The sequence below is a fragment of the Pinus tabuliformis genome, chromosome 7 (genome assembly GCF_031772625.1).
Source record: "Pinus tabuliformis cultivar Carrire ecotype Pingquan chromosome 7, CPIR1, whole genome shotgun sequence".
Lineage (NCBI taxonomy): Eukaryota > Viridiplantae > Streptophyta > Pinopsida > Pinales > Pinaceae > Pinus > Pinus tabuliformis.
In genome coordinates, this window is record NC_142293.1 from 482,260,756 (window position 1) to 482,332,844 (window position 72,089).

General features: G+C 43.8%; 2 pseudogenes; both read left to right on the forward strand.

Annotated features, from left to right (window-relative positions):
* Positions 1–4,843: 4,843 nt before the first annotated feature.
* On the forward strand, positions 4,844–35,199 carry LOC149248106 (serine/threonine-protein phosphatase 7 pseudogene; annotated as a pseudogene).
* Positions 35,200–43,158: 7,959 nt separating this feature from the next.
* Positions 43,159–44,304, forward strand: LOC149248107 (DNA polymerase epsilon catalytic subunit A pseudogene; annotated as a pseudogene).
* The last annotated feature ends 27,785 nt before the right edge of the window (positions 44,305–72,089 follow it).

The following is a 72,089-nucleotide window of genomic DNA, read 5'->3' on the forward strand; positions in this document are numbered from 1 at the left end:
TTAAGATTGCCCCAATACCCGTACCTGAAGCATCACATTCAATGACAAAAGATTTGGTGAAGTCAGGTAGTGCTAAGACTGGAGTGGATCACATGGCATTTTTGAGAGCTGTAAATGCCTGTTGTGCGTCCTCATTCCAGAAGAATGAATTTTTATTCGGGAGTTGAGTGAGGGGCTTCGCTATGCGACCATAATTGCAGACAAATTTGCGATAATAGCATGTGAGACCCAAAAATTATCTCAGGCTCTTCAAGGTCTTAGGTTGAGGCCAATCCTGCATTGCCTGGATCTTTTTGGGGTCCACCTTGACACCTTGACACCCCACAATGTGGCCCAAATACTCAACTTCTTCCATGCCAAATGAACACTTTGACAGCTTGACAAATAATTTATGCTTGCGGAGCAGTTGCAAGAGTAGATCTACATGTTGAAGATGTGCGGCCCAAGTGCAACTTTAGATGAGGATGTCATCGAAGAAGACAAGGACAAATTTCCTGAGATATGGTTTGATAAGGTGGTTCATAAGGCTCTAAAAAGTAGATGGGGCATTACAAAGACCGAATGGCATGACCAGGAACTCATAATGGCCTTCATGAGTTCGTAAAGCAGTCTTTGGAATGTCAACTTCCTTCATGCGAATTTGGTGGTAGCCTGAGCGAAGATCCAACTTAGTGAAGAATTGAGCCCCATTGAGTTCATCCAGCAAATCATCAACCACCAAGATGGAAAATTTATCTTTGACTGCCAACTTATTAAGGGCCCTGAAGTCTGGACACATCCGCCACTCCCCATCTTTCTTGAACACCATGACCACCTGTGATGAATAAGGACTAATGCTGGGACGAATGACACCGACTTCCAAAAGTTCCTTGATTATTTTTTTCTATTTCATTCTTTTGGGTGAACGGATATCTGTATGGGCGCACATTTTGGGGTTGGGCCCTTGGAACCAAGGTAATGCTATGATCATGTTCCCCTCTCGAGGGTGGAAGCTCATGAGGCTTGTCAAAGACCAGCAGATGGTTATTTAAAATATGTTGCATCTCAGGATGAATCGGCTGAGACTTGGTTTTGACTGCCTGGATGGCATTAAATTGAGCTATAACTCCATGATGGCCCTTTTTTAGCAATTTTTCCATCCTATGCGAGCTGATGATAGAGGGAGCTCCCGCCTGGAGTCCACGGAAGGTATGTGTGGAGTTGCTCTGCTTAAAACTCATATATAATTCCTGGAAATCCATTGTGATTGGCCTAAGAGTGCGAAGCCATTCAGCACCGAGGACAATGTCGCACCCTCCCATGTGTATGGCAAACATGTGGGTCTTCAACTGATAATCCACCATTTGAAGTTTGACATTTTCATAGCAGCCTTCACTTTTCATTGTGCCCCCATCCGAAATTTGGACTTGGAAGTTAGAAACTACTCGTACAAAACAATGCACTGCTTCCGTGACTTTTTGATGGATGAAATTATGTGTACTTCCACTATCAATCAAGACTACTACTGGGCGATGTTTAATAAAACCTCTGATTTTGAGAGTTTGAGGTGGCGAAATCCCTACCAAAGCATGCAGCAAAATAACTGGTTCGTCAGGGACATTGTCCTTTTGGTTGTCCTCTTCTACTGCCTCATGTTCCTCCAATGGTGGATCTTCCTCTGACGAGTTGTAATCAGTGGCATCAATTTGAAAAAATTTGGGCTCCTTGCATTTATGACCTGGGGAGTATTTTTCATCACAGTAGTAACATAATCCTTGCTTTCTTCTTTCGGCCATTTCTGCAGGTGACACCTTTTCAACCTTAAGTGTTTGAGTCGTGTTGTGAGCCTGTGAGGGGCGACCCTTAGCGGTGAAATTTGGGCAACTGTACTGGGCTGCTAATGCACGTTCCACGTTACGAGCTACATTGCAAGCGTGCGTCCATGTGGGAGGGCGGTGCAGTAGGACGTGGGCTTTTATGGCTTCTTTAAGACTGCTAATAAAACATTCCATGTAGAACAGATCTGAGAGACCCCTAGTGCGGAAGGCTAAGGCTTCAAAGGCTGTAACATATTCATCCACTGTGCCAGGCTGTCAGAGCTTAGTAAGACGACCCAAAAAAGAAGATTCCTGGTCAAAGCATTCTGTAAGAGCTTTTTTGAAGGAGGTCCAAGTCACAAAAGTTGCATTGCAACGTTGATGCCATTCCCACCATTGCCACCTTTCATTGTCCAAGTACATGCTTGCCACCATAAGCTGAGTCTCATTATCTAAGATGTTATTCAGATTGAAATACTGCTCCATTTGTGCTATCCATGCTGCCGTGTGAGAACCATCAAATTTATGCATATCCAACTTAGGAGGTTGCAAACGGGATTGTTGGTGGGGGCCCCAGAGGTGAAGAGAGTGGCTAGACTCACCCTCACTGTGTCCATTGCCAATATACGCCTCCTCATGGGCTTCCTCCTTGCCCTTCAGGATTATGCTCGGGATAATGCTTGTTAGTCTTTCAAGCTGAATTTGAAGGGATTGCAAGGATTGTTCAAGTTTGTCCATCCTCTCATTGGCCATCACTTGAGCTCTAGTTTCTACCATGCACCGACCTGATGTTCTTGAAATTTGGGACCGCCAAATTTTTTTTTTCCCTAAGAATTGAATGGTACCACCATGCTCAGCTCGTCGTCCTGATTCTGATGGGCTAGATCACCAATAAGCGCCCCGGGAGATCTTAGACTTCTTTTTTTTATTTTTTATTTTTTTATTTTTTGAAAACTCCTAATGAAGTTTTACTCCTTCCTTAGGAATACTGCAGTAGCCTAATCCTCAAAATGTCAATGCTGCCAAAAGTCCTGCAAAAATCATGCCTCGGTATAGGAACCCCACACAACTACTCAGATCAGGTGGATATGAGAGATATGAATGGCAGATCGGATAGCTCTGAGCATCGGAACAAATTGCTTCTGCGGATCTGATGGATCTAATAGATCGGAATGGTTGGTCTGCTAACTCGGAACTGCAGGACTGATGTCTGTTGCTGCTGCACCCTTTGTGGGAGCGGATCTGGAAGAGATGATGCATGATCCCAAGATAGAAAAGTGAACTATGGTCTCAAGGAGTGTCAGGTGCTACAGATTGCAATATACATAAGGGTCTGGCAGTAGTACTCGGCCCAATGTTTCAAGGCTCTAACTAAGGAGGATCAACCGTACCCTTAGCCGTACAACCCGACTACCCTTTCGTACGGGCGAGTAATCTCTTCGAGTGCTGTTCTTGGTGTACTGTAGCAGCAACCTGAAACAAAGTCCATACTCACAAAGTCCCATGGTCTTCTAGGAATGGGAAAAGGGGTTCATAGTGCAACATTCCAACTCCTTCCTTTCGCATGTTGGCATAACCTACAGTTGCCTACATATTTCTGCACATCAATTCTCATCTTTGGCCAAAAATAGAAGTGTTCTAGCTGTCCAAGTGTCTTGTCCACACCAAAATTCCCTGCCAAACCTCCATTGTGATTTTCCTACATTATATTCTTCCTCATTGAACAATGAGGAATACATAACTGACTGTTTTTTAACAACAAACTATCCCGCAACATAAACTCCCTCCATGGGCTGCTATCCCTACTCACAGGGTTCCTGCATGCTTCAAATGCCCCTTAGAAAGCAACATCATCCTCGTACAAGCCCTTCAAATAATCAAAGGCTAAAATTTGCACATGCCACTCCTGCATGATCAAGCTCCTCCTGCTCAAAGCATTGGCTACCTTGTTCTCTTGTCCACTCACATGTTTCAGAACAAAGGCGAACCTTTGTAGGAATTCCACTCACTTGGCATGTTTATGGTTCAACTTGTGCTACTGGATTATATATTGTAATGCATAATTTTTAGAGAAAAAACAAAACTCCTTAGACATCAAATAGTGCCTCTAATGCTTCAATGCTTGAACCATCACATAAAATTCCTTGTCATAAGAGGAGTACTTTTTCTTGGAGTCATTCAAATTCTCGTTGAAATATGCAACATGCCTACTTTCTTGACCCAATATTGCTCCAATGCCTGTGTCGATGACATCAAACCTAACTTGGAAAAGATGATTGAAGGTTGGTAGCTTCAGCACTTGTTTCTCAGTGATCTTTTTCTTCAAGTGATCCAAACGGAAATTCACCTATGGTGTTTACCCATGGTAATGTAAGTAAAACTCTCCCATGGTATTTTCACACCCATACTATTTACCCATGGTAATGTAACAAAAAAAGGCTATAAATAATGAACCTCACTTTGTAAGACGACATATTGTCCACCACAAGGTAGCTATCACAATGATTTTTATAATTTAATAGAAAGTATTTCGTGTGGATTTTTTTATCGTGTGGGTTATTCGATTTTTCCTGGTGTCACATTTACTTAGATCTTAGCCCCCCCCAAAATCTGGATCAATGGTATTAGAGCAAGTTATGACCCCATGGTAATCGGGTTTTGAGGGTCTTTAATGGGATTTTTCCAGATCTACTCATAATTCTTTTCTTGCATTTGGAGAATGGATCCAACAAGGCGATCGAATCGACAATTTAAGGCATGAACTTATCATAGTGGTTCTCCTGCACCTACTTTCAGAGCTCGATCTTCTTGAATCTCCTCTCTTCATCCCATGTATTATACTCATACATGATCTTGATGATGGTCTTCTAGCTGCTCCCATTGCTCGACTAGTTAATAAAGTTGGGGTAAAATCCAACGAGGCAAACTACATAGGTCGCATCTAGCAGTAGAGAGAACACTTAAATTTTCATTTTGTTGCAACAAAGAAAGGAAAGTTCGACATCGACACCCTACTGCGTCTGTTCATCCAAATTCTTTCTCCTCTCATGACTTCTTCCTCTACAACCTTGCCCTACAAAAATAATGAATTCATTGAGAATATCGATACACATACAACCAAAAATGGCACTCCACCACCACCATTTGAGATACCAATAAGATGGACTTCGCAGGGAGAACTGAGCCTAGAATTGGTAGGGCCCTTAGTTGTGGTGTTTTATTGGTCATCCTAACACGTTCCTACCTCTGAGCTCCCATCAGTGCTTCCAATATCGGTATTTGACAGTGTTATCACTCAGGTTGTTCCCTTTGACTCCCAAGGGAATACGGCCGAGGTAACCACTAACCAATCTTTGGGTCACAGGTTCTAGCCTACCTATGACCAGAGAGGGCTCTCTCTTTATGCTTTAGTTTTGTTTGTGTAGAATTTTTAGGCTAGCTATGATGCTCAAGGTTTGTTTTTGGACTTGGTTGGATGATGATTTCAGTCAAGATATATATGTGCTCACTAGAATGTTCTAGGCCATTGGGTATGGAGTCAGTGGTCCTTTAGTAGTTTGGTGTGCTGTGTTGATACAGTAGTGATGCTGCAGAGCTGGATAAGTGTCTGAGAAACAATGCTTTGAAATTGTGATTAAGTGTGATGTATCCAGTTCATGAAAGGCAGTTAAGAATCTTCCAATAAACTGATATGCAAAAGAAGTGAGAATATTATTTAGAAGCAGTGAAGAATTTCTAGATATCATTCATATTTATAGAATTAACGAAAAAACATGAGCAATTAAGAATTCATGTCCATAGTTAATTCTGAAGAAAACATTTACAACAATAAAAGATTGAGCACAGGGTGTAACCAAACATATCCTGCACTATCCCTTTTCTCTATTGCTAGATTAGTGAAACATTAGCATGATTTAATAACATAAGAAGACAAAACGGAGATTGAGGAAAAATTATTATTTCATCAGACAGCACAAGAATTCTACAACAACACGCATGTCATCAGCAAGACATCAAATTTTCAGGAAATCACTGAGCTGGTCCAGCCCTTTGTATTAGATAATCTGAAAGTGTACAATACATTTGCCTTAGAGTGAAAATCACCAACCCCTTATTTGCTAAGGGGGGTATATATACAAAATTTACATAAGAAAAATATCAAGGAAATGAGTTAATGGCTCATTAATGTTATGCCAACTCCTGGAACCTTGTAGCTGAGAAAGTTAATGCTGTAATAACTCTTTAGTGCTTTAGCTGTCCAAAATAGTCAGAAACTGTTGACTTGGTGGCTGTTGGAGTCGGTTGAGGGTACACTGTCCAAAATTTGCATATCTTCTTATCCTTTGGGCTAGCTGTCGTTCTCCATGTGCTTAGTCACCTTTCAGCTGCCTTAACTGCTAACTTTATTCTGTTGTTTGTCTTCTAGTGAGTTGGAGCTGGCAATGACCGAGCAACTGGAGCTATCATGGCAGAATTTGAAGCATTGCCTGCCACCAATCCTCCTTGGGAAACTGATGTCTCCGAATTTTCACTAAAGTTTCATCGGCCTCTGTATATCTGTAAAAATTTGGAGGAATTTCAAAAAGGTGCTCTACCTCATTTTCAATAAAAAACAGGCCTTCAAGTTTATTGTATAAGCTCTGTCCTGTTGGAGGCCCTGTTTCCTCAGAAGTACTGCCAGATGCAGTAATTTGATTTTCAATGTAAGTTGCCATCCTGTTGGTGTACTACTCTCTAGAGATCAGTCTTCCTGCACCGCTTAGTAGGCTGGGCAGTCCTTTTTCTTGCAGTGCTGCCATTTTGAGTTGGTACTCATCCACCTCAGCCTGTATTTCATAGCACTTCCTCTCCACAGTTTGTACATAATTCCTGAGAGTGAGTACCTTCTTAGCTATGAGGACGGCCTCTGTTCTGTTGACTATGCCAATGGCTGCCAGTTCCTCCTTTTCTTGCCTGTTCAAAAAGTCTATCATTCTATTGGCCTGGTCAGGCCTGTTTCCCAGCGCTGTCTTGGCCCTTTGAATCTCTGTCTGTGCCTAGCCAATTAAATCCATCTGCTCATGTATGGTTTTAATTGACTTCCATTGCTTAGTGATGGATTGGTCAATTTTGGCCCATAGAATCATTTTTATTTCAGCCATGGTGCTTTCCAGATTCATCTCTTTCTCCAAGGCCTTTATTCTTTCCTTTAGGGCCTTTATTTCTCTGCCTTGTTCTGCCACATTTATTTTTGATTTGTCATATTTGGCATCTAATTCTGCCAATTTTTCCTTGGTCTGTTTTATTTCATTTGCCTGGAGCTCCATTTCTTTAACGGCCTTAGTCAATTCTTCCACGCTTGTGCTGGAATCTGGAGTTGTTGTTGTTGCTGCTGCTTCTGTTGTGGGGGCCACTGTTGCCTCTGTAGTTGTTGCAGTGGTTGAATTAGTTGGAGGAGCTTGGGATGTAGATTCTCCCTGTTTATATTGTAATGCCCCTTCAAGCTCTTTCTCCAAATCGAGGACCTTTTGGTTTAGGTGCATTATGAGGTCCAGTTGCTCATCAACCTACTTTTCCTTTTGTAGCTCTGCTGTTTGAGGGTGCTCTGTGGGCAGAAGCTTTAACCTCTTCTTTAATGCATTGAGGTCATCCTCCTTTTTCTTCATAAGGGCCCTTACACCCTTAGGATCCTTAGGATCATGTCCTAGGTCGATAATAATTTCCTCAAGTGATTTTATTCTGTTGTCTTTGGCTAGGGAGGACATTCTTTCAAAATCCAACTGAGTGTTGGTATTTTTTAGTGACTCTTTTAGTTCATGGGCCATGCTTGCCGTGTCTACAAACGTTGCATAGACATTAGCCTTTCTTTTTGGGCTGGTGTTGCATTAAGAAATTGTTTATAAACTTCCACTCTCAGCAAGTCATTCTGTGCCTTTATTTGCTTGAAAGAAGCCTTAGTGCTTTTGGGCTTCTTGCTCTGCTGAGAGGAGGAGGACACCTCTAAACCAAGTTGTAATCCATGCTCCTGCTGAAAGGAGCTTGTACCTGTATGCTGGCTGCCCTCCCTGTCTTTCCTTGAACTGTCAAGGACTTCTTCAGTGATGTCTTCTACCTCTGGGGAGTCAGCCCTTTGCCTTTTGGTCTGGGGTTGTTGGGAGGATCCATTAGCAGGAGTGGACTCTTCTCTGTCTCTTTTTGTACCCCTCTCCTCCTGTGCTGGGGTCTGCAAAATTGGAGCTGTTTGTGGCTCAGTTTGTGGAGGGGGAGTCTTCTCTTGTTGTTGCTCTGGTTGCTGCCCTGGTTGTTGCCCTTGTTGCTGCTCACTTGAAGGGGCAGGCTTTTCTTTCACGGTTTCTTCTGCAACACCCATTATTCCTTTCCCTTTGTCTGTACCTGGTGCTGCTGTAGAAGGTGCCTTGGTGGCTGGTGCAGTTCTTGAGGCCGAGGTCCCTTCTCCTGCTGAGTGCGGCCGTTTGAAGGGTACCTGCTACACAGAATCTAGGTCAAGAGTCTTTTCCAATTCCTTGAAATTCTTTTGCATTATCTCTTCTTCAGTTAATTTTTCAATTAAAGTATCCTGCTGCCATTCTTGCTAGTTGGCATATTTTTCAATGTGTGGATATTTTCAATGCTTATAACCTAGTAGCCTGTACTTGACTCTTCTAGCAGTAATGAAGCCTTCAGGGTCGTAAGGGACCCACCGAAAACTGTGTGATAGCTTGTATTTGTCTTTGAGGATTAGGTTAGCATCTTCCCATCCTTCTTTTTTATTCATGATGAAGGGGCCCACCTGGTGCTTGAACTTGAGATGGGCTTCCTTTTTGGAGCTGTGAAAGTGAGTGAGGTCAGAGTGAATTAACTGCCTATAATACTCCAAGGCAAATATCCTCATAGGCACATATTTTGGGAGCTTGTATGGACAGAGCTCACAGCCATAGACTCTGATGACTGTATGATCCTCATATAGGTACCAATCACCTATTTTGTAATTCTTGGAGAGCTGCAGGACTTTCTGTATTTCAGTTGATATTCTGGGAGGAGGGGACCTCATCAACAAGCAAGAGACAGGGTATACAAATTGGTCAATAAATTCACAATAGGAATAGGGTGAATTTTGGACTTTGTGATAGACACATGTCCAGAAGATAACAGATCTTCTTTCCCCTTTATAATCCAGCTTTTTGATGTAGCATGGAAAAACCTCGGACTGATAGTACATGAAAAGGTGGTAGATATAGGATGAGTACTTGAAGACACCCTGTCTGTCTACTTTGCACAACTGATCATGAATCTTGTTAGCTATGAACTTGGCAAAGTTATATTTGCGGGCAGGGGGTTGGCCTGGGCTGTAAGCAGCTAGTAATACCAGCATTGTTTCATCCACATGCTCGCTGGTTCTGTATCCCAATACATAAGCAATCATGTCCAGCAATAGTCTGCCTACCTCAGTAAAATAGACATCCAAGTAGGGAGGTGGCCCTGTGGGCTGGCATTCAGGTCTCATAAATGTCCTGGTGATCTTCTGAATATCATCACTGGTCATCTTGGCAGCAGTGTCCAGCAGATAATTCATGGAAAATGGGAACATCAGCTCAGTTTGATCAAAGTGGGGCATCTTATTGATGGATTCAGGATTAATGTGAAAGAGTATGCTCCCAGATGGAGACTTAATAACTCTGTGCTGCACATCATAGTTTTCAGCACATAGGTGAATAATCTCAGGAAAAACATTGACAGAGGGGAGATAGTAGTATGGCAGATTTGACTCCCATATCCCATATGTATCCTGACCATTCAGGTAGTCATCTCTTAATTGCCTGAAGGTCTGCAAAAAGTCCCTGTTACCCACAAAGTCTTCAATGAGGTAGTCCCTGTCAGCAAGAGGCAAGGACTCCAGGTCTTTATTTGGTGCATTTAAAGGAGCAACACTGAGGGCTGAGGGTGCAGGAGCAGCCATTGTGTAATCTGATTTTGAACAAGGTGAGTGCAATGGTTTGCAAGGTTCCTCAGAGCTTAAGTGACAGGCTTACTGTAGATAATGCTTGGAATTTTCTTCAAAGTGGGATAAGCAGGCTTGGCAGACTTGTCTCTGCTGTTTTTTGGTAAATTCACAGGGATTGTGAATTGATGAGGGTGATTGCAGAGGGTGTGCGGGCTTCAATTTGGTGACATGCAGACTTGGGCTTCCACCCGGCAAAAGGGAACAATGCCGAGCAACTCGGGGCTAAATTTGTAATTGTCAAGCCGTGAATTATCGTTTGAATGTCAAATTCATGGAGCTGGGGCAATGTGGGTTGATTTAATTGCAAATTAAGAAGTGGACAGTGTGCAATTTAGGATTTGACCGATGCTTATTGGAGAATTCGTATAGAAATGGCATGCATAGGGGCGAAACAAGGAACTTGCGGTGAATACCTGGAAAAATAGCACTGAACGACTTCGGGCCGAGCAGGGGGAGCTCACTGCAGCTGGATTGACGAGTGATGGCAGCCGCAACTTTGAATTTGATGGCTCGGAGGCAATTTCGCGGTAAACAGGTTAACAGTGGCTGCGTCCTTTTCGCTTGAAAATGACCACAAACGGCTAGTTTGGCTGTTTTTAACGACAAATTTGGGCAAAAAGGGTCATTGGCGCTTTTTCCGCCAATGACGTCAGCATGACGTCATGGCGGGCCCGGGGTACGGAGGGTGACGTGGACGCTGAGCTGGAGGCCAGCGTGGACGGACACGGTGGCGGGGAGAGGCGGTGGCAGAGCTACGTGGAGGGCCACGGGGCGCCGGGGCGGGCGGAGGAGGCACGACGTCATGATGACGTGTGGGTGACGTGGTGCCGCAGGGGTGGTATTAGGGAGGTGGTAAGCGGTCTCCCCGCACCACCTTTGGTGATAGGCGGTATCGGGGAGGGGGGCTCCGAACAACCCCAGCGCATGCCACGCGTCCTGGGTACGGCCCCCAATACCGCCGTCTCCCCGGAGGTTAAAGGGCGGCATGTCCCGATTTGATATTGATCGCCCACCGTTGGATCGGGGGCGGCGGGCATCGGACGGCTGGCGGGCGCCGTAGTTTGTCGTGCAGCTTTGGGTGGGGACCCGCCCGGCAATAAAATATTCACTTTAATATTTTGGGCGCGGGACTTTGGGTTTAAGGGTTTCTGTGGGTTTTTGAGTTTTTGAATTAATATGTCGGGGGAATAAGGGTTATGGTTAGGTTTGAGTGAAGGGAAAGGGCTCTTTGGCGAAATTATTTAGGAAAAGAGGGGGGATGATGGATTAGGGGGAGGTTATTACTCCAACCAGAGGCTAGAGTAATCCCATGACAGAGTTGACCATAGTCCCTGGTGGACTAATGTCTCCCTTAAACAAATCTATTTAGCTATAGTGCTAACAAGGGGGGACATTATAAATGTTTAGGGGTTTATACACCATGGTGTTATAATAGTAGGGGGAAGGGAAAACATAAGGGATTTAGTGTAGATTCAGTCAGTAGTTAGTAATGGGGGGAATGAGAATGGGAAATGGTGTTTACTAAGCTTTTTAGGAATCAAACTTAGTCAGGGAGTAGATCAAAATGAAAAGAATTTTTACACAAGAAATGTGGCTTCTTTTCAAAAGAAGTCATTTATGACATCAAATTTGTATAAATGAAGAGCACAAGGAGGACTGGTCAGGCAGATCCTGCAGTCCTCATGGGAGGTTAGTAAGAAACTTTGAAGGGAATGGGGGAAGTTAGTGATGACTTGATCACTTTGCCACTTAGGCCACTGTTCTTGCTTTTTTTGCTGATGGCCACTTTGATTTACTCCAAGTGATGCACTTGGATTTAGCTTTCTGCAACATTCGACTGCCTACCCTGCCTATTTCCTAGCATTTTTTGTTACTTCAGGGAGGGTGCACTTGGACTTGCAAACCCTCAGGTGCCTTTTCTTTTCCTTTGGCTTTTCTTTTGATATTATATCTAAGGCTATCGTTATTGCTTCCAAGGTCCCAGATTAAACAGTTGGGAACCTTCTTTCTCTACCTAACTACTTTGTCTGCCAAGATTGAACTATTTGGACAGACTTCTTTCTCTAATCTATAACAAAAAATTGAAACATGGCCTGACCCAGCTTAAGCTGTTGGATCACCCATTGGGAGATAGGGTAGCATTAACCAAATGTAAATGTGTGTCTTCCATCAGAATATGAGATCTTTACATTCCCAAAGTAGATCATATTGGCACTTCCCATGCCAATCATGAAAAATGAAACCTATTGGTATAGGTAGCTAACAGTGGCTCCACTTGGGGATGGTTTTTCTTCTTGAAAGACCAAGAACAGCAAGTTAGAATGCCTTGGCTCTTGATCTGTTCTTACCAAAATTTGACAATTCTCTCTTTGTACTTCAAAACTGGAGGCTATTACCTCTGTGGAATTTCTGGCATATAAAGCCGCTTTCTGCTTATTTGTAGTAGCTTTTCGAACTGAACTATTTATGTGCTGAAGGAAAATATATACAGCTGATTATGTACAGAAAGGGAAACTCTGTTATATACATGGAAAGTAGTCGAAATAGTGCTTCAACATCCTGCCGTTTACAGGACCTTCACCTAAGTTAGTGCCATCCAAATTTTCCAAAAAATAAGTGTTATTTCCCTGTAGTGCCTGTATGACAAAAGGCCCTCTCCAAAGGGAGTCAAATTTTCCATGCTTACCCTTGTCTTCTCTTCTTGAATCCCACTTAAGCACTTTGTCCCCTATGAAGAAATATTCAGCCTTAGTTCTTCTGTCAAAGGCTTTCTTCAACTTTTCTTGTAGGATTTGAACTCTGCTATACACTTGATCTCTGGTTTGCTGCAGACATATTATCTGATTGATCCTTCTCTGCATGTCATTTGGATGAGCTTGACTTTCTTGGAGTAACTTCATGACCGGTACCCCTAGTGTTGAAGGAAATTTGGCTTCTAGTCCATAAACTAACTCATATGGGCTGACCCCAATGGACCTCTTGGTTGTTAGTCTATCTGCCCATAAGGCATTCACAAGCTTCTTATGCCAATTCTTCTTATTTTCTTCCAGCACCTTCTTTATGATGTTCACAAGGCTTTTATTTGATGATTCAGCTAGGCCATTTCCTTGGGGATAGTATGCAGTAGAATGGCCCAAGGTAATGTGAAATTTGTGGCAGAAATTCACCATCTTCTTAGATCTGAAAGCAACAGCATTGTCTGTTATTATCTTATCAGGACAACCAAATCTAGAAAGGATATTGGTCTCAAGGAACTGAATGATAGTGGAATCATTTGCTTGTCTACATGGGATGGCCTCAATCCATTTGGTGAAGTAGTCTGTGGCTGTGAGGATCCATCTATGTTGGCCTGAAGATGAGGGATGAATTTCCCCAATGAAATCCAAGCCCCACTGCTGAAACGGTCTCTCTGTTGCAATAGGCCTCAAAGGGAGTGGCAGTAACTTTCTCTTTCCCTCAAATATTTGACATTTGTGGCATGAGGTAGTAAATTTTTTAACATCAGAGAAGACAGTGGGCCAATAATAACCAGCCCTCAGTATCTTATCCACAGTGGACTTCCAATACAAGTGTCCACCACAATCACCTGCATGAAACTCTTCCATGATTTTGTTAGTCTCACTCTCAATTAAGCAGTTTAACAATATACCCTCATGGTTTTTCCAAAGCAAGTTGCCACCCATGACACAAAATTTTGAAGCTTTCATTTTTAGGAACCTACATTTAGTTCTGGACAATCCTGGTGGAGCACACAGGTTTTGTAACACATAACATATATCAGAATACCAAGGGGATTGTTCAAAGGCTACGTTGATCTTTGGAGTCGCCAGCTCCGGTTCACTGTCCAGTTGGTTAATGTCTAAGGCTTGAAAGTTTGCTTCTGTCATTAGTTTGGCCAAACCTTGCCCTTTTATCAGTTTTGTAGGTTTTATTTCAATATCAAATTCTAAAATGTTGGCAATCCACTTTCCTCTTCTGCCCTCTAAGTTCTCTTGAGTAAGTATGTCTTTCACAATGGGACTTGGTACATAAGCTATAACATGGGAATATAGGATGTAAATCCTAAAGTCTTTGATGGCTTTGACCAAAGCATAAGCTTGTTTCTCCATGATTTGATATTTCAGAGGTGCATCTCTAAGAGCTCTACTAAAGAAAGCAATGGGTTTCTCATTTCCTTGGTCATCTTTCTGTAATAGAACAACAGCAATGGTATGCTTGGAGGCAAAAGAAAAAATGATAAATTCTCTATCAAATTGGGGATTTGTTAAGACTGGGGTTTGGGTAAGGGCCAATTTTATACCTTCAAAGGCTTGATTTGCTTCTACTATCCATTTCACTTTTGAATCCTTCTTCAACATGTTGTTCAATAATCTGATCAGTTCTGCTAAGTTTGGGATAAACCTTCTTAAGAAATTGATCTTCCCTAAGAAAGCTTGCAATTCTTTGATGTTTCTTAGGTGGGGCATTTGTAAGATAGATTGTATCCTGTCTGGGTCAATTCTTATGCCATCCTTTGAAATGATATGCCCTAACAGCTTACCTTCTTCCAAACCGAATAGAGACTTCTTGGGATTCAAGGAAATTCCATATTTCCTACATGTTAAGAAGATCTGCCTTAAATGCTTCAAGTGTTCTTGGTCAGATTTTGAGAAAGGTGTGAGGTCATCCAGATAAATGACAAGAAAGTCATGAATCTCTTTGGCAAAAGCAATATCCATTGCTCTTTGAAATGTTGCCCCTGCATTTTTCAATCCAAAAGGCATTTTTACATACTTGAAAGTCCCCCACGGGGTTGTGAATGCAGTTTTGTCCTGATCATCAGGGTGCACTAGGATTTGATTAAAGCCTGAGAATCCATCAAGTAATGAGATCCTTGAGGCCCCTACCACTCTTTGGAGAATGTGATCCATCTTAGGTAAGGGATAGTTGTCTTTGAGGGACACTTGGTTAAGATTTCTAAGATCAACACAAAGTCTTATCTCACTAGTTTTCTTTCTTGTAGGTACCAAATTAGAAATCCAATCAGAAAACCTGATGGGTGCTATAATGCCAGCTTTAAACATTTTTTTGCAGTTCTTTTTCGATTGAAGGGAGAAGCATGGGATTGATCCTTCTCAATTTCTGCTTAAATGGCTTCTGATTAGGCTTGAGAGGGATAGTATGCTGGATAACCGAGGTGTCATAGGATTTTAAACCCTCATAACCCCATGCTAAGACATCTTGAAACTCTTTGAAGAGGTCAATGTATTTAGGTTTTTGATCAAGAGGTAAGGATGCAGACAATTTTATTATTTTGGGCTTCTCAATAGTTCCAATGTTGCATTCCTCAATGGCAGCATTAAGGGGCTACATTTTTGGTTTTCTAGGGATATCATTTGAGTCAAAGATGTCCTCTAATGGAGTTAGGCCTGTTGGAAGAAAATTGTCTCTCAGCTCTATGATCTCAGCCTCTGTAGCAGCTATTTCTTCATAACTGGTTTGTTGAATTTCTTGTATGTTGTTTTTGTTAAAAATTGTTGGATGTAGGATTTGGTTTGTTGTTTTGGGTGAAATACTTGTTTGGTGCTGTTCACCTAGTGTTTGTGACTCACTTGCAGCCTCCATATCAATGTTTAGCCCTGAAAATTCTTGCTGCAAAGTCAAAAATTGATTTATATGGGTATCATCCTCAAACACTTGCCAGTCGTTGACATTGTTTGGGACAGAAGGTCTGTGTTTTACCTCGGCTGTAAAGCAATGCTGGGGTTCAAAAGGAAGTTTACAAGTGCTTGCAAATGTAGCCAAACTATGAGCGTGCAGGTTATGGGTTCTAGGAATTTTGGTAATTTGAAATTCAGTGAAGGACTGTAGTAGTTCAGCAGCAGAAGCTCTGTAAGATCTCAGTCTTTTGTCATTGGTGACAAAATTACCCTTTAATTGTTGGATAATTAGGTCTGAGTCTCCTAGGATTGAAACCCTTATGGCTTGTAAGGATTTTACTAGCTTGAGGCCTAGTAAAAGAGCTTCATATTCTGCCATATTGTTGGTGCACCTGAAGTTTAACCTATAGGCTCGGCCTTCTGCATGACTATTTTGTTTATTATGTATCCAAACCCCTGCTCCTGCCCCTAATTTGTTGACTGACCCATCAAATTCAAGAAACCAGAGGACTTCTTGGTTAAAGGAAGAATTGTCAACTGTTGTGGGAGTTAGCATCAACAATTTGAAATCTTGGCTTATATTTGGTTTTCCTTCTTGAACTGCTTTGTTAATTGATTTCTCAATCATTATGTCTTGAACAGCAGTTTCTTCATTTATATGCTGATCTTGTTTGAGTGTTTGGTTTTCTTCATCATTTGTGGGACCTGTATTATCATTGAAGAGAATATAGGAGTCTATGTCAGAATGGACAGCATATATGGGAAAGTTTTGAGGTTTTTCTTCACTACTGACCATGTATTTCATAAGTGACTCTCTATATAACCTCTTGGGTTGACCAAAGACTGAGATGGTGGCATATGACATGTCTAATTGTAGGGAACCTTGGAGTTTGGCCCCCCATGATCTTGATAAGAGCATCCCATATTTGGGTGGGATATCAGCAACTGTAACGTCCATTAGAATTGTTTTATTTGGGTACTGAACTAGGGACACACATAAGTCTTTTATTAAGCCTAAACACTTAACTTGGCTGGAGTCAAATGAGAATAGGTCCTTATATGGTCTTGTAATATCTAGATTCAATCTCTCCATGACTGATTTAGGCATCAAGTTCTGAGAGGCACCTGAGTCAAACATTGCATTGTGTAGTATCTTATCATGAACATGCAGCCTGACATAGAAAGGTAAGATCCCTGTAACTGCTGTCTTTCCATCAACCTCTGGACCGAAAAGCAATTCTGGGGTGTCATCCAACACATTGACATTGTCTTTATTACGAGTAAGTTGTAGGGACTTCTTGATTTGTTTTTTATAAATGTCATTCTTGGCTAGTTCTGAGAGAGAGATAGCTACCTTCAATTTGCCAATTTCAGCTTCTAAGTCAAAGGGTCTTTCAGATTGGATCTTGGCGTTGTGGGTGACAGCCTTTTCCTTATTCACTAGGTTTTCTTCTTGATTCTTATCTTGATCTTGATGCTTGTCCTTCTTACTCATCTCTTGAGAAGTGTTACTTGGATTGGGCTGCAAGGGTGATGTAGCCATAGGCTGTTGTTTTGAAGGCAATGGTTCAGTGACTTCTTGAACGGTTATTTCATTTGTAACTGAATCAGTTGTGTCATTTGGTTCTGTGACTATGGCTCTTTTGGGCTGCTGGCTATCCTTTGTTTTTTCAGGTTGTGTTACATTTATAGTTCTGCTTCTTAGCTTATATTGTTTATGAACTTCATAAACAGCTGTGTCATAGCCTTGTTTAAAGTCAAATGACTCACCTGACCTGGTTTGGAATCACTGAATGTCATCATCCTTATGATCCTCTTGACTCAGAAAAACTTGCTGCTCATCATTCAGGCCCATCAGGTTAATGTGGGTGTCATCTGTTTGCTCATTCGAAGTGGATGCCTCAGTATAGTTTTCCTGAAAAGGAGGTCTTATGTCTGGATCAGAACCGGCCTTGCCAACGTTTGGGTTTTGATTTCTCCTAAAATTGGGATTCCTGATAGGGTTATTTTGTGGTGCTTCCCATGACGACTTTCTTTCAACTGATTCTACTCTATCACCTAATCTCTTCGTACCAGTGAGTATTGCATCCAGTTTTTGATCAAAGGCTGAGGGTTCTTCTTTGAAAGTGGTTCTCTTTTCCAATCTTGCCCTGTTTCTTTTGGCAATCAGGTTAGCCTCTACTGTGACAGCAACCTTTTGGGCATCTTCAAGGGTTTCAAGAGCTCTTTCCTTCAACTGATATGCCATATCAGGGTCAAAACCATCCAGAAATCTGTACAAGGCTAAATCAGGAGGAGGTCTTAAATTCTGTGGTATTGCATTATATACGTTGTTGAATCTTGCACAATACTCCAAAATGGTCTCTTGAGGACCTCGTTTGATTGTATCATATTCACCAAGTATGTGCAGGGGATCTTTCTTTTTCTCCCATCTGTTAGTAAAGGCTTGATAAAGCTCATCAGGGGTTGTGATGGTATTTACAGCCAGTGATCTAAACCAAGTTCTTACATCCCCTGTGAGGCTCTGAACAAAGATTCTCATTCTCACACTGTCATCATCTATTTCATAGTTCTCAAAATGGTCTTGCATCCTTCTGGCATGTTGAATTGCTGTGAAAGGGCCAGTGGAGTCAAAATATGAAATCTTGGATTGGTAGTCTTGAGGTAGAGCTGCAGCATTAGCAGGCAACTGCAGGGGTGCATATCTATTAGCCATATTTGCAGGATTTATAGGATTTACAGGGATAACTGGGATAAGATGAACGAGTGGTACAACAGGGGTAGTGGGAACAGTAGAAACTAGAGTGTTGGTCAAGGGAATATGTGCAGTGGATGGAGGTGTGAAAGGAGGGCTTTGAGATGTGGATGGTGAACTGGGGGAATCAAGGGTAGATCGAAATAGAACCTTGATTGGAGTTGGAACAGGGTTTGGATAAGCTGTCTCAGGACTTAAATCAGCAAGAGTTTCCTGTCCTTGCTGCTTCCTAATGATTTTAGGGATTGTATTAGGATTTTCAAAAATAGTTGGTGGATTAGGGTCAGGATTTGACCTTGTATATCACAGATTCTTCTTGGGAGCCAGCTTCTGAACTTGTTTTTGAGTATGTTTTTTGGAATATTTTTGTGTCTACAAGGGCCAGACAAGATTTTGGAGTGACTGTGTATATCTTAAAGCCAGCATGAAAATTGACTGAAGCAGCTTAAAGAAATATACAGAAATTAGAAAATCCTGAGGAAGTCGCCAGCGGAGTCGCCAATTATGTTATCACTCAGGTTGTTCCCTTTGACTCCCAAGGGAATACGGCCGAGGTAACCACTAACCAATCTTTGGGTCACAGGTTCTAGCCTACCTATGACCAGAGAGGGCTCTCTCTTTATGCTTTAGTTTTGTTTGTGTAGAATTTTTAGGCTAGCTATGATGCTCAAGGTTTGTTTTTGGACTTGGTTGGATGATGATTTCAGTCAAGATATATATGTGCTCACTAGAATGTTCTAGGCCATTGGGTATGGAGTCAGTGGTCCTTTAGTAGTTTGGTGTGCTGTGTTGATACAGTAGTGATGCTGTAGAGCTAGATAAGTGTCTGAGAAACAATGCTTTGAAATTGTGATTAAGTGTGATGTATCCAGTTCATGAAAGGCAGTTAAGAATCTTCCAATAAACTGATATGCAAAAGAAGTGAGAATATTATTTAGAAGCAGTGAAGAATTTCTAGATATCATTCATATTTATAGAATTAACGAAAAAACATGAGCAATTAAGAATTCATGTCCATAGTTAATTCTGAAGAAAACATTTACAGCAATAAAAGATTGAGCACAGGGTGTAACCAAACATATCCTGCACTATCCCTTTTCTCTATTGCTAGATTAGTGAAACATGAGCATGATTTAATAACATAAGAAGACAAAACGGAGATTGAGGAAAAATTATTATTTCATCAGACAGCACAAGAATTCTGCAACAGCACGCATGTCATCAGCAAGACATCAAATTTTCAGGAAATCACTGAGCTGGTCTAGCCCTTTGTATTAGATAATCTGAAAGTGTACAATACATTTGCCTCAGAGTGAAAATCACCAACCCCTTATGCGTTGCTAAGGGGGTATATATACAAAATTTACATAAGAAAAATATCAAGGAAATGAGTTAATGGCTCATTAATGTTATGCCAACTCCTGGAACCTTGTAGCTGAGAAAGTTAATGCTGTAATAACTCTTCAGTGCTTTAGCTGTCCAAAATAGTCAGAAACTGTTGACTTAGTGGCTGTTGAATTCGGTTGAGGGTACACTGTCCAAAATTTGCGTATCTTCTTATCCTTTGGGCTAGCTGTCGTTCTCCATGTGCTTAGTCACCTTTCAGCTGCCTTAACTGCTAACTTTATTCTGCTGTTTGTCTTCTAGTGAGTTGGAGCTGGCAATGACCGAGCAACTGGAGTTGCAGAATTTGAAGCATTGCCTGCCACCAATCCTCCTTGGGCAACTGATGTCTCCGAATTTTCACTAAATTTTCATCGGCCTCTGTATATCTGTAAAAATTTGGAGGAATTTCAAAAAGGTGCTTTACCTCATTTTCAATAAAAAACAGGCCTTCAAGTTTATTGTATAAGCTTTGTCCTGTTGGAGGCCCTGTTTCCTCAGAAGTACTGCCAGATGCAGTGATTTGATTTTCAATGTAAGTTGCCATCCTGTTGGTGTACTGCTCTCTGGAGATCAGTCTTCCTGCACCGCCTAGTAGGCTGGGCAGTCCTTTTTCTTGCAGTGCTGCCATTTTGAGTTGGTACTCATCCACCTCAGCCTGTATTTCATAGCACTTCCTCTCCACAGTTTGTACATAATTCCTGAGAGTGAGTACCTTCTTAGCTGTGAGGACGGCCTCTGTTCTGTTGACTATGCCAATGGCTGCCAGTTCCTCCTTTTCTTGCCTGTTCAAAAAGTCTATCATTCTATTGGCCTGGTCAGGCCTGTTTCCCAGCGCTGTCTTGGCCCTTTGAATCTCTGTCTGTGCCTGGCCAATTAAATCCATCTGCTCATGTATGGTTTTAATTGACTTCCATTGCTTAGTGATGGATTGGTCAATTTTGGCCCATAGAATCCTTTTTATTTCAGCCATGGTGCTTTCCAGATTCAGCTCTTTCTCCAAGGCCTTTATTCTTTCCTTTAGGGCCTTTATTTCTCTGCCTTGTTCTGCCACAGTTATTTTTGATTTGTCATATTTGGCATCTAATTCTGCCAATTTTTCCTTGGCCTGTTTTATTTCATTTGCCTGGAGCTCCATTTCTTTAACGGCCTTAGTCAATTCTTCCACGCTTGTGCTGGAATCTGGAGCTGTTGTTATTGCTGCTGCTTTTGTTGTGGGGGCCACTGTTGCCTCTGTAGTTGTTGCAGTGGTTGAAGTAGTTGGAGGAGCTTGGGATGTAGATTCTCCCTATTTATCTTGTAATGCCCCTTCAAGCTCTTTCTCCAAATCGAGGACCTTCTGGTTTAGCTGCATTATGAAGTCCAGTTGCTCATCAACCTGCTTTTCCTTTTGTAGCTCTGCTGTTTGAGGGTGCTCTGTGGGCAGCAGCTTTAACCTCTTCTTTAATGCATTGAGGTCATCCTCCTTTTTCTTCATAAGGGCCCTTACACCCTTAGGATCCTTAGGATCATGTCCTAGGTCGATAATAATGTCCTCAAGTGATTTTATTCTGTTGTCTTTGGCTAGGGAGGACATTCTTTCAAAATCCAACTGAGTGTTGGTATTTTTTAGTGACTCTTTTAGTTCATGGGCCATGGTTTCCCTGTCTACAAAGGTTGCATAGATCATTTCTCCAGTCTGTTTGTGGAGTTCAATTTGGTCCATGGGATGGATGTCTTTGGCTAGGACCTCCACCCTTGTCTTCACATAATCTGCCGCTGATTTTGGATGGGGCACTGTAGGTTTGAAATGGCTGAGGATCATTTTCTCCTCTTGAATGTCATATACAGACATTAGCCTTTCTTTTTGGGCTGGTGTTGCATTAAGAAATTGTTTATAAACTTCCACTCTCAGCAAGTCATTCTGTGCCTTTATTTGCTTGAAACAATCCTTAGTGATTTTGGGCTTCTTGCTCTGCTGAGAGGAGGAGGACACCTCCAAACCAAGTTGTAATCCATGCTCCTGCTGAAAGGAGCTTGTACCTGTATGTTGGCTGCCCTCCCTGTCTTTCCTTGAACTGTCAAGGACTTCTTCAGTGATGTCTTCTACCTCTGGGGAGTCAGCCCTTTGCCTTTTGGTCTGGGGTTGTTGGGAGGATCCACTAGCAGGAGTGGACTCTTCTCTGTCTCTTTTTGTACCCCTCTCCTCCTGTGCTGGGGTCTGCAAAATTGGAGCTGTTTGTGGCTCAGTTTGTGGAGGGGGAGTCTGCTCTTGTTGCTGCTCTGGTTGCTGCCCTGGTTGCTGCCCTGGTTGCTGCCCTTGTTGCTGCTCACTTGAAGGGGCAGGCTTTTCTTTCACGGTTTCTTCTTCAGCACCCATTATTCCTTTCCCTTTGTCTGTACCTGGTGCTGCTGTAGAAGGTGCCTGGGTGGCTGGTGCAGTTCTTGAGGCCGAGGTCCCTTCTCCTGCTGAGTGCGGCCATTTGAAGGGTACCTGCTGCACAGAATCTAGGTCAAGAGTCTTTTCCAATTCCTTGACATTCTTTTGCATTATCTCTTCTTCAGTTAATTTTTCAATTAAAGTATCCTGTTGCCATTCTTGTTGGTTGGCATATTTTTCAATGTGTGGATATTTGCAATGCTTATAACCTAGTAGCCTGTACTTGACTCTTCTAGTAGTAATGAAGCCTTCAGGGTCGTAAGGGACCCACCGGAAACTGTGTGATAGCTTGTATTTGTCTTTGAGGATTAGGTCAGCATCTTCCCATCCTTGTTTTTTATTCATGATGAAGGGGCCCACCTGGTGCTTGAACTTGAGATGGGCTTTCTTTTTGGAGCTGTGAAAGTGAGTGAGGTCAAAGTGAATTAACTGCCTATAATACTCCAAGGCAAATATCCTCATAGGCACATATTTTGGGAGCCTGTATGGACAGAGCTCACAACCATAGACTCTGATGACTGTATGATCCTCATATAGGTACCAATCACCTATTTTGTAATTCTTGGAGAGCTGCAGGACTTTCTGTATTTCAGTTGATATTCTGGGAGGAGGGGACCTCATCAACAAGCAAGAGACAGGGTATACAAATTGGTCAATAAATTCACAATAGGAATAGGGTGAATTTTGGACTTTGTGATAGACAGATGTCCAGAAGATAACATATCTTCTTTCCCCTTTATAATCCAGCTTTTTGATGTAGCATGGAAAAACCTCGGACTGATAGTACATGAAAAGGTGGTAGATATAGGATGAGTACTTGAAGACACCCTGTCTGTCTACTTTGCACAACTAATCATGAATCTAGTTAGCTATGAACTTGGCAAAGTTATATTTGCGGGCAGGGGGTTGGCCTGGGCTGTAAGCAGCTAGCAATACCAGCATTGTTTCATCCACATGCTCACTGGTTCTGTATCCCAATTCATAAGCAATCATGTCCAACAATAGTCTACCTACCTCAGTAAAATAGACATCCAAGTAGGGAGGTGGCCCTGTGGGCTGGCATTCAGGTCTCATAAATGTCCTGGTGATCTTCTGAATATCATCACTGGTCATCTTGGCACCAGTGTCCAGTAGATAATTCATGGAAAATGGGAACAACAGCTCAGTTTGATCAAAGTGGAGCATCTTATTGATGGATTCAGGATTAATGTGAAAGAGTATGCTCCCAGATGGAGACTTAATAGCTCTGTGCTGCACATCATAGCTTTCAGCACATAGGCGAATAATCTCACGAAAAACATTGACAGAGGGGAGACAATAGTATGGCAGATTTGACTCCCATATCCCATATGTATCCTGGCCATTCAGGTAGTCATCTCTTAATTGCCTGAAGGTCTGCAAAAAGTCCCTGTTACCCACAAAGTCTTCAATGAGGTAGTCCCTGTCAGCAAGAGGCAAGGACTCCAGGTCTTTATTTGGTGCATTTAAAGGAGCAAAACTGAGCGCTGAGGGTGCAGGAGCAGCCATTGTGTAATCTTATTTTGAACAAGGTGAGTGCAATGGTTTGCAAGGTTCCTCAGAGCTTAAGTGACAGGCTTACTGCAGATAATGCTTGGAATTTTCTTCAAAGTGGGATAAGCAGGCTTGGCAGACTTGTCTCTGCTGTTTTTTGGTAAATTCACAGGGATTGTGAATTGATGAGGGTGATTGCAGAGGGTGTGTGGGCTTCAATTTGGTGACATGCAGACTTGGGCTTCCACCTGGCAAAAGGGAACAATGCAGAGCAACTCGGGGCTAAATTTGTAATTGTCAAGCCGTGAATTATCGTTTGAATGTCAAATTCATGGAGTTGGGGCAATGTGGGTTGATTTAATTACAAATTAAGAAGTGGACAGTGTGCAATTTAGGATTTGACCAATGCTTATTGGAGAATTCGTATAGAAATGGCATGCATAGGGGCGAAACAAGGAACTTGTGGTGAATACCTGGAAAAATAGCACTGAACGACTTCGGGCCGAGCAGGGGGAGCTCGCTGCAGCTAGATTGACGAGTGATGGCAGCGGCAACTTTGAATTTGATTGCTCGGAGGCAATTTCGCGGTAAACAGGTTAACAGTAGCTGCGTCCTTTTTGCTTGAAAATGACCACAAACGGCTAGTTTGGCTGCTTTTAACGACAAATTTGGGCAAAAAGGGTCATTGGCGATTTTTCCGCCAATGACGTCAGCATGACGTCATGGCGGGCCCGGGGTATGGAGGGTGACGTGGACGCTGAACTGGAGGCCAGCGTCGACGGACATGGTGGCGGGGAGAGGCGGTGGCATAGCTACGTGGAGGGCCATGGGGCGCCGAGGCGGGCGGAGGACGCACGACGTCATGATGACGTGTGGGTGACGTGGTGCCGCAGGGGTGGTATTAGGGAGGTGGTAAGCGGTCTCCCCGCACCACCTTTGGTGATAGGCGGTATCGGGGAGGGGGGCTCCGAACAACCCCAGCGCATGCCACGCGTCCTGGGTACGGCCCCCAATACCACCGTCTCCCCGGAGGTTAAAGGGCGGCATGTCCCGATTTGATATTGACCGCCCACCGTTGGATCGGGGGCGGCGGGCATCGGACGGCTGGCGAGCACCGTAGTTTGTCGTGCAGCTTTGGGCGGGGACCCGCCCGGCAATAAAATATTCACTTTAATATTTTGGGCGCGGGACTTTGGGTTTAAGGGTTTCTGTGGGTTTTTGATTTTTTGAATTAATCTGTCGGGGGAATAAGGGTTATGGTTAGGTTTGAGTGAAGGGAAAGGGCTCTTTGGCGAAATTCTTTAGGAAAAGAGGGGGGATGATGGATTAGGGGGAGGTTATTACTCCAACCAGAGGCTAGAGTAATCCCATGACAGAGTTGACCATAGTCCCTGGTGGACTAATGTCTCCCTTAAACAAATTTATTTAGCTATAGTGCTAACATTGGGGGATATTATACATGTTTAGGGGTTTATACACCATGGTGTTATAATAGTAGGGGGAACGGAAAACATAAGGGATTTAGTGTAGATTCAGTCAGTAGTTAGTACTGGGGGAATGAGAATGGGAAATGGTGTTTACTAAGCTTTTTAGGAATCAAACTTAGTCAGGGAGTAGATCAAAATGAAAAGAATTTTTACACAAGAAATGTGGCTTATTTTCAAAAGAAGTCATTTATGACATCAAATTTGTATAAATGAAGAGCACAAGGAGGACTGGTCAGGGAGATCCTGCAGTCCTCATGGGAGGTTAGTAAGAAACTTTGAAGGGAATGGGGGAAGTTAGTGATGACTTGAGCACTTTGCCACTTAGGCCACTGTTCTTGCTTTTTCTGCTGATGGCCACTTTGATTTACTCCAAGTGATGCACTTGGATTTAGCTTTCTGCAACATTCCACTGCCTACCCTGCCTATTTCCTAGAATTTTTTGTTACTTCAGGGAGGGTGCACTTGGACTTGCAAACCCTCAGGTGGCTTTTCTTTTCCTTTGGCTTTTCTTTTGATATTCTATCTAACGCTATCCTTATTGCTTCCAAGGTCCCAGATTAAACAGTTGGGAACCTTCTTTCTCTACCTAACTACTTTGTCTGCGAAGATTGAACTGTTTGGACAGACTTCTTTCTCTAATCTATAACAAAAAATTGAAACATGGCCTGACCCAGCTTAAGCTGTTGGATCACCCATTGGGAGATAGGGCAGCATTAACCAAATGTAAATGTGTGTCTTCCATCAGAATATGAGATCTTTGCATTCCCAAAGTAGATCATATTGGCACTTCCCATGCCAATCATGAAAAATGAAACCTATTGGTATAGGTAGCTAACAGACAGTATTGTAATATCAACATTCGAGATCCTCCATACAGAGCCCAATTGCCTAGAAATTGACGTCAATAACAATTGCAATGTTGTGGTGGTGGGCGATGTTCATGACTAGTTGCACGACTTTTGATGAGCCCCAAAAATGTACAATTATTTGGGCTCATTCAACCTCCTAAGTTGGCTTAGTCCACCATTCTCATTTGTTTATTGCATGTTTTTGATTATTTTTATGATAATAGAGTGAATTTGGTTAGTCATTATGCCAACAAGTCTAATGGGTGCTTTGTGTAGCCTTTTTGGTCAACTTGGAGACAAAATTGAAGGTCTTAATGAGCACTTGGCAGCCAAATTCGTGGGAGAACAAGCTAGAGGATTTGTAGGGAGGTGTCCCCCTCATTTATGGGCCCTTACCTCGAATTCTCCACCATCAGCTCGGAGTTCAAAGGCCACCAAATCAATGAGCACAAGGGCAGCCAAGCAAGTCAAGTTGGACTGCTGTTAACTCCAAGTCTTGGGCAGCCAAGTCCCTAACTTTTAGGAGGACTGTTGGGTCCTCAAATTGTATAAATAAGAAGGCTTGGGGCCTCATTTTTGTTAGCTAGTTGGTAGTCATTTTTGGTAGCTAGTAGTTAGTCATTTCGTAGCAGCTAGTTAGTCAATTTGGTTTTCGCTCTTTGTAAGCCAGTTTTGGCATGACATTAGACTTTTGATTATGAATAAAAGCAAGCAGTTTTGGATCAGATTTTGAGTTTTTAAAGGAGCCTAAAGCTCTCGGGGTTGGGCCCAACCTGAGAGCTCAGGCCTCCTTCCTTTGTATCAATATTGTTCCTTTCGCATTTCGTTTCCATTTTCCTTTACATGCATTCGAGTATAGTTGCTGATTTGGATTTCCTGTAGAAGTCAAACAGATTGGTTTTATCAGTTAGAATTGTTGTAGTTGTTTGGAAGTAGGCTGAGGCATTACTTAGATCCATTCATGCACTTTTATATTTAGCATTACTTCTTCATTCCACTGCCATGCATGAGTTTCCTTCACAATTTATATTGCTGTTCATTGATTTTATGTCACAGGTAGCTCAGGTTGAAGCATTCTCGTTTTGGTGACACTCATAAACAATTTGTTTCATCTGCACTCCTCCATACCACTCCATTACCTTCCTCCTCTTGTCAACCACACCTAAAGCCACTCAACCACTCTCTGTTCAGCTCATTCAACCTCCAGCTCTTCTATTACTCACATAGCCCCATCTACTTAACCTTTCATAGATACCATCCTTCCATTCACCAACCCACTCCGTACACTCTTTCCCCATCTGACTTCTCTATCTCTGAGCCATCACTAGTCCCATCTCCACCTCACCTATCCTCCCATACCACTCCATCACTTCACCATCACTCAAAACCCTCACGGCCAAACATCCTGTAGAAATTCCTTAGTTTCCTGTAGAAACCCCTGTAGACTTCCTGTAGAAGCCCATAAACACGGTTCCTTGACGGCCAAACTTTGCGAGACTCTCTGGAAGGGTGTTAGGGACCCCTTAGATCCTCTATGAACCTTCCCAACCTGTCCCACGCTTTCCTTCCTTCTCCATCCCATCTGCACAACCAAACCCTAATTAGCACACAATCACAATCATTCCATACAATTAAAGGAAAAATACAAAAACATGTCTTTTATGATGCAAGTAGCTTAGATCCATGCATTTGCACTTATTAGAGGTAATGACAGCATTAGTAGAAGTTGCATTCACATTCTTTGCATTATAGAGGTTAGACTAGTCAAATTAGGGTTTCCTAGGTTTACATGCTTTAATTTGCTTTCAGTTCATTTTGTCAAGTAGAGTAGCTTTCCTTTGAGATTAGCTTTCATCCATCAATTAGCAAGCTTCTTCTGAGAGCCTATAGAAGTTGGCTTGAGCCCTAGCGGACTTGTGCCAGCTGACCAAGTGACAGCTGCGACAAGAGCTAGTACTTGTGCATACAGCACCGTCGCTTCCAAGTTTGTACGAACTACCGGGTTGATAAAATTAAGAGACAGGAAGCCCCAGGAGTTGTAGCATTATTGCTACAATACTGGAGCTCACCATCTTTTTGGCGCCGTTGCCGGGGAAGCGGCAGAGTATTGGTGATTGTTGCTATTCTTCTATTTTCTACTACAACCTTCTTCTAAGTAGTTTATTTCATTTCCATTATGCAATTTCATTTATGCAAAAGTAGATTAGCCTTTCTTGCTTTCCTAGATTAGTATTTCCTGCTTTCATAGATTAGCATTTCCTGCTTTCCTAGAATAGCCTTTCAATTCCGCATTTCAATTCTGCAAGCGTAGATTAGTGTTTCAATTTCGCAAGCGTAGCCTAGCATTTCATTCTTGCAATTTCATTTGAGCAAAATAGATTAGTCCTTTCCTGCTTTCATTTCAATTTCGCAAGATAGTTAGTTGCAGTTCAATCTATTTCATGCCTTGTAGGAGTAGAGATAAGTTAGAAAAATGATTGCACAACGCCCCCACTGCTTCACACAGCCAACGTTCTTCTTCGATGGCTGTGATGAAAGAACCCCTGGGTGGACATCAAGACATATCTGAAGAAACTGTAGGGGAGAAGAAGAAGAAAACATTCCTGTGAAGCAAATGGCTACAATTAGAGATGTTGGGAGCAACATCTTGTCCAAAGATGAATTTGCAAATCAGATCGAAGATTTCAAGAGTGACATGAGGCAGTTTCTTGCCATGCAACTGGATACCTTGCGGATCCAAAAGAAGCAAGAAGAAGCCAAGAGGGCTTTGGTCATTTTTTGTCCTAGGTGCCTTAAAAAGCATCCTAGGAACGAATGTCCAATGCACTCCCTAGAAGTGTGTTTCATCTGTGAAGAATACCATCCTACATATCAGTGCCCTTCCTTGCCCAGAATCAAAGCTACATATCAAAGAGCCAAGGGAGCCACTGAATCACTCTGTTATATGAACCAAAGGAGGCCACATGGACCCATACCCTACCAACAGGAACTACAAGGGACACCCGAGACCTATCATGACCCTTATCAAGCCACTTTCATGCCTTCTTGGGATCCCCCTGCTCATCCTTCCTGGTCTACACCTCCTCCTTGGTCATATCCTCCTTGTTCCTTCACAGATCCATATTATGCCCAACCAGTTGCTCATTCATTTCACTCTTATGCTCAGCCACCGCCTCAGTGGAATGCACCTTACCAGGAGTGGAGACCCCAGTACAACTCTCATCCCACTCATTTTCCTCCACCACCTGCTCATCCACAACCATCGCCTCCTCCTCCACCAAGGCAACCCCAAATGCCTACCCAACCACAATGCCATCCATCTCCATCTCAAACTCACACCTCCACTCATCTACCCGTACCATTTCCAAAGCCATGCAATGGAGTAGCTCAACCCCATTGCAAATCTGAGGCACAACATATCCAAACAACTCCTCTTGAGCCCAATGATCTTCACCAAAGCTCAGGAAGAGTGTTGCAAAAAAGAGATCATCTTGAAAGCATTGAAGGACCAAAGGCAAAAGAAGATCCAAAAGAAAAGATCAAAGAACCATGGGCTGCACTTGATGAAGAGAAGAGATCAGAATCAGAGATGGAGAAAGTTCCCTCATGGTTACCATCAAATCTTCCATGTATTCAAGAGAAAGATCAGCAAAAGGAGGAAGATGAGAAAGTCATGATAGAAAGTGACATGAAGAATGATCCAGATCAGCAAAGGGACCAAGGATATCAAAGCTATATTGAGACATGGTTCCAGACAGTCACTAAGTTGCAGCAGTACTCTCTTCTTCAACTATGTTTGATCCCTTCAAAATCAGATCATTTGGTCTCTGAGATCTGGATACCTGTCAGAGCATGCATTTCGAGCCTCCACATCATTTTTTCTCTAATCTCGATGTGCACATGGCTCCATTGGAAGTATTCTTATACTTGAAAGCAATTTTGTTTTTCAAGTAGGGTAGGGTAGGGAAAAAAAAAAAGAAAAAAGAAAAAAGAAAAAGAAAAAAATGAAAAAAGAAAATAGAAATCTAAGGTGAAAACCTCCTCGGAGGCGCCTTAGGTTGGCTCATTGATTGAAAAACTCCATGAGGCGGTCAATGGGTTGAAAAAAAAAAGAGAAAAGAGAAAAAGATCTTTGGGTGAAAACCTCCCTTGGAGGCGCCCAAGGCAGGCAATTAGGGTGAAAACCTCCATGAGGCGCCCTAGTTGTTTTTCAAAAAAAAAAGAGAAAAAGAAAAAGGAAAAATAAAGCTAATCTCCATTGAATAAGTTCATGTTGCAGCAATGACATTGCAGGTTAAAGGAGGACGTGTCATGACAGGAGGAGCACTCAGATCAAAGACAAAGGAGTTTTTGTGCCTTCTACAGGAAGTTTCGTATCTTCTACATGAAGCTTACAAAAAAGCCAAATTGATCTCCGAGGAGGACCTGAAGGCTGGGAATATGTCCATGAGGCCTACCCACATCCATGTTTCCATTCCTCACCCCTTTTCCATCATTTTTTTCATGTCATTATGCTTCTTTCCTCAAAATTGTGTTTTCTACAGGATGCTCTATATTTCTACAAGAAACATCCTGTAGAACCTTTGGACGAGCCAAATTCAATCTCAAAAGTGAATCTAATGGTGGGAATCTATTGGTTAGGTCTGCAAGCACTTGTGTGTCCATCCCTTGCCTTCATCCATCATTTTTTTTTACCTCCTTGTGCTTCTCATTGTGCTTCTAGAGGATCTTCCTGTAGAAATTGTGGGAAACTAGGCATGCATTTCAAAAAGTGGTTTGGCGAGCATGGTAGCTTCCTCAAGTGTTCAGAAGCCCTCATGCCATCTTCCAACTCCTCCTCCATCATCTCCATACCTGCATCACAAACAAAATTCATTTTGTCATCCCATGCAAGCACATGCAAAAAGCCTTGAGGCAAAAATCCATAGAACCAAATTTGTTTTTGCCATAACTTGAAAACCATGCATCCTTTTGACAAACCGTTTTATGGGGGATTGTACAAGGTCGATGACAACATGCCTGAGCAGTTTCATGCAATTCCGGTGCACGGTTTCCAAGAAATCAGCCTCCATCACCATCAGCCATTTTCACATTTTCTCCATAACCATGCATCCGTTTCAAAACCTGTTTCATGGGGAGATGCACATGGGTGATAGTAGCCTACCCAAGCAATTTCAGCCAATTCCGATGCACGGTTTCCGAGAAATCGAGCTCTGAAATCTTAAGCCATTTTCCAATTTTCTCGAAATCCGTGCATCCATTGATCACGAATTTTCTATGGGAGATGCATCATGATGGTAGGAACATGCCCACCGAGTTTCAGCTCAATCCGGGTTTCCGTTTGGGAGAAATGGCAAAAAGAAGTTCTTGTCCTGTGAAAATTCAATGGCAGCAGTTTCAGGATGCAGGTCTGAACGTGGAAATGAACTTTTGTTGCATGCATCTGGCCAGAGGACACCTGCACAAGGAAACCAGCCATGAATCAGCAACCAAGCCATCATGCAACCATAAAATCAAATTCATGCAGCAATGACAGCCCACAACAGCTCACGACAGCCATTCGACTTCGAGGTACGTGACTGATCTCATTCTTCTATTGCATAGATTTAATTTGAAAACTGCATGAATTGATGGGATGGTGGAATTAAGCCACGAATTTAGGAAGGTTCACTTGATGTCCAGTTCTCTAGCGCTCAAGGAAAAATCACGTAGCCCACGTGTATGGTCGTTCATGGAAAATTTGAAAAACACAGTTAGTGGTATATTTGTTGAACTTCAGTGCACAGGGCATCAATTAATTAACAAATAGAAGGGTTCATGATAGCACAGCAGTTCATATGCGCCAGCACACGTTTTGCCACCTCACCACAAGTCACGCAGTAATTCAAGGGACGCTCGGCTGAAACTCTCACCACTCTTTGTTCAACTGCGGTCAACTGAAGCGCATGTCCTCCATCCAGATCAGTTAAACAATGGTGCTCTACCGATTTCTGCCTTTCATTCTCAAGATCTCTTCAGTTCCTTAAACAAATTGCCGCCTGTCGCACTGTTGATCGAATTTCCTTCAAGTCAAGAGGAATGAGTTGAATTTCTCCAATGCCATTCACTCAGATCCATTTCAGATTTCTTATGCATTAAGAGGAGACTGATTTCATATATACCTGTCATCGTTTGTAGCTGAGTTTCATGCTCAGAAAAAGGATCAAGCTTCACTCATATAGAAGCCTGAAATTTCCTTTCAGAAATCAAATATGTCCTCCAGCACTTAAACCCAAGACCGAAGATTGTTCCCTTGGGTAATTTTAAGAGGTTTAAATGTCCACATTCCACAGAGGCCGGATTGATCTCTGCACTCTCATTCACTCAGCCTAAACTTCCAGGGTTCATCTCAGTTTTTGTGCATCAAAGAACATACTGATTACATGTATTGGTGGCTGTCTTTCTGATTAGAAAAAGGGTTGTTCTGTTCTGCATCTCAGACTTATTTATGTGCCAAGGACATGCTGGTTATTTGGAATGATGGCAAATTATTATTTAAATGGTGGTGACACCCGTGGTGACACCCGTGTCTACAGGAAGACAGAAAAAGCCACTACAGGACTTTCCTGTAGAAGCCAGCGAACAGTTTCTACAGGAAAGTTTGAAAAAAGGGCAGCAAAAGGAGAAATCGGCCGAGATTTTAGCTAAGGAGGCAGCACCTGTGTTGGCCACCCTCAGCACATCCATCCCCTCCATGAACACTCATTTCTTTCAAGGTTCGGGCACAATTTAGTCACGGTTCAACCTTCTACAGGAAGCTACAGGACTTTCCTGTAGAAGCCTTTTGGCAGGCCAGAATCAATTTTGGAGAGGGATTCGAAGCTTGAAGTCTGTTGAGGAGGCATGCAACCACTCTTTTCTTCCATCCTCCACTGGTTTCATCTCCTTTCGCCACCATTGCTACCATCAGATTGAATATGCTTGCACACTCATACCAAGGCTGAGAATTCACTAGGAAAAGGAGCAAGTAGTGGGAAGAAGCAAAGAAGCATGGTTTCATGACAGAGAAGAGGACATCACTTCAGAAGCTTGGCATGGCAAGGAGTCCATCAGGGCCATCAGATGAGGAGAGAGATTGGTTGCTCAGAGGATGAGCAACACTTTCAGTAGGGGGGTGATGATGAGCCCCAAAAATGTACAATTATTTGGGCTCATTCAACCTCCTAAGTTGGCTTAGTCCACCATTCTCATTTGTTTATTGCATGTTTTTGATTATTTTTATGATAATAGAGTGAATTTGGTTAGTCATTATGCCAACAAGTCTAATGGGTGCTTTGTGTAGCCTTTTTGGTCAACTTGGAGACAAAATTGAAGGTCTTAATGAGCACTTGGCAGCCAAATTCGTGGGAGAACAAGCTAGAGGATTTGTAGGGAGGTGTCCCCCTCATTTATGGGCCCTTACCTCGAATTCTCCACCATCAGCTCGGAGTTCAAAGGCCACCAAATCAATGAGCACAAGGGCAACCAAGCAAGTCAAGTTGGACTGCTGTTAACTCCAAGTCTTGGGCAGCCAAGTCCCTAACTTTTAGGAGGACTATTGGGTCCTCAAATTGTATAAATAAGAAGGCTTGGGGCCTCATTTTGGTTAGCTAGTTGGTAGTCATTTTTGGTAGCTAGTAGTTAGTCATTTCGTAGCAGCTAGTTAGTCAATTTGGTTTTCGCTCTTTGTAAGCCAGTTTTGGCATGACATTAGACTTTTGATTATGAATAAAAGCAAGCAGTTTTGGATCAGATTTTGAGTTTTTAAAGGAGCCTAAAGCTCTCAGGGTTGGGCCCAACCTGAGAGCTCAGGCCTCCTTCCTTTGTATCAATATTGTTCCTTTCGCATTTCGTTTCCATTTTCCTTTACATGCATTCGAGTATAGTTGCTGATTTGGATTTCCTGTAGAAGTCAAACAGATTGGTTTTATCAGTTAGAATTGTTGTAGTTGTTTGGAAGTAGGCTGAGGCATTACTTAGATCCATTCATGCACTTTTATATTTAGCATTACTTCTTCATTCCACTGCCATGCATGAGTTTCCTTCACAATTTATATTGCTGTTCATTGATTTTATGTCACAGGTAGCTCAGGTTGAAGCATTCTCGTTTTGGTGACACTCATAAACAATTTGTTTCATCTGCACTCCTCCATACCACTCCATTACCTTCCTCCTCTTGTCAAACACACCTAAAGCCACTCAGCCACTCTCTGTTCAGCTCATTCAACCTCCAGCTCTTCTATTACTCACATAGCCCCATCTACTTAACCTTTCATAGATACCATCCTTCCATTCACCAACCCACTCCGTACACTCTTTCCCCATCTGACTTCTCTGTCTCTGAGCCATCACCAGTCCCATCTCCACCTCACCTATCCCCCCATACCATTCCATCACTTCACCATCACTCAAAACCCTCACGGCCAAACATCCTGTAGAAATTCCTTAGTTTCCTGTAGAAACCCCTGCAGACTTCCTGTAGAAGCCCATAAACATGGTTCCTTGACGGCCAAACTTTGTGAGACTCTCTGGAAGGGTGTTAGGGACCCCTTAGATCCTCTATGAACCTTCCCAACCTGTCCCACGCTTTCCTTCCTTCTCCATCCCATCTGCACAACCAAACCCTAATTAGCACACAATCACAATCATTCCATACAATTAAAGGAAAAATACAAAAACATGTCTTTTATGATGCAAGTAGCTTAGATCCATGCATTTGCACTTATTAGAGGTAATGACAGCATTAGTAGAAGTTGCATTCACATTCTTTGCATTATAGAGGTTAGACTAGTCAAATTAGGGTTTCCTAGGTTTACATGCTTTAATTTGCTTTCAGTTCATTTTGTCAAGTAGAGTAGCTTTCCTTTGAGATTAGCTTTCATCCATCAATTAGCAAGCTTCTTCTGAGAGCCTATAGAAGTTGGCTTGAGCCCTAGCGGACTTGTGCCAGCTGACCAAGTGACAGCTGCGACAAGAGCTAGTACTTGTGCATACAGCACCGTCGCTTCCAAGTTTGTACGAACTACCGGGTTGATAAAATTAAGAGACAGGAAGCCCCAGGAGTTGTAGCATTATTGCTACAATACTGGAGCTCACCAACTTTCTTAACCTGCTACGGACTACAGGGCCTCCATCTCCCAGCCAATTTTTTGTATTCAATGGAGATTATGTTGATAGAGGGGCTTAGCGACTTGATATTTTTTTATGGCTCTTGGCTTGGAAGATTCTTCTCCCTCATAGAATATTTCTTCTCCGCGGGAATCATGAATCCAAATTCTACATAGCCTTCTATGGTTTTGAGTAGGAAGCGATGGCTAAGTATGGGGATCAAGCCAGAGATCGAAGATTAGTTTTGACCTGATTTGGGAGGGTTTGAACTTGATACTTGGTGATTTACTTTTTTCAAATCCCTCTATACATCTAGAACTATCACCAAACAAAGAAATATGGATTGGTTTATTATGGGGTATAGACTATACAAAATACTTTCTAAACAATAACCATTTAAATTTGATTATCAAGTCACATGAAGGTCCTAATGCAAGGGAAAATCAACTTGCATTAGCAAGAATGCATAAAGGATACACAATTGACCATAATATTCAATCAAGAAAGCTGATCAATCTTTTTAGTGCTCCAAATTATCCACAATTTCAGGCCAGCACATAACGTTATAATAGTTGGGGTGCATATATTATATTGGAGCCACTTGATTTTGCTAATCTAAATTTTCACACATTTGAAGTTGTAATGCCCCGTACCCAGTGGAGCGAGACGCCCTGCGCCTTTATCAAGACTAGGGGAAATGATGAGACCATCATAAAAAAAGAAGAGATTGTGTGTTTCTGCAGAGAGAATCTCTCACCCTACATGATTCCTAAGGCTATGGTCTTCATGACAACACTGCCAAAGAATCCCATAAACAAAATATTGAAAAACCTATTGAGGGATCACTCCAAACATATTTCCACAACTTCAAATTCAGATAAAGCTTCTACTAGAGGTGTCATTTGGACCAAGCCAACAACATCGATATAGAAAAATCAGCCACAATTTGACAATGATGGCGAGCACTACATTTTCACTAAATCCTGGCTTTAATTAGAGACTTATGAAAAACTCTCTCCATGGCTTTAAGGAGAGACATAGATTCTATATAATAATTTATGATTTAATCTTATCACATAGCAAGAAAATTTGTTAAGCACAACAAACTCAACCCAGTGGGGATTCTATTGTAATTTGAAAATTGGCATGATGCGTAGTTTGTCAATGGCTTCTCATATTTCCTGTTTTAAATTTTCCAAAAAAAAAAAAAAAAAAAAAAAAAAAAAAAGAGAAAGAGGCAAATACTTTTACCATTTTTGACAACCCATCCAGTAGTGAATGGATATGTACTTCTAGTTGCAGATTTAGCAATTTACAACCTCATAATTAACTCATTCCCATGCTTTCATAAGAGAAATTTTATATTGACTTCTCAGGACAATACTGGATCTAATGGAACTCAAAGAACCTAGTTTCCTGCAAAGCTCATCTATTTGGTTCCTCATTCAATGCATCAGAGAAAATTGATGGCACTTCATATTGGCATGCAATTTTAATCATGCTGGCATGACAAGCGTGGCTTCAGGTGATTCGTTTCAATCATTTTGGTGTGACATGCATAGTTTCAGATAATTGGCCAAGTTGGAAGTGAGCTATAACAAAATATGCAACGATATCTTGATGCCCGATATAGGGTATCTCTATCCTCAGACCCTTGTTCGTCATGGTTATGGGTCAACCACCAAAAACCCTTATCGTCGAAGTCCATTTGCTAGGCCGGAAACTATCAATATCACATTTTGTCACAAGCATTACATGGTATCTCTATCCTCAGATCTTCGATCATCGCGGTTATGGGTCATCCACAAACCCACGGTTCATCAAAGTCCATTTTCTAGGCCGCACACTATCCGTATTGCAATTGTCGCTCCAACATTACAGGGTATCTCTGTCCTCAGAACCTCATGTGTATCGGTTATGGGTCATCCACAAATCCTCAATTATGGGTCAACCAAGCAAAAAAATTGTCTTCAACAACACTTGGTCATTCACAACTAATCTTCAACAAAGGCTTCTCTAGAGGGAACTTCATGTAATGGGGACCATTTCTTCCTAATGGGGGAGGAATGATCCCAACGAAAATTCACAAATGGTGTTTACCCATGGTAATGTAACTAAAACTCTCCCATGGTATTATCCACCCATGGTATTATCCACCCATGGTATTTTCCCACCCATGGTATTTACCATGGTAATGTAACCAAAAAAAGGCTATAAAAAACCAACCTCACTTTGTAAGAGGACAAATTATCCACCACAATGTAGCTATCACACTGATTTTTCTGATTTAATAGAAAGTCTTTCTAGTAAATTTGTTTATCATGTGGGTTATTTTTTTTATTTTATTTTTTTAATTTTTAATTTTTAATTTAATTTATTTTTAATTTTTTAATTTTTTTCTTGTGTCACATTTACTTAGATCTTGCCTCACCCTTAGGATTTGTATCATCAACAGTTGGAAGCTTTTCTGTGCTGTTGCTGTCCAAAAAAATGGTTGTCTGTCCTTCTTGATTACCTCAACAATAGGTGCACAAATACCACTGAAACTCTTGATGAACTTCCCATAGAAGCTAGGTAAACCATGAAAACTCCTAACATCAGAAATGTTATTGGGTGAAGGCCAACTCACAATCGCCTTTATTTTCTCCAGATCCATTTTCAGCCCATCTTTTGAAATGACAAAGCCTAATTATACCAACTCAGACCTCATGAAAGTACACATTTTCAGGTTAATCAATAATTTCTCTTGCTACAAGATTTCTAGAACATACCTTACATGCCTAAGGTTTTCCTCCTTTGTTCATCTGAAATTCAAAATATCATCTAAATAAACAATAACAAACTTACTGACAAACTCCTTCAAGACCTCTGTTGGGCAATTTATTGTGCTTAAAATGCTGCATTAAATATCGACCAGGGAAACTCGTAAGCTTTTGATGATGCCAGCACTATATGTGCAGGAGTAGGCGACTAATTCTATGTCTAATTAAATTACCTACGATTCAATATAATATGCAAGGGAAGAGGCTCCTAACTAAGGAGATCCTGGTTGTCCTTCCCTACAGTATCATAGAGAAATAATAAAACTAGAAACTTAAAATGCAAACGAGAGGATGAACTTTAATTGTTGTTTAGATTCAAAGAGAGAAAGACTAACTTAGTCTCTTGATTGTCCTCTCTTGTACTAATCTAGACTAGACTAAAATTCATCCATAAGCGTAAACTAAATGAAATAACTTGAAACATAAAAGCAAAAAGATGAATTCCAATTACAAATCAAATAGAGAGAGAGAGCCTAACTTAGACTCTTTGTTGTCCTCTCATATGTTGATAAGATTCTAATTGAAAATTCATTCATCAAACCAATCCCCAAACATTAACATCTAAGCAATTAAATAAAATAAGATCTAATATGAAACAACATGTTCCTTTGCTCCTTCTAGAGTGAGCTCAATTCTCCTAAGAACAAAGTGACAAGCCATTCCATATACTACATTAAGATAACTTTTATCTAAAACTACATAATGGAAAACTATTTCTATAACTACTAAATGGAAATATATGTAAAACAAAGCTTTATTCTATTCCATCATAAGTTGGATACAATGCTCTAAGAGTCCTCCCCTTTGGAATGAGGAGGTACTCCTATTTATACAATGAGAGGAGATAACAAACTCATAATGATGATCCATTAATCTCTCTTTTAGTTCCATACATTTCTCAACCATCTAGACACATAATCCTATCCTCCATGATTTCCTCCATGAGGTCCATGATCTTCTCCATGATCTTTTCCATGAGGTGTATCTTATCAAATTCGAATTTGATCTTTCAAGGCCAGAAAAAGGTGTCTTGGAAGCTTCCTTGCAACCTACACATGTCAACAAACTCATGCTAATTGTTAGGTATAAGTTTAAGCATATTATTTTCTAAGTTTTAGCCATAAATTCACTTAGAAATGTTAAGAATTAATAAACTTTGGAAAAGTATTGTTATGACCCAATAATGAGGTAAACATAATGATATGGAGGTGGAATGGAGGTGACATGAAGGTAAAATGTGAAGATATAAGTGAATAATGGAGTGAAAATAGGGACGATTTTGAGGCCCAACATCTCCCCCAAACTCAAGATATTGCATGTCCTCATGCAATCAATGGTATCACATGTCCACATGCAATCTATTACATTACGTTTTGGTACTTGAGCTTTGGCTCGAACTCTGCATGATATCATTTACTTAACTTTTGCAAAGCATTTTTGATTACAACTTGGTTGGTTCTTGTGTTTCAACCATATTTTTTTTGTTGCATTCAATGTATGACCTTTGCATAATGATAATATGCATTTTATTGCAGAGCATTTTTGTTGGAATGCATCATGGTTGGTTCTTGTGTAACAACCATGCTTGTGTTGGCATTTTGTTGGAATGCATCATGGTTGGTTCTTGTGTAACAACCATGATTCTGTTAGCATCCAATTAACTTTTAAATACTTTTGACAAAGCCATTTGTATGCTCATGTAATAGTGAATATAGCTTGAAGGTAAGTGGGGTTAAGAATGTGATATATGAATGTGGATGTTATATGAATGTGATATATGAATGTGGATGTATCCTTCCCCTTAAATGGATGATTTGGGAAATTATGTGAAATGGGGAAAGCAAGGAAAAAGGAAGTGAAGTTTTTCCAAAAATTATTATTCTAACTTTTCAAGGAATTTAATGGTTAAAAGTTAGAAAATATCATACCTTGACTTACCCTTCCAAAACGGATGAGAGCTGTGCACGTGTGGCTGCAAGAACTTTTGTTCATGGACTTCTTTACTTGGTTGGAAAAATCATGCATGAATCATGCATGTGCAGCTGCCACAATTCTGCTCTAAATCTGCTTCTTCAAGCTGTGGGTGAAAGATGAATCTGTGTTATGGTATCGGCTGCTAGATCCTCTACTGCTGGATGAAAAATCTGAGGAGTCTGCTGAACATGGTTGAAAGTTGTATCTGCTGCTGGATGATGAATCTGATGAGTCTTGCTGAATATGGTTGAAAATATATAAGGCTTGGAAGGTATACAAAATATAGAAGTTACATTTTCCTCCCAGCCTTATTTATTCACTTGTCCTCAAGTGAAATACAATGTATACAACGAATGGAAATACAATGAATGGAAATTAGCTTCATCTGCTACAAAATATGGCTCTTCAAGTCTTCAACGCTCGATGGCACAAATCTTACTATGTGATTAAATGTGTCGATGTCAAACATAGCAAGAAGTTGTTGACTTAGTGGCCGTTAATGAATGCCCCTAGCCAACACAAGAGCTCCCACCATTGATTCCAATGGGAGTCAGGATGCCTAACACATCTTTGTAGGTACGAATAAATTTGTCGGAGTCGAGTCACCTACAAGATCCAACGAACAAGGGATATTAATGTACTCCCGTTGTTCATTGGCAAGAGTACTTGCCATTAAGGCATGCAAGCCTCTAGGTGTTTTTTTCAATGATACATAGACTCTAGGACTTTGACTCAAGCAGGTTTTATTGGCGGAAATGAAGGGGAATGGTAATGACATGGGAAATGACAATATGCTTGTAAGGAATGGATGTAAGGAAATGCATGGTGTATGAAATAAGAACTCTTGCTGTGAAAAATGGATATGGAAGTGTCATGCCTTATGGATGTACGATTGGTGGAATTCAAACTTTTTCAGGGAGGTGGAAGGTAGTGGTTGTGGAGATGGATTTGTCTTCAGAAATTTTCATGAATTTAGTCTTTGGAAGACTAATTGTCGTCACAATGTAATCTCCTAAATGATCTCTTTGTTATCCTGTTACCTGTGAAAAAAACTTGGCAGAAAGGAAACATAAGTTTGTTCAAGAAGAATTGATCATTTCCTTCATGATTCTTACGCAAAAATTTCATACCAAATAAAACAGATTTAGGAAAAATCAAAGCGTTGCAAGTGACTCAATTCATGATTTAAGTTTCAATCCATTTTAAAACTAACCATGAAAAATAATACTCCCTGTTTGTGATCGATAACTCATGTGCTTGGCAATTCGGTCCTGCATATTAGTGCGTCATAAAGCATAGAACAGAAAGATGTGAATGGCAACTTAAAGCTATCGAAACAAGAATCCACCATTGGTTGATAAACCGATTTTTGTAATTTGTTTCCAAGTATTCCATTTTTTTTATTTTCAAGTCTGTGTAAATTTTGTGAATTTTTTTATGTTGATTTTACTGTTTTTTAAACAATAAATTAAAAAAAAAAAAAATTAATTTATTATTCAAGTTGAATTTTCTTTTAAAATTGTAAAATCAACACAATTTATTTAGGAAAACCTTAAAATGAAGTTAGTATTTTTTTCTTTTTTTTTTTTTTTTTTTAAAAAAAAAACAAAAAAAACTATTTTGTGTTGTTTTGATGTTTTTTGTATTTTTTTTTTATTTTTATTTTTAACAACAAATTAAAAAACATAAAATGTTTTTTTAATTTATTATTTAAGTTGAAATGTTCTTTTTCCTATCGACAAAAATTTATAAAATCTAATAATGAAAAAAACTATCACTAAAAAGTTATTTTTATTTTTATTTTTTTAAGTATTAGTCTTTTAGTGAGGTATTTGGTCAAACACTCTGTGAACATACTGCTGTAGGTGATTTTCAGGAGTATTAGAGATACCAGTGGAGAGAGGCATAAAGAGTGGCTGTATATGACTGCTACAATACTAAAGCACCACCAGCTATGTAAGAAAATCTTCCCACAGAGAATGAACATAAGCATACCGAGTCCAAAATTGGTAGAGAATCAGCAAGGAAATATATATAATAGTCAATGACTCCCATGTGCAGTGCAATCAAAAAAACTCGTGGACCGTTTTCAGCATTTATAATCTTTCAAGAAGTCTGGTGTAGTCTTTTGATGAAGCTCAGTTGTGCCCAAACACAGCCAACAGTAAGGAGATTCCAGTCCATGTTTAGGCTCCACCAGTAAGGAAGAAATACAACCAAAGCTTCAACAGAAACTCAGCTAATACGCTGTCCCTCTCTTGGCATTTCAACTCAGTGAATAGAGGCAGCGTTTGAACCTCTGGAAATTGTGGAAGGCACCAACAGAATGAAGGCTTCTATCCACAACAAAACAGCAGGTAACTTGTCCACTGCAAAAGGGAAAGACGTCCCACTTTAATCAAGCATATGTCTCACTGAATAAGCAATAGACTTGCCCTATTTTTGACTGGAAAATGCACTGCCTTTACCACATAACTCGTCTAACACTGTAAGTAGCTAGTGTAACAACTAATCAACGCCCTGCTTGACTTGGTTATTGGTGACGTGGCTTTCAGTTAAACACGTCGAGTGGAATGCATGCAACGGGAGGATCGGTGGGCAGAGACCTGCAATGGACAACAGACATGAAGGGGTGTGTATGTGTGGTGGGCAGGTCGACTTAGTCGGTCTACACCCCAAGTGACATGACCCTTCCTTATTCACATTTGGCTGTGGCATATAAATGTAGAAGAGGGGTGCGTATAGCTCCGGAAAACTCCAGATCTGTTGCCAAAAAGACACATGCAAAGTGATAGCATTACAACCATCAGATCCTCCAACGCCATCCCTGTTTTCATACAAACAAACCAAGACACAAAAAAAATGCAGTGAATGATAGGCACACACAACCCAATTCAACTCCGAATGGGACAAAAACGTTCTCAACGTCTTCGCCACTGCTCATAATTGATTGTAATGCATCCATACTCAGCGAATTTCACCTGATGTCACAAATAATGGTGGGCATTAATTTCCACAATCGGCACCAAATCACCACCCGCCGCCATAGGTTCGCTCCAAGATGTGCTGGCAGTGACACATATTAAACTGATGTTTTCATTATCAAAATATCCCGAGATTTCCTCAGAAAAATATCTGCTGCATTAATGAAAACGAATCGCCAGATCTAGACTTATCCCTCCATCATCTCAGCTGATGCATCTCTGTGTGCCCTTGATCCAGGAGGATCCCTACTCCACCGATCAGAGAAAGCCAAGATCGACTTCCAAAATAGCTTTGGAAGTTTCTTCTTTGTTTCGTTCATGTAACCTCCCAAAGTCCAGGAGAGCAGTTTAATTGCTTCCAAATTTAGTGAACAAAAGACCCCCAAGATGCGACTTTTCTTTTCTACTGAAGGAAATTTCAAAGTAGCGAATATGCCAAATGAGGAAATTGGTTTTCGTTGTGATCAAGTTCAAGGAGAATGCCGTGCTAAATTTGCATGCCATTTGGATTGCTTGGCTTGGGTTAACCGTGACAGTTATCTACCACAGGGCAGCCAAGGTCTCAAGGCTGTCACAAAAGCTAAATTAGGTTATGATCCATTGGAGGTGAATCCAGAAGATATGGTCCGCTTTGCAATGGAAAAACCCCAGATAATGGCATCTTATTCAGTTCCTAACAAGCACCAGGCTGAACCAGAAAGGTTTTCCAAGGGGCACCTTCTTGAGAGCGAGACATACATTGGAGGCCACGTTGAATGTCTTGAATCTGGTGTCTTTCGTTCGGATCTTCCCACAAAATTTCGTCTTGATCCCTTAGCATATCAGCAATTAATTGACAATCTAGATCGAGATCTTCAGTATGCTATCAAAGTGGAGGGGAAGATGGATTTGGATTCTGTAATTAACTATGAGGAAGTTAAAAATGACATAAAGAGACAGTTGGAGTCTCTGCGGGATGTTCCGAACCGTGATGAGTGTCCTCTTATATATCATTTAGATGTTGCAGCGATGTATCCTAACATTATCCTTACCAATCGACTTAAGCCCCCTTCAATAGTCACAGATGATGTTTGTGCAGCATGTGATTTCAATCGTCCTGGTAAAACATGCGTTAGACAACTTGAATGGGTTTGGCGAGGAGAATCCTACATGGCTACTAGAAGTGAATACTATCACTTGAAAAACCAAATTGAATCAGAGCAAATTCCCACTCCAGAAGGTCAACTGCCACGCTTTTTCCGTGATCTCCCTAAGGAAGAGCAGCAAACAAAACTTAAAGATCGCTTGAAGAAGTACTGCCAAAAGGTTTATAAACGGGTCCTTGAAAAGCCAGTCACTGAACGACGAGTTGCAGGAATATGCATGCGTGAAAACCCTTTCTATTCTGACACTGTGCGCAGTTTTCGTGACAGAAGATACGAGTATAAAGGTCTCAATAAGGTCTGGAAAGGCAAGTTGGTAGAAGCAAAGGGCAGTGGAAACCCAATAAAGGTTCAGGAAGCGCAGGATATGGTGGTGGTTTATGATTCTCTCCAACTGGCACACAAGTTTGGGCAATTTATTATGCAGTTTCTTTGAAACAATTGTGCATCAGGTATGAGAGCACAATATTACGGACATCATTGTCATTGATAGCCAAATGATCATATTGGTGAGGATCTACGTCCATCCCAAACCCTAATTTGCCGGTCCAGTTAACCTCAATTATCCACTATAAGCCCAAAATTCTTGCAGCATTAACGTACTACCAAATTGACCTTACTGCTCTGCATGACCGGTGTTGATAAGTTGGATCGATGAGTACAGGTGAGGAGGTAAGCGAGTAACGGGATTCGACCTCTTCGCCGCCTGTTATTTCTTCGTTAAAACCCGACTTATTTTATCATCTTCGTAGATCACATAAGCCGTTTCAATTTTGGAAAAAAATAAAACATTGACTTTCCTTTTTATTGGACATACTTGTCATGAATTTGAGATTGCCTGCGTAACCTGGCCATAGCCGGTTGAATTTTTTTATTTTGTTGTTGTTTTTTTTTTAATAATATATATATATATATATACATGAAATTTTTTTTATTTTTGAAATGTTGTTTAATATTTTGCAAATTTTTTTTTAAAGCTCTACAAAAAAATGGTTAGTGTTTTTTAAAGTATCTAGAAAATATAAACAAAATAAAAATGGTTAGTTTTTTTTTTTTTTTATTTAAATAATAATATGTGTATATAAGATACATATATTATTATTATTTTTATATATTTTTTTTAATTTTTAAATCTAAAATCAAAAACTAAAATTTTTATTTTTTAAATCTATAATAGAAAAAACAAAATTTCATCTAAAAATTTAAAAATGTTTGTTTTTTCGTTCACAAAATCCGTTATTTAATTTTCCAGCAAGAGAATGTTTATTTGAACAAAATCAATAGACTTTCTGATCTTCCTGATCGCACAAAGTGCAGGAAGAGAGCATACTCATCGCTTGATTTGTTTTTATTCATGCAGGGGGTTTTTGAAACAACGAAATTTAAAACTAGCTAAACACTAAAACATAAGAAAACTCAAACTTAAACTTATTTGTGAAGATCCTGCTGTCACCAGGTCTCACAAGTTATTTTGTCCAAAGAAAAATAAATACTGAATTAAATTCTAATGCCTACTCCCTTAGCACCATTCCCCGGCAACGGCGCCAAAATGTTGGGCAATTTATTGTGCTTAAAATGCTGCATTAAATATCGACCAGGGAAACTCGTAAGCTTTTGATGATGCCAACACTATATGTGCAGGAGTAGGCGACTAATTCTATGTCTAATTAAATTACCTACGATTCAATATAATATGCAAGGGAAGAGGCTCCTAACTAAGGAGATCCTGGTTGTCCTTCCCTACAGTATCATAGAGAAATAATAAAACTAGAAACTTAAAATGCAAACGAGAGGATGAACTTTAATTGTTGTTTAGATTCAAAGAGAGAAAGACTAACTTAGTCTCTTGATTGTCCTCTCTTGTACTAATCTAGACTAGACTAAAATTCATCCATAAGCGTAAACTAAATGAAATAACTTGAAACATAAAAGCAAAAAGATGAATTCCAATTACAAATCAAATAGAGAGAGAGAGCCTAACTTAGACTCTTTGTTGTCCTCTCATATGTTGATAAGATTCTAATTGAAAATTCATTCATCAAACCAATCCCCAAACATTAACATCTAAGCAATTAAATAAAATAAGATCTAATATGAAACAACATGTTCCTTTGCTCCTTCTAGAGTGAGCTCAATTCTCCTAAGAACAAAGTGACAAGCCATTCCATATACTACATTAAGATAACTTTTATCTAAAACTACATAATGGAAAACTATTTCTATAACTACTAAATGGAAATATATGTAAAACAAAGCTTTATTCTATTCCATCATAAGTTGGATACAATGCTCTAAGAGTCCTCCCCTTTGGAATGAGGAGGTACTCCTATTTATACAATGAGAGGAGATAACAAACTCATAATGATGATCCATTAATCTCTCTTTTAGTTCCATACATTTCTCAACCATCTAGACACATAATCCTATCCTCCATGATTTCCTCCATGAGGTCCATGATATTCTCCATGATCTTTTCCATGAGGTGTATCTTATGAAATTCGAATTTGATCTTTCAAGGCCACAAAAAGGTGTCTTGGAAGCTTCCTTGCAACCTACACATGTCAACAAACTCATGCTAATTGTTAGGTATAAGTTTAAGCATATTATTTTCTAAGTTTTAGCCATAAATTCACTTAGAAATGTTAAGAATTAATAAACTTTGGAAAAGTATTGTTATGACCCAATAATGAGGTAAACATAATGATATGGAGGTGGAATGGAGGTGACATGAAGGTAAAATGTGAAGATATAAGTGAATAATGGAGTGAAAATAGGGACGATTTTGAGGCCCAACAACCTCGTTCATCAACCACATGAAGGTGCTTGGTGCATTTGATAGTCCAAATGGCATGACCAACCATTCATATAGTCCACTATTGGTCTTGTAAGTTGTCTTCCATTTGTCCCCTTCTATGTTCTGGATCTGATGGTAACCACTATTGAAATAAACCTTTGAAAAGTAGGCTTCCCCACTCAAACAATCCATCATGTCATCCATCCGTGGCAATGGAAATATGTACCAGATTGTAATCTTGTTAATTTCGTTGGAATCTGTGCATAACCTCCATTCTCCATCTTTATTTGGACTAAGTACCACAGGGACAACGCATAGAATCAAGCTACCCATTATGAATCCTTTGTCTAGCAACCCTTGAACTTGCATCCTTATCTCCTCATTTTCCTTGGGTGTCATTCAATAAGCAACTTCGTTTGGAAGGCTTGCTCTTGGTATTAGGTCAATGGGATGGTTGATACTTCTCTTATGTGGCAACTCACTTGGCAAGTCATCTACCACGATATCACGAAACTCATGCAACATCTCTTGAATCTCAACAGGTAAATCTACAATTTTAGTGTGCAAAAGTATTACCTTTGGATTGCAGACCATCGCATAATTGACCTCTTCTTCCTTCATTTGTTGCAGAAATTCCTTTCCTCCCAACAATAGTGCTTTTGAGCTACTTGTCCCTGCTGTACTTTCTTCCTTCAATGGTACAAGGGTGTACTTGATTCCATCCTTTTCAAAATTATAGGTATTTTTCTCTCCTTCATGTAACACTTTCCTATCAAATTTTTAGGGTCATCCAAAAAGAACGTGGTAGACATCCATTGGCAGGATGTCACAAACTATCTTATCCTTATATCGACCTATCTGGAACTCTACTCCGCTCTGCTCACTTACCGACAATTAGTGACCTTTCTGCAACCGTGATACTTTATATGGTGTTGGATGCTTTAACCTTTTCAATCCAAGCTTTTCCACCATTTCTGTGGAAATTAGATTGTCAGTGCTCCCATTGTCAATCACCACTTTTTTGCATTTTCCTTCGACCTTGCAGAAAATCCTAAACAAGGATTTTCTGTGTGCTGATTCAACAATCTTCTTGGCTAGTTTCATCAAGACCTTACTCATCATTAAAGATTCTCTTGTCTCTTGTGTATTTTCTGCCACAGGTTCCGGTGCTTTTTCTGCTTTCGACTGAGCCACATACGCATCTCTCTTTCCTCCATTTTCATTCTTAGGACACTCAAAAGATCTATGACCCATCTACCCACATTTATAGCACTGGTAGATAGTCTCTTTGCTCTTCCTCTACCTCTACCTCTCTAGTAAGGTCTTCCTCCTCTGGAGTCACCTTTTTTCTCTTTTTTTCCTTGCTATCTTTGGTTACTTGCATCATTATTTTGGGTTGGAGCCTTCCCTCCTCAAAATTTCTTCCCTTTTCATCTAGAAAATCTGTGACCTCTGCTTGAATTTTTCTTCCTCATTATCTTCTCTTTTGCCTTCATGGAAAACTGGTATGGTTATTCCATCGTCCTAGAATAAAACATGTTGATTTCATCTTGAATCTCCAACTTCAAGCCATTAATGTACCTTGCTGTTTTCTCCATGGTGTCTTCTACATAACCTGCCTCAATTTCACCCTGTAAAAATCCTTTTATATTCTCTACCTATTAACAACCTTTACTTGAAGTTATTCACCTGTCTGTAGAGGGATATATGATAGTATTTTGGCAAAAAATTCCCCTTCATCTTTGCCAACTTTTAATCAATGGTTTCCCCTTTTTCCTTCTTTCAGCTTGCACATTGTCCCACCACAATGCATCATGGCATTTCAACCTGGTTATAATAAATTTTACCGGCTTATATTCTTGAATATCCTCGTATTCAAAATACTTATTTAGTTCACTAATCTAGTCCATCAAAGTCTCGGCTACTAGACTGCAATCATAGGTAGACAACCCAGGTTTTGGTCTCAAACTTGAGCTTAAAACTGACCTCAATAGTTTAACCTCCAGAGCTTCATCCACAGGCGTTTCTCTTTATACTGTAGCTTCTTCCTCTGATCTACTATCATCTCTAGTGTCAGGGTCTCATTGCTTGCTGGTCTCCATGGCATCTAAAAGGGCTTTCAACCTTTGTATCTCTTCTTGGATTTCTTTGTTAGCTACAGGACTTCCTCCACGATGTCTCTCTCTTCTTGCTCACATTGCCATCTCCCTTTGCTGTAGACAACACCACCAATATAAAATACAACTCTATCACAAACATAGATATACTTCAAACACACTCTGATACCAAAAATTGATGGAAACAAGAATCCAAGAAGGAAATACAGGCGCAACATAGTGCAAAGATAAACTGGCTATAGGTGTTACAAAATATTTTCGTAATGCACTATGAAATATTTCATACCACACAACGAAATATTTTCATAGTGCCTCTAGAACTTTGTTTTTTGCTCTTGTGAATGTGAAGCGATTTGGTCCTCTACCAAAATGATCTCTCATTGTCTTAACACACCTCCCACGCTCAAGGAATGAGCTCCCTCGTCTCAGCGACCAAGGTTTGTGCTCAAGCTTCCAACAACCCTGTCGTGGTAGCATTCAGGCCAAATAATTTGTCTCAACTTTTAAGTTATCAGGCTCTCCAAGTTTCCATACTCAAACAACGTTCTCCTCCTTCCTCCCTTTGCATCCAACATCCCCTCATCGGCTTAATAAGCACACTCAAATTAACAAAACTGCGTCGCTTCTTGCAAAAAAAAGACACTGTAACATATAACAATGTAAACTTTGAAACGGGAACTGATATTGTTACCCGTTTCGTAGAGATAGCAAAAAAGTGACCTGATTTTGAAAAGGGGTTATGCAGAACGAACATGTTTTTTTTAGAGCATACTTTTTGGCACTTTAATTTTTTTATGTACATTATGTTTTAGAATCGTTTTAGAATGGTAGTGATTTTCATGCTGATTTAAAAAAGCGAGTATTCTGCATCACCACCATTTTTTAAAAGACCTGTGTTTTGGCTTTAAATTTTCTAATGTATAAAATGTAAATAATTATTTTGTAAATTTGATTATTTTTGAAGTGGCCGTTTTCTTCATATTTTCTTGTTTTTTATTTTAATTTTAACTCTTTTTTTAGTGAGGTTTTTATTGTTTTACATTTTTAAATTAGGAGGTCGATATTTAGAATTTTCGATATTCTACATATTTATACATCCTTAATTAATTTTTGAATCCACATGAAATAATTGTTTCTAAAAAACAATATTTTTTAACAATAGACATAAAAATAACCATTTTTAACATAAATATAACTAAAAAATTACATGTTTTGATAATTTTTTGCTAGAATTGACATGTCAAAATCACAATTTTTATACGATAATTTTAACCAAAAACAGTTAAATAATAGCCTTTTTTATGAATTTCATGTCAAAAAAATAATAATAATCACTTTTTTTTTTCAAAAAATAATGATTAACTTAAAAATCAATGCGAAAATCACATATTACAAATATTGAACGTATAACAACCTTAATTGAGTGTTTATTATTCTCATAAAATGTCAAAGTCAAAACATTACAAAGCTTGATTTACAAGCATAACTTAAATTTAATCAACAATGTCACATAATCCAAACTCTTTGTCCTCTAGAGTTTCATCATTGTCTTCTTTCACAATATTTTCTGTTTCCTTTTGCTCACTTTCCTTTTCTAATGGGTCTCTGATGTCTGCGAATCTCCCAATGTATGTCTTTCCAAACATTCCATGCAATGGTGGTTGGGGTTCCTTTGGCTTTTTTGCCACACGTGATTCACTAATGTCCCCTTTATTCAACCCAATTTCTTGCATCGCATCTGGAAGAAATTGAAGAACATTAAGTCTTTGCTGAATGAAATTGCACTGTACTGGATCTTTTTCAATTGCAATGCAATTTCTTCCTTTTTGAAGGCAACATGCTAGCGTTGTACCTAATTATCAAGCACAAAAGAAATAATGAACTAAATTAGTACAATGACATATTAATTAAAAAATAACATATTGAAATTCAATTCCATATAATAAAACTTACCTGAGCCAGAAAATAAATCCAGAACCCAATCTCCTTCATCTGACAAATGTCTATAAGATAGTTAATCAATAATTGTGGTTTTTGATAAATGTTAACTATCTATCCTTTTGCTTTTGATTCCGGGAATCAACCAGACACCAGCCGGGCGAGTGGCTGGTGGCTGGGTGATTCCCACCAGCAGAGCGGGCGGCTGGTGGCTGATTCATTCCCAGAATCACCCAGCCACCAGCAGGGCGGGTGGCTGATGGCTGGGTGATTCCGGGAATCAACCAGCCACCAGCATTCCGGGAATCAACCAGCCACCAGCCAGCCACTGGTTGATTCCGGGAATCAACCATCCACCAGCCAGCCGGGAATCAACCACCCACAGGGTGGTTGATTCCCGGAATCACCTAGCCACCAGCTGGGTGGGCGGTTGGTGGCTGGTTGATTCCCGGAATCAACCAGCCACCAACCGCCCACCCAGCTGGTGGCTAGGTGATTCCGGGAATCAACCACCCACCAGTCGCCTCCGGGAATCAACCAGCCACCAACCGCCTGCCTGGCTGGTGGCTGGGTGATTCCGGGAATCGACCAGCCACCAGCCGGGCGGCCAGCTGGTGGTTGGTTGATTACCAGAATCAATTAGCCACCAGCCGCCTGGCTGGTGGCTGGGTAATTCCGGGAATCAACTAGCCACCAGCCCGGCGGCTGGCTAGTGGCTGGTTGATTCCGGGAATCAACCAACGAACAGCCGCTCGCCCGGCTGGTAGCTATGTGATTCCGGGAATCAACCAGCCACCAGTGGGGCGGCCAGCTCGTGGCTGGTTTATTCGGGAATCAACCAGCCACCACCACCAGCTGGCCACTCAACTGTTGGCTGGTTGAATCCCGGAATCAACCAGCCACCAGCCGGTCGCCCGGATGGTGGCTGGGTGATTCCAAGAATCAACCAGCCACCAGCCGGCCGCACCAGCCACCACCCGCCCGCCCCGCTGGTGGCTGGGTGATTCCGGGAATCAACCAGCCACCAGCCGGGCGGCCGGCTAGTGGCTAGTTGATTCCGGGAATCAACCAGCGACCAGTCGGCGCCCCAGTTGGTGGCTCGGTGATTCCGGGAATCAACCAGCCACTATTTGGGCGACTAGCTGTCGCTGCCGCCCAACTGGTGGCTGAATCAACTAGCCACCAACTGGCCGTCTAGCTGGTGGCTGGGTGATTCCCGGAATCACCCAGACACCAGCCGGGCGGGGAATCACCCAGCCACCAACCGGGCGGCCGGTTGGTGGCTAGTTGATTCCGGGAATCAACCAGCCACCAGTTGGCCGCCCGGCTGGTGCCTGGTTGATTCCGGGATTCAACCAGCCACAAGCCGCCTGCCCAGCCGGTGGCTGGTTGATTTCGGGAATCACCCAGCCACCAGCCAAGCGGGTAGCTGGTGGTTGGTTGATTCCCGGAATCGACCAGCCACAAGTCGGGCGGCCAGCTGGTGGCTGGTTGATTCCCGAAATCAACTAGCCAGCAACCGCCCACCCAGCAGGTGGCTCCGCCCGGCTGGTGGCTGGTTGATTTCGGAAATCAACTAGCCACCAATTGGCCACCCGGTTGGTGGCTGGTTGATTCTAGGAATCAACCAGCCACCACCAGCTGGCAGCACGGCTAGTGGCAGGTTGATTCCGGGAATCAACCAGCCACCAGCCAGGCGGAGCTACCAGCGGGGCGGGCGGCTGGTGGCTGGTTGATTCCGGGAATCAACAAGCCAGTCGGGCAGGCGGCTGGTTGATTCTGGGAATCAACCAGCCAGCTGGGCGGCTGGTGGCTGGTTGATTCCGGGAATCAACCAGCCAGCGGGGCGGGCAGCTGGTGGCTGGTTGATTCCCGGAATCAACTAGCCACCAACCGGGTGGCCAGCTGGTGGCTGGTTGATTCCCAGAATCAACGAGCCGCCCACCCTGCTAGTGGCTCCGCCCGGCTGGTGGCTGGTTGATTCCCTGAATCAACCTGCCACTAGCCGGGCGGCCAGCTGGTGGCTAGTTGAATCCTGGAATCAACTAGCCACCACTAGCCACCAACCGGTCGCCCGGTTGGTGGCTAACCGGGTGGCCGGTTGGTGGCTGGTTGATTACGGGAATCAACTAGCCACACCCGGTTGGTGGCTGGTTGATTTCGGGAATCAACCAGCCACCAGTCGGGTGGGTGGCTGGTGGCTAGTTGATTACGGGAATCAACAATCCACCAGCTGGCCGCCCGACTGGTGGTTGGTTGATTACGGGAATCAACGAGCCACCAGCCGCCCACCTAGCCGGTGGCTGGTTGATTCCCAGAATCACACAGCCACTAGTCGAGCGGGCGGCTGGTGGCTAATTTATTCCGGGAATGAACCAGCCACCAGCCGCCCGCCCGGCTGGTGGCTGGGTGATTCCCGGAATAAACCAGCCACCGGCAAGGCGGGCGGCTGGTGGCTCGTTGATTCCCGGAATAAATCAACCACCAACCACCCTCCTGGCTGGTGGCTCCGCCCGGCTGGTGGCTGGTTGATTCCCGGAATCAACTAGGCACCAGCTGGGTGGCCAGCTGGTGGCCGGTTCATTCCTAGAATGAACCAGCCACCAACCGGGCGGTTGATTGATTCCCCCATCCGGCTGGTGGTTGGATGATTCCGGGAATCAATGAGCCACCGGCCAGGCAGGCGGTGGTGGCTGGTTGATTCCTGGAATCAACCAACCACCGGCCGGGCGGGCGGCTGGTGGCTCGATGATTCCGGGAATCAACCAGCCACCAGCCGGGCGGCCATCTGTTGGCTGGTTGATTCCTGGAATCAACCAGCAACCTGTCGGCTCGGCTGGTGGCTCTGCCCGGCAGGTGGCTGGTTGATGTCACAAACTATCTTATCCTTATATCGACCTATCTGAAACTCTACTCCACTCTGCTCACTTACCGACAATTAGTGACCTTTCTGCAACCGTGATACTTTATATGGTGTTGGATGCTTTAACCTTTTCAATCCAAGCTTTTCCACCATTTCTGTGGAAATTAGATTGTCAGTGCTCCCATTGTCAATCACCACTTTTTTGCATTTTCCTTCGACCTTGCAGAAAATCCTAAACAAGGATTTTCTGTGTGCTGATTCAACAATCTTCTTGGCTAGTTTCATCAAGAACTTACTCATCATTAAAGATTCTCTTGTCTCTTGTGTATTTTCTGCCACAGGTTCCGGTGCTTTTTCTGCTTTCGACTGAGCCACATACGCATCTCTCTTTCCTCCATTTTCATTCTCAGGACACTCAAAAGATCTATGACCCATCTACCCACATTTATAGCACTGGTAGATAGTCTCTTTGCTCTTCCTCTACCTCTACCTCTCTAGTAAGGTCTTCCTCCTCTGGAGTCACCTTTTTTCTCTTTTTTTCCTTGCTATCTTTGGTTACTTGCATCATTATTTTGGGTTGGAGCCTTCCCTCCTCAAAATTTCTTCCCTTTTCATCTAGAAAATCTGTGACCTCTGCTTGAATTTTTCTTCCTCATTATCTTCTCTTTTGCCTTCATGGAAAACTGGTATGGTTCTTCCATCGTCCTAGGATAAAACATGTTGATTTCATCTTGAATCTCCAACTTCAAGCCATTAATGTACCTTGCTGTTTTCTCCAGGGTGTCTTCTACATAACCTGCCTCAATTTCACCCTGTAAAAATCCTTTTATATTCTCTACCTATTAACAACCTTTACTTGAAGTTATTCACTTGTCTATAGAGGGATATATGATAGTATTTTGGCAAAAAATTCCCCTTCATCTTTGCCAACTTTTAATCAATGGTTTCCCCTTTTTCCTTCTTTCAGCTTGCACATTGTCCCACCACAATGCATCATGGCATTTCAACCTGGTTATAATAAATTTTACCGGCTTATATTCTTGAATATCCTCGTATTCAAAATACTTATTTAGTTCACTAATCTAGTCCATCAAAGTCTCGGCTACTAGACTGCAATCATAGGTAGACAACCCAGGTTTTGGTCTCAAACTTGAGCTTAAAACTGACCTCAATAGTTTAACCTCCAGAGCTTCATCCACAGGCGTTTCTCTTTATACTGTAGCTTCTTCCTCTGATCTACTATCATCTCTAGTGTCAGGGTCTCATTGCTTGCTGGTCTCCATGGCATCTAAAAGGGCTTTCAACCTTTGTATCTCTTCTTGGATTTCTTTGTTAGCTACAGGACTTCCTCCACGATGTCTCTCTCTTCTTGCTCACATTGCCATCTCCCTTTGCTGTAGACAACACCACCAATATAAAATACAACTCTATCACAAACATAGATATACTTCAAACACACTCTGATACCAAAAATTGATGGAAACAAGAATCCAAGAAGGAAATACGGGCGCAACATAGTGCAAAGATAAACTGGCTATAGGTGTTACAAAATATTTTCGTAATGCACTATGAAATATTTCATACCACACAACGAAATATTTTCATAGTGCCTCTAGAACTTTGTTTTTTGCTCTTGTGAATGTGAAGCGATTTGGTCCTCTACCAAAATGATCTCTCATTGTCTTAACACACCTCCCACGCTCAAGGAATGAGCTCCCTCGTCTCAGCGACCAAGGTTTGTGCTCAAGCTTCCAACAACCCTGTCGTGGTAGCATTCAGGCCAAATAATTTGTCTCAACTTTTAAGTTATCAGGCTCTCCAAGTTTCCATACTCAAACAACGTTCTCCTCCTTCCTCCCTTTGCATCCAACATCCCTTCATCAACTTAATAAGCACACTCAAATTAACAAAACTGCGTCGCTGCTTGCAAAAAAAAGACACTGTAACATATAACAATGTAAACTTTGAAACGGGAACTGATATTGTTACCCGTTTCGTAGAGATAGCAAAAAAGTGACCTGATTTTGAAAAGGGGTTATGCAGAACGAACATGTTTTTTTTAGAGCATACTTTTTGGCACTTTAATTTTTTTATGTACATTATGTTTTAGAATCGTTTTAGAATGGTAGTGATTTTCATGCTGATTTAAAAAAGCGAGTATTCTGCATCACCACCATTTTTTAAAAGACCTGTGTTTTGGCTTTAAATTTTCTAATGTATAAAATGTAAATAATTATTTTGTAAATTTGATTATTTTTGAAGTGGCCGTTTTCTTCATATTTTCTTGTTTTTTATTTTAATTTTAACTCTTTTTTTAGTGAGGTTTTTATTGTTTTACATTTTTAAATTACGAGGTCGATATTTAGAATTTTCGATATTCTACATATTTATACATCCTTAATTAATTTTTGAATCCACATGAAATAATTGTTTCTAAAAAACAATATTTTTTAACAATAGACATAAAAATAACCATTTTTAACATAAATATAACTAAAAAATTACATGTTTTGATAATTTTTTGCTAGAATTGACATGTCAAAATCACAATTTTTATACGATAATTTTAACCAAAAACAGTTAACTAATAGCCTTTTTTATGAATTTCATGTCAAAAAAATAATAATAATCACTTTTTTTTTTCAAAAAATAATGATTAACTTAAAAATCAATGCGAAAATCACATATTACAAATATTGAACGTATAACAACCTTAATTGAGTGTTTATTATTCTCATAAAATGTCAAAGTCAAAACATTGCAAAGCTTGATTTACAAGCATAACTTAAATTTAATCAACAATGTCACGTAATCCAAACTCTTTGTCCTCTAGAGTTTCATCATTGTTTTCTTTCACAATATTTTCTGTTTCCTTTTGCTCACTTTCCTTTTCTAATGGGTCTCTGATGTCTACGAATCTCCCAATGTATGTCTTTCCAAACATTCCATGCAATGGTGGTTGGGGTTCCTTTGGCTTTTTTGCCACACGTGATTCACTAATGTCCCCTTTATTCAACCCAATTTCTTGCATTGCATCTGGAAGAAATTGAAGAACATTAAGTCTTTGCTGAATGAAATTGCACTGTACTGGATCTTTTTCAATTGCAATGCAATTTCTTCCTTTTTGAAGGCAACATGCTAGCGTTGTACCTAATTATCAAGCACAAAAGAAATAATGAACTCAATTAGTACAATGACATATTAATTAAAAAATAACATATTGAAATTCAATTCCATATAATAAAACTTACCTGAGCCAGAAAATAAATCCAGAACCCAATCTCCTTCATCTGACAAATGTCTATAAGATAGTTAATCAATAATTGTGGTTTTTGATAAATGTTAACTATCTATCCTTTTGCTTTTGATTCCGGGAATCAACCAGCCACCAGCCGGGCGAGTGGCTGGTGGCTGGGTGATTCCCACCAGCCGAGCGGGCGGCTGGTGGCTGGTTCATTCCCAGAATCACCCAGCCACCAGCAGGGCGGGCGGCTGGTGGCTGGGTGATTCCGGGAATCAACCAGCCACCAGCCAGCCACTGGTTGATTCCGGGAATCAACCAGCCACCAGCCAGCCGGGAATCAACCACCCACAGGGTGGTTGATTCCCGGAATCACCTAGCCACCAGCTGGGTGAGCGGCTGGTGGCTGGTTGATTCTGGGAATCAACCAGCCACCAACCGCCCACCCAGCTGGTGGCTAGGTGATTCCGGGAATCAACCACCCACCAGTCGCCTCCGGGAATCAACCAGCCACCAACCGCCTGCCTGGCTGGTGGCTGGGTGATTCCGGGAATCGACCAGCCACCAGCCGGGCGGTCAGCTGGTGGTTGGTTGATTACCAGAATCAATTAGCCACCAGCCGCCTGGCTGGTGGCTGGGTAATTCCGGGAATCAACTAGCCACCAGCCCGGCGGCTGGCTAGTGGCTGGTTGATTCCGGGAATCAACTAACGAACAGCCGCTCGCCCGGCTGGTAGCTATGTGATTCCGGGAATCAACCAGCCACCAGTGGGGCGGCCAGCTGGTGGCTGGTTTATTCGGGAATCAACCAGCCACCACCACCAGCTGGCCACTCAACTGTTGGCTGGTTGAATCCCGGAATCAACCAGCCACCAGCCGGTCGCCCGGCTGGTGGCTGGGTGATTCCAAGAATCAACCAGCCACCAGCCGGCCGCACCAGCCACCACCCGCCCGCCCGGCTGGTGGCTGGGTGATTCCAGGAATCAACCAGCCACCAGCGGGGCGGCCGGCTAGTGGCTAGTTGATTCCGGGAATCAACCAGCGACCAGTCGGCCCCCCAGTTGGTGGCTCGGTGATTCCGGGAATCAACCAGCCACTATTTGGGCGACTAGCTGGTCGCTGCCGCCCAACTGGTGGCTGAATCAACTAGCCACCAACTGGCCGTCTGGCTGGTGGCTGGGTGATTCCCGGAATCACCCAGACACCAGTCGGGCGGGGGAATCACCCAGCCACCAACCGGGCGGCCGGTTGGTGGCTAGTTGATTCCGGGAATCAACCAGCCACCAGTTGGCCGCCCGGCTGGTGCCTGGTTGATTCCGGGATTCAACCAGCCACAAGCCGCCTGCCCAGCCGGTGGCTGGTTGATTTCGGGAATCACCCAGCCACCAGCCAAGCGGGTAGCTGGTGGCTGGTTGATTCCCGGAATCGACCAGCCACAAGTCGGGCGGCCAGCTGGTGGCTGGTTGATTCCCGAAATCAACTAGCCAGCAACCGCCCACCCAGCAGGTGGCTCCGCCCGGCTGGTGGCTGGTTGATTTCGGAAATCAACTAGCCACCAATTGGCCACCCGGTTGGTGGCTGGTTGATTGCAGGAATCAACCAGCCACCACCAGCTGGCCGCACGGCTAGTGGCAGGTTGATTCCGGGAATTAACCAGCCACCAGCCAGGCGGAGCTACCAGCCGGGCGGGCGGCTGGTGGCTGGTTGATTCCGGGAATCAACAAGCCAGTCGGGCAGGCGGCTGGTTGATTCTGGGAATCAACCAGCCAGCCGGGCGGCTGGTGGCTGGTTGATTCCGGGAATCAACCAGCCAGCCGGGCGGGCAGCTAGTGGCTGGTTGATTCCCGGAATCAACTAGCCACCAACCGGGTGGCCAGCTGGTGGCTGGTTGATTCCCAGAATCAACGAGCCGCCCACCCTGCTAGTGGCTCCGCCCGGCTGGTGGCTGGTTAATTCCCTGAATCAACCTGCCACTAGCCGGGCGGCCAGCTGGTGGCTAGTTGAATCCTGGAATCAACTAGCCACCACTAGCCACCAACCGGTCGCCCGGTTGGTGGCTAACCGGGTGGCCGGTTGGTGGCTGGTTGATTACGGGAATCAACTAGCCACACCCGATTGGTGGCTGGTTGATTTCGGGAATCAACCAGCCACCAGTCGGGTGGGTGGCTGGTGGCTAGTTGATTACGGGAATCAACAATCCACCAGCTGGCAGCCCGACTGGTGGTTGGTTGATTACGAGAATCAACGAGCCACCAGCCGCCCACCTAGCCGGTGGCTGGTTGATTCCCGGAATCACACAGCCACTAGTCGAGCGGGCGGCTGGTGGCTAATTGATTCCGGGAATGAACCAGCCACCAGCCGCCCGCCCGGCTGGTGGCTGGGTGATTCCCGGAATAAACCAGCCACCGGCAAGGCGGGCGGCTGGTGGCTCGTTGATTCCCGAAATAAATCAACCACCAGCCACCCTCCTGGCTGGTGGCTCCGCCCGGCTGGTGGCTGGTTGATTCCCGGAATCAACTAGGCACCAGCTGGGTGGCCAGCTGGTGGCCGGTTCATTCCTAGAATGAACCAGCCACCAACCGGGCGGTTGATTGATTCCCCCATCCGGCTGGTGGTTGGATGATTCCGGGAATCAATGAGCCACCGGCCAGGCAGGCGGTGGTGGCTGGTTGATTCCTGGAATCAACCAACCACCGGCCGGGCGGGCGGCTGGTGGCTCGATGATTCCGGGAATCAACCAGCCACCAGCCGGGCGGCCATCTGTTGGCTGGTTGATTCCTGGAATCAACCAGCAACCTGCCGGCTCGCATGGTGGCTCTGCCCGGCAGGTGGCTGGTTGATTCCTAGAATCAACAAGCCACCAACAGGTCGTCTGGTTGGTGGCTAGTTGATTCTGGGAATCAACCAACCACCAACCGGTCGTCCGGTTGGTGGCTGGTTGATTCTGGGAATCAACCAACCATCAGTTGGTTGCCTGGCTAGTGGCAGGTTGATTCTGGGAATCAACCAGCCACCAGCTAGCCGCCCCGGTGGTGGCTTGTTGATTCCCGGAATCAACCAGCCAACAGCTGGGCGGCCAGCTGGTGGCTGGTTGATTCCTGGAATCAACCTGCCACTATGCGGGTGGCCATATGGTGGCTGGTTGAATCCTGGAATTAACCAACCACCAACCGGGCGATCTGTTGGTCGTTGGTTGATTTTGGGAATCAACCAACCACTAGCCAAATGGGTGGCTGGTTGATTCCCGGAATCAACGAGCAACCAGCCACTAGCCAAACGGGTGGCTGGTTGATTCCCGGAATCAACGAGCCACCTGCTGGCTGCCCGACTGGTGGCTGGTTGATTCCGGGAATCAAAGAGCCACCAGCTGCTCGCCCAACCGGTGGCTGGTTCATTACGGGAAACACCCAGCCACCAGCCGGGCGGGCGGCTGGTGGGTGGTGCCTGGTTGATTCCGGCAATCAACGAGCCACCAACTAGCCGCCCGGCTGGTGGCTTGTTGATTCCGAGAATCAACGAGCCACCAGCCACCGGCCGGGCGGGCGGCTGGTGGCTCGTTGATTCCCAGAATCAACCAGCCACCAGTCGGGCGGCCAGTTGGTGGCTCGTTGATTCTCGGAATCAACAAGCCACCAGCCACCAGCCGCCCGCCCGGCTGGTGGCTGGGTGATTCCTGGAATCAACCAGCCACGGGCTGGGCGAGGAGCTGGTGGCTGATTAATTCCCGGAATCAACCAGCCACCAGCCACCCGCCCGGCTGGTGGCTGGTTGATTCCCGGAATCAACCAGCCACCAATGAGCCACCAGCTGGCCGCCCGGCTGGTGGCTGGTTGATTCTGGGAATCAACGAGCCACCAACAACTGGCCAGGTAGGTGGCTGGTGGCTCGTTGATTCACGGAATCAACCAGCCACCAGCCAGGCGGCCAGTTGGTGGCTCGTTGATTCCCGGAATCAACAAGCCACTAGCCACCAGCCGCCCGCCCGGTTGGTGGCTGGGTGATTCCCGGAATCAACCAGCCACCGGCCAGCGGGTGGCTGGTGGCTGGGTGATTCCTGGAATCAACCAGCCACCGGCCGGGCGGGCGGCTGGTGGACCAGCTGGCCGGCCAGCTGGTGGCTGGTTGATTCCCGAAATCAACCAGCCACCAACCGGGTAGTGAATCCGGGAATCAACCTGCCACCAGCAGGGAGGGCAGCTAGTGCCCTGGAATCAACCAGCCACCAACCGAGTAGTGAATCCAGGAATCAACCAGCAACCAGCGGGAATCAACCAGCCACCAACCGGGTAGTGAATCCAGGAATCAACCAGCCACCAGCCGGGCGGGCAGCTGGTGGCTGGTTGATTCCCGGAATCACCCAGCCACCGGCCGGGCAGGCGGCTGGTGGCTGGTTGATTCCCGGAATCAACCAGCCACCAACCGGGCGGCGAACTAGTGGCTGGTTGATTCCCTGAATCAACATTTCCACTAGCCGGGCAGCCAGCTGGTGGCTGGTTGAATCCTAGAATCAACCAGCGACCAATCGGGCGACTGGTTGGTGGCTGGTTGATTCTTGGAATCAACCAGCCACCAACCGGGTGGCCGGTTCGCTAGTTGATTACGGGAATCAACCAGCCACCAGCCGGGCGGGTGGCTGGTGGCTAGTTGATTCCGGGAATCAACGATCCACCAGCTGGCCGCCCGGCTGGTGGTTGGTTGATTCCGGGAATCAACGAGCCACCAGCCGCCCGCCCGGGCGGTGGCTGGTTGATTCCGGGAATCACCCAGCCACCAGCCGGGTGGGCGGCTGGTGGCTGGTTGATTCCCGGAATCAACCAACCACCAACCACCCTCCTGGATGGTGGCTCCACCCAGCTGGTGGCAGGCTGATTCACGGAATCAACTAGGCACTAGCCGAGCGGCCAGCTAGTGGCTGGTTGATTCCCGGAATCAACCAGCCACCAACCGGGCAGCTGATTGATTCCCCCGCCCGGCTGGTGGTTGGATGATTCCGGGAATCAATGAGCCACCGGCCGGGCGGGGCTGATGGATGGAATCAACCAACTACCGGCCGGGCGGGCGGCTGGTGGCTCGATGATTCCGGGAATCAGCGAGCCACCAGCTGGGCGGCCATTTGGTGGTGGCTGGTTTGCCGGCTCAGTTGGTGTCTCTCCCCGGCATGTGGCTGGTCGATTCCCGGAATCAACCAGCCACCAACCGGCCACCCGGTTGATTGGTGGCTAGTTGATTCCCAGAATCAACCAGCCACTAACCGGTCGTCCGGTTGGTGGCTGGTTGATTCTAGGAATCAACCAACCATCAGTTGGTCGCCCGGCTAGTGGCAGGTTGACTCCGGGAATCAACCAGCCACCAGCGGGGCGGAGTTACCAGTTGGGCGGGCAGTTGGTGGCTGGTTTATTTCCGGAATCAACCAGCCACCAACTGGCGCATTCCCGGTTGGTGGCTGGTTTATTCCTGGAATCAACCAGCCACCAACTGCTGGATTCCTGAATCAACCAGCCACCAACTGGCCACCCGGTTGATTGGTGGCTGTTCGGCCACCAACCGGTTGTCCGGTTGGTGGCTGGTTGATTCTGGGAATCAACCAACCATCAGCTGGTCGCCCGGCTAGTGGCAGGTTGATTCCGGGAATCAACCATCCACCAGCGGGGCGGAGTTACCAGTTGGGCGGGCGGTTGGTGGCTGGTTTATTTCCGGAATCAACCAGCCACCAACTGGACGCCCCGCTGGTGGCTGGTTGATTCCCGGTTGGTGGCTGGTTTATTCCTGGAATCAACCAGCCACCAACTGGACGGCCGGCTGGTGGCTGGTTGATTCCCGAAATCAACCAGCCACGAGCGGGGCGGCCAGCTTGGGGCTGGTTGATTCCCAGAATCAACCTGCCACTAGCGGGGCGGCCAGATGGTGGCTAGTTGAATACCGGAATTAACCAACCACCAACCGGGCGATCGGTTGGTGGCTGGTTGATTCCGGGAATCAACCAGACATCTACCGGGTGGCCGGTTGGTTGCTGGTTGATTCCGGGAATCAACCAGCCACCAGCCAGGCTGGTGGCTGGTGGCTGGTCGATTCCGGGAATCAACGAGCCACCAGCTGGCCGCCCGGCCAGTGGCTGGTTGATTACGGGAATCAACGAGCCACCAGCCAGTCGCCCAGCCGGTGGCTGGTTGATTACGGGAATCACCCGGCCACCAGCCGGGCGGGCGGCTGATGGTTGGTGGCTGGTTGATTCCTGGAATCAATGAGCCACCAACTGGCCGCCCGGCTGGTGGCTGGTTGATTCCGAGAATCAACGAGCCACTAGCCACCGGCCGGGCGGGCGGCTGGTGGCTCGTTGATTCCTGGAATCAACCAGCCACCAGCCGGGCGGCCAGTTGGTGGCTCGTTGATTCTCGGAATCAACAAGCCACCAGCCGCCCGCACGGCTGGTGGCCGGGTGATTCCCGGAATCAACCAACCACCGGCTGGGCGAGCAGTTGGCGGCTCGTTGATTCCCGGAATCAACTATCTACCAGCCGGGTGACCTGCTGGTGGGTCGTTGATTCCCGGAATCAACCAGCCACCAGCCACCCGCCCGGCTGGTGGCTGGTTGATTTCGGGAATCAACCAGCCACCAACGAGCCACCAGCTGGCCGCCCGGCTGGTGGCTGGTTGATTCCGAGAATCAACGAGCCACCAGCCACCGGCCGGGTGGGCGGCTGGTGGCTCGTTGATTCCCGGAATCAACCAGCCACCAGCCGGGCGGCCAGTTGGTGGCTCGTTGATTCCCAGAATCAACAAGCCACCAGCCACCAGCCGCCCATCCAACTGGTGGATGGGTGATTCCCGGAATGAACCAGCCACAGGCCAGCCGGTGGCTGGTGGCTGGGTGATTCTCGGAATGAACCAGCCACCGGGTGGCTGGTGGCTGGGTGATTCCCGGAATCAACCAGCCACCGGGCCGCCAGCTGGTGGCTGGTTGACTCCCGAAATCAACCAGCCACCAACCGGGCGGCTGATTGATTCCCCCGCCCGGTTGGTGGCTGGATGATTCCGGGAATCAACCAGCCACCGGCCGGGCGGGCGGCTGGTGGCTGGTTGATTCCAGGAATCAACCACCGGTGGCTGGTTGATTCTCGGAATCATCCAGCCACCGGCTGGGCGGCCATCTGGTGGCTGGTTGATTCCCGGAATCAACCAGCCACCAGCCGCCTGTCCGCCGCCCGCCCGCTGGTGGCTCTGCCCGGCTGGTGGCTGGGTGATTCCCGGAATCAACCAGCCACCCGGTTTATGGCTGATTAGACCGGTTGGTGGCCGGTTGATTCCGTGAATCAACCAACCACCACTTGGCCGCCCGGTTAGTGGCAAGTTGATTACGGGAATCAACCAGCCACCAGCCGGGCGGAGCCACCAGCCAGGCGGGCGGCTAGTGGGTGGTTGATTCCCGGAATCAACCAGCCACCAACCGGTCGCCCGGTTGGTGGCTGGTTGATTCCGGAATCAACCAACCACCAGCTGGCCGCCCGGCTAGTGGCAGGTTGATTCCGGGAATCAACCAGCCACCAGCCGGGCGGAGCCACCAGCCAGGCGGGCGGCTGGTGCCTGGTTGATTCCCAGAATCAACCAGCCGCCAGCCACCTGCCAGGTTGGTGGTTGGTTGATTCCGGGAATCAACCAGCCACCAACCGGGCGGCCAGCCTTTGGCTGGTTGATTCCCGGAATCAACTAGCCACCAGCCGCCCATCTGGCTGGTGGTTCCGTCAGGGTGGTGGCTGGTTGATTCCGGGAATAAACCAGCCACCAAACGGGCGGCCAGCTGGTGGCTGGTTGAATCACGGAATCAACCAGCCACCAACCGGGCGATCGTTTCGTGGCCGGTTGATTCCGGGAATCAACCAGCCATTAACCGCGTGGCCGGCTGGTGGCTGGTTGATTCCGAGAATCAACCAGCCACCAGCCGTGCGAGTGGCTGGTGGCTGGTTGATTCCGGGAATCAACAAGCCACCTGCTAGCCGCCCAGCTGGTGGCTGGTTGATTCCAGGAATCAACGAGCCACCAGCCGCTCGCCCGGCCGGTGGCTGGTTGATTCCGGGAATCACCCAGCCACCAGCCGCCCGCCCGATTGGTGGCTGGGTGATTCCCGGAATCAACCAGCCACCGGCCGGGCGGGCGACTGGTGGCTGGTTTATTCCCGGAATCAACCAGCCACCAGCCGGGCAGGCGGCTGGTGGCTGGTTGATTCCCGGAATCAACCAGACGCCAGCTGGCCGCTAGGTGGCTGGTTGATTGGGTGGCTGGTTGATTGCTGGAATCAACCAGCCACCCTCCTGGCTGGTGGCTCCGACCGGCTGGTGGCTGGTTGATTCCCAGAATCAACCAGGCACCAGCCGGACGACCAGCTGGTGGCTAGTTGATTCCCGGAATCATCCAGCCACCAACCGGGTGGCTGATTGATTCCCCCACCCGGCTGGTGGCTGGTTGATTCCCGGAATCAACCAGCCACCAACCACTATATGATTACGGGAATCAACCAGCCACCGGCTGGGCGGGTGGCTGGTGGCTGGTTGATTCCGGGAATCAACCAGCCACCGGCCGGGCGGGCGGCTGGTGGCTGGATGATTCCGGGAATCAACCAGCCACCAGCCAGGTGGCCATCTGGTGGCTGGTTGATTCCGAGAATCAACCAGCCACCAGCCGCCCGCCCGGCTGGTGGCTCTACCCGGCTGGTGGCTGGTTGATTCCCGGAATCAACCAGTCACCAGCCGGGTAGAGCCACCAGCCGGGCGGGCGGCTGGTGGCTGGTTGATTCCCGGAATCAACCAGCCGCCCGCTCGGCTGGTGGCTGGTTGATTCCCGGAATCAACCAGCCACCAACCGGCCATGAGATTGATGGCTGGTTGATTCCCAGAATCAACCAGCCACCAACCGGTCACGCCACCCGACAGGTGGCTGGGTGATTCCGGGAATCAACCAGCCACCAGCCGCCCGGGAATCAACCAGCCATCGGCCGCCCGCCCGGCTGGTGGCTGGTTGATTCCCGGAATCAACCAGCCACCGGCCGATCGCTCGGCTTGTGGCTGGTTGATTCCCGGAATCAACCAGCCACTAGCCGCCTGATTGGTGGCTCGTTGATTCTCGGAATCACCCTGCCACCAGCAGGGCGGAGCCACCAACCAGGCGGACGACTGGTCGCTGGTTGATTCCCTGAGTCACCCAGACACTAGCCGGGCATGCGGCTGGTGGCTGGTTTATTACGGGCGGCTGGTGGCTGGGTGATTCCTGGAATCAACCAGCCGCCCGTCCGGCTGGTGGCTGGGTGACTCCCGGAATCAACCAGCCACCGGTCACCCACCTGGCTAGTGGCTGAGTGATTCCGGGAATCAACGAGCCCCCAACCGCCCGCCTAGTTGGTGGCTCGATGATTCCAGCTGGGTGATTCCGCGAATCACCCAGCCACCAGCCAGACGGGCTGCCGGGGTGGGGTGGCCCGGAATCTCCCAGGCACCAGCCGGGCGGGCGGGCGGGCCACCGGGCTGGTGCCACCCTAGGCTCCGCCACCCCAGCGGCCCACCCGCCCAACTGGCTGGTGGCTGGGTGATTCTATGAATCACCCAACCACTAGTCCCCTGCCCGGTTGGTGGCTGGGTGATTCTGGGAATCACCCAGGCACCAGCTGGGCATAGGGAATCTCCCAGCCACAACCAGGCAGGCGGGCGGGCCGCCGAGGTGGCGCGGCCTGGGCTGGTGCCACCTCGGTGGCCCGCCCGCCCGCCCGGCTGGTGGCTGGGCGATTTCGGGAATCGCCCAGCCACCAACCGGGCGGGCTGCTGGTGGCTGGGTGATTCCAGCCGCCTGGGTGATTCTCGGAATCACCCAGCCACGAGTCGGGCGGGCGCGGGCGGCTGGTGCCTGGGCGATTCCCGAAATCACCCAACCACCAACCAGCCGGGCAGGCGGGGTGGCGCGAATCACCCAGCCACCAGCCGGGCGGGCGGGCGGGCTGCTGGGGTGGCCCGGCCTGGGCTGGCGCCACCCTGGTGGCCCGCCTGCTCGCCCGGCTAGTGGCTGGGCGATTCCAGGAATCACCCAACCACCAGCTGAGCGGGCGGGCAGGCCGCCGGGGTGGCACAGCTTGGGCTGGCGCCACGCCGACGGCCCGCCTGCCCACCTGGCTGGTGGCTTGGTGATTTCGGGAATTGCCCGGCCACCAGCCGCTCGCCCGGCTGGTGGATGGGTGATTCCAGGAATCACCCAGCCACTAGGCAGGCAGGCCGCCTGGGTGGCGCGGCCTGGGCTGGCGCCACACCGGCTGCCTGCCAGCCTGCCCGGCTGGTGGCTAGGGGATTTCGAGAATCACCCAGTCATGAGCCGTGCCATCTCGACGGCCTGCCCGCCCGCCCAGCTAGTGTTTGGTCGATTCCCGGAATTGCCCAGCCACTAACCGGGTGGGTAGGCTGGCCGCTGGGGTGGCGCGGCTCGTTTGGCGCCACCCCAGCGGCCCGTCCGGCTACCTGGATGGTGGCTGGACAATTCCTGGAATCATTTTTCTTTTGTATCTAGCATGTTATGGTTGAAAACATGTTGAATTTATACTTAGGAAAGAAAAATGATATCCTACCAAAAAAATTAATGTGTTTTTTTCCTCATAAACAACTTTGTTTGGCACATAAAAATTTGGTTTTACTAGCATTTTTTAAAAATTTTAATAATTGACCCTAAAAAAAAAGTCATTGTTCCAGTATCATCACTTTCGTTTTTAAGCTATATTTTGCATGAAAATTTCGTAGTAAATTTCGTAGTCACTGCCATTTTTAAAACATGTTCAAAATATAACCCTAAAAAATAAAATCATCGTTCCAGTATACACACTTTTCATTTTTAGCACTGTTTTTGATGTTTTTTCGGGGTTTTTTGGCCAGAGTTCCCATTTTGAGTTTATAGTTCCCGTTTCAAAGTTTACATTGTTATATGGATTTGGTACATTGTCACAAGCACGCCTAAGAACCACAACTCAAAAATCGATTGTCTACAAGCACCTAACACTACGGGCCCTGTTCACAAGGTTTCTAGAATGAAATCAAATGTACATACAATTCGAATACAAAGATAACAAAACAGTGAAATAACAAAGAGAAATAGAGTGAATATGCTACATTTTCCTTTATTTATTTCATAGGTACAAGTTCGAGGTAGGAGAAGAAGCTCCTTTCCTCTCGATTGATACTCTTTTTGTGCACATCCTTTGCAACTGATTTGATTCCCCTTCTCTCTAGTTAAGGGAAGTTGAAAAGTCACAACAAAAATGATTTTCATTTCCTAGACTCTACAACTTATTCAAGTTTTGTATTTACATTATTCAAAATCTCATTAAAGGAGACAAAATCAACTTTTCCAGCTCAACATATATCCAATCCATCACATTGTCAGTCCCCTTTTGTTTTCCACCACGAACTTGGTCTAATTCTCCTACATCAATTATTAAGATGTTATAGCTCATCATGTAACTAGTGGTGATTTGACTTGGGTGGGTGGCTGGAAGATAGAGGGTTGTTGTCAAGGAGGGGAAGTGTTGGGCACAACCCAAATTGGTCCAATTTTTGGTCAAAGACTCTGCATTTTGAGGAGTGGAGCGCACAGAGTTAGAAAAGTTCTATTCATCGTGAAATGTCTAGGGTCTTTGGGGTGTGTCAAAGTCCCTTATTTTATAACGGGTATCAAGTATTAGTCCACTGTTTTTATGGATCCATGGTATGTGGATCATGGTCTTGTAGTAAGGAAGATATATAAAGAAGATGTAATAATTTTTTGAATATAGCGAAGAATAGATAGAATTCATAGATTGATCATATTTTGTATCTTGGGTCTATATTTTTGGGAAGGCTCCGCAACTGAGTATCTAGAGGCCTTGGAAGAGTCTATAGTTGAGTGCGTAGGCCACCTGCAGTTGGGTGCAAATGTCAGAGAAGTGTATGTATTGAAGATCCTTATTAATAAATAAGAAGTTTTGGCAAAGTATTGTGCATCTTTCTATGTTCATTATCTGTTGTTATATATATCGTCATGCATGATTTTTATTGAATTATGTGAAAGAATACATGTTATACTATTCTCTGTTATGTTTATGCATTTACCAATCTATGAAGTTAATCATCACCACGAAGCTATTCATGTATACGAAGTTGTAGATAGATATAAGACATAAGTGAACACACGGGCGCCACAACGCGAATACCCCTCTGGCTGCAGAAGCATGGTTCTGCAACCTCCCATAACTGCTTCAGGTGAGACTGTGATCTTATTGCAGGTCGTTGTTGAAAGGACTAGTGGTTAAGGGTTTTGTTGGTGCGCACATTTTGAACCTAGGTAAGTTCCCCTTAAACCAACAAATGGTTTTGTTGCTGGGACCGGGGTTTGCTTAAGGGATATGTTCTGGCATTTGTCAAAGAAAGAAATCCAGGAGGGGGTTGAACATAAAGAAAGAGAATTTGTAGAAAAAGAGAACATAAACCCTCAATTATCAACTGAAGACTAGTTGCAGAATTATATCTTCGAAGAGAAATATGAAATCTTCTTTGGTTTGTTCCACATTGAATTCTACACGTGGGTATCTAAGTTGATCGAGCATAAGACTTCTTTCAATAACGATGAACATAAGGAGTGGAATCCTGAATTGATACAATGACTCAAGAATGTTAGTAACAATATGTCAAGGTCCGTTGATTTCTAGATCGATAACATTTTGGGAGGATTTATCACTGAGTTTGTGATAGATGCAATCGTATCCTATGGTGAGGTTGAATGAATATTTTTCAAAGGATCGTGCGGTAAGCTCTTAAACTCTTTTAATCTATGGATTAAGATGTTATTGTGTGAAAAGGGGATTTTATGAATGTAGTCTAATTAATGTTTGGACAAATAAGAAATAAGACTAAACCAGGGTCTACACGAAGTGGAAAACAATATAGAAAATATCCAAAGAACTTTATTGAGACTAACTATAACCCCTTATTAGGAGGATCTAAAAGCGAGGAAGAAAGAAGCAACCCTACAAACCAATGACATTCCACCTCCCATCCTCAAGGTGCGTAAAAGTTAGGAGTTGAGAAAAATCAAGGAACCTTTGGGATTCCCCATCCATCCACCCCCTTTATACCCCATCCCCCCCACATAATTACCCTACACCCCCACCCCCTTCCCCTCTACCTAGCCCCCCGAGAAGGAAAATTGCCGATGACATTAAGCTGCCTATATTTAAAGGACTTGGATTAGAGTATCTTGACGAGTTTTGGTTTGTAGTTGATGCAGACTTTTTGCGGGTGAGAACACCTTAGGGCCTTGGGTTGAGAACTCCAATAGAGTGGAGGGCAAACCAAAACAAGAAATTCTTAGGAAATCAACCTAAATTCTTATTCTACTGAACTATGTAAGAGTGTCCTTACCCAGAAGTCCTACGTTTGAGTAGATCTCGTAGGGTGCAAACCGTCATCTTCTCTTGATGTCTTCGAAACCTGAAAATTATTCAAATGAAACATATACAGCAGTAGAAACATAAATCATGTTCATGATATTAACTTTAAATCATATAAATGAATGAAAAATTATGCATCGATGTAAGATTCATAAAACCTCCATGCGGCTTCTAGAAAATTTAATTCCCCTTTTATGCTATGGAACATATTTTACAATCTATTATTGGGTCAGAAATGTTGCCTTTCCTTAATGGTTATTCAAGATAAAATCAAGTTATTGTGTCTAAAAGTGACCAATTAAAAAAACCCTTTTGAACAAAATGGTGCATATATGCATATTGGAAGATGCATTTTGGCCTAATTAAAATCATTGCCACCTTCTAAATATTAATGGATATATCCTTCAAAGTTTTAATAAACAAATATGTTGTAGTTTATATTTATGATGTAACTATTTATTCTGAAAATAGATCTAATCACATGCATCATCTAATGAATATTTTTGAACTATGTAGGAAATATGGCATATCATTAAATCGATTTCTGCATCAACTGAAGAAAAAGATTTGGGATTTATTGTTCTAAAGTTAGTGATAATAATAGAACCTGAAAAGATTAAAGTTGTATCAAAAATCCCTTTCCCTGGACCCTCGCAATAAAAATACCATGTAGTATTTTCTAGGTTAAATATATTTTTCTAGATGTTTTATACCTAGTTTTTCGAAAATGGTTAAGCAACTCCAAAATATGATAAATAAAGATTCTATATTTAAGTGGAAAAATTTGGAACAAGATGCATTTAAATTAATCAAAGAATATATTTTTTAGGCTCCTACACTTATATCTTTTACATTTATTAAAGAATTTATTCTTTGTACATTTTTTTCTATTTGATCTTCTGCAACTATCCTTACTCAGAAAAATGAACAAAATTTTGAAATATTTGTTTCCTTCATGAGTACAAGTTTTCAGGGTGTTGAATTGAACAATTCCAATGTTGAAAAGAAAGCTTATACTATTTTCAAATATATCAAGCATTTCAATCCCTTCTTACTTAGATCTTGTGCCGAAGTAATTGTCCCTTATCCCTCTTTGAGGAAATTTCTAGTGAAAAAGGATTTAGAAGATAGGTGAGCCAATTGGATGAAAACTCTCTAGGAGTATGACCTTCAATTAAAGCCATTAAAAATTCTTAGAGGTCGGGGAATTTTGTAACATCCCCACCCCCTGTTATTAATCTACACCTGACATATTCCAACCACTCGTTGCGGCATACATGTACATGTTGTCTGCTTGTAAGCTATGATTTTTGATGGTTTTTCTTTTGTTTCAATTATAATCATACATCCAACCTTTGGATGACACTTATCACTATTCTTGTTACCATCGTGACCTATTTTCCTATAAGGTTCCCTTTTATTGTACTTCTTGTATGGGTGTTATGCATGTCTAAATGCACTCTAAATGCAATTGCTAATACCCAGGCATATAATTTTATAACAATGTCATTTAATTTATACTTTAAACACAAAAAATATAATTGACATATTATACAGGAAAGATATATCATTAATCACAACATCAAATAATTATTAACAATATCACTTATATAATAAAAACCAACAATTGGGTATAGGGAAAACATTCCTCTCAATTGTAGACCATGTTGTTAATTTATCTCAATAGTCGGTCACCCTTATGTTGGGGCTTCAACTCCATATGAAAATAACTTACATAAATCTAGGTACATGTCCAGTATCATAAACCAATCAGTCAAGTTCCCAAACCAAAACAATAATTAGGGGAATTTTAAGGTCTAAA